Source organism: Camelina sativa, chromosome 3 (genome assembly GCF_030686135.1).
Source record: "Camelina sativa cultivar CO46 ecotype springtype chromosome 3, ASM3068613v1".
NCBI lineage: Eukaryota > Viridiplantae > Streptophyta > Magnoliopsida > Brassicales > Brassicaceae > Camelina > Camelina sativa.
The window spans coordinates 24,582,836-24,643,783 of NC_141882.1; the positions used below are offsets into that span (position 1 = coordinate 24,582,836).

At 36.1% G+C, this 60,948-nt stretch overlaps 3 protein-coding genes, 2 long non-coding RNA genes and 3 pseudogenes across 8 annotated transcripts; 2 read left to right on the plus strand and 6 right to left on the minus strand.

The window, feature by feature from the left end:
• Positions 1–4,288: 4,288 nt before the first annotated feature.
• LOC147947653 (uncharacterized) lies at positions 4,289–7,927 on the minus strand. 2 transcript variants are annotated; one of them, XM_087506749.1, is made up of 6 exons: positions 7,789–7,927; positions 5,973–6,510; positions 5,628–5,760; positions 5,251–5,538; positions 4,961–5,167; positions 4,289–4,873 (listed from the first exon to the last, which is right to left on the minus strand). In XM_087506749.1, exons 2-6 carry the CDS (start codon positions 6,206–6,208, stop codon positions 4,526–4,528), a joined length of 1,212 nt encoding a protein of 403 aa, XP_087362875.1. In that variant the 5' UTR covers positions 6,209–6,510; positions 7,789–7,927; the 3' UTR covers positions 4,289–4,525. The 2 variants fall into 2 exon arrangements, with proteins under 2 accessions (XP_087362875.1, XP_087362874.1); XM_087506748.1 differs by lacking the exon at positions 7,789–7,927 and having other exon boundaries at positions 5,973–6,559.
• Positions 7,063–7,860, minus strand: LOC147947654 (uncharacterized). The gene is made up of 2 exons (XM_087506750.1): positions 7,557–7,860; positions 7,063–7,464 (listed from the first exon to the last, which is right to left on the minus strand). Exons 1-2 carry the CDS (start codon positions 7,858–7,860, stop codon positions 7,139–7,141), a joined length of 630 nt encoding a protein of 209 aa, XP_087362876.1. The 3' UTR covers positions 7,063–7,138.
• A 6,690-nt stretch (positions 7,928–14,617) lies between the features above and the next one.
• LOC104777644 (ethylene-responsive transcription factor RAP2-1-like) lies at positions 14,618–15,509 on the minus strand. The gene has a single exon (XM_010501931.3). It carries the CDS (start codon positions 15,366–15,368, stop codon positions 14,895–14,897), a length of 474 nt encoding a protein of 157 aa, XP_010500233.1. The 5' UTR covers positions 15,369–15,509; the 3' UTR covers positions 14,618–14,894.
• Positions 15,510–35,264: 19,755 nt separating this feature from the next.
• On the minus strand, positions 35,265–37,160 carry LOC109130714 (putative F-box protein At1g46984 pseudogene; annotated as a pseudogene).
• A 362-nt stretch (positions 37,161–37,522) lies between these two features.
• On the minus strand, positions 37,523–40,269 carry LOC104779166 (histone-lysine N-methyltransferase, H3 lysine-9 specific SUVH7 pseudogene; annotated as a pseudogene).
• A 6,056-nt stretch (positions 40,270–46,325) lies between these two features.
• Positions 46,326–51,054, plus strand: LOC147947655 (histone-lysine N-methyltransferase, H3 lysine-9 specific SUVH7-like; annotated as a pseudogene).
• A 1,820-nt stretch (positions 51,055–52,874) lies between these two features.
• Positions 52,875–55,035, minus strand: LOC104777646 (uncharacterized). The gene is made up of 4 exons (XR_015594397.1): positions 54,703–55,035; positions 54,520–54,625; positions 54,191–54,404; positions 52,875–54,075 (listed from the first exon to the last, which is right to left on the minus strand). It is a non-coding gene; the product is annotated as an uncharacterized LOC104777646 (long non-coding RNA).
• Positions 55,036–57,174: 2,139 nt separating this feature from the next.
• LOC104777647 (uncharacterized) lies at positions 57,175–59,160 on the plus strand. Of its 3 annotated transcripts, none has more exons than XR_766320.3 (6): positions 57,175–57,422; positions 57,777–57,849; positions 58,119–58,157; positions 58,255–58,342; positions 58,436–58,541; positions 58,859–59,160. It is a non-coding gene; the product is annotated as an uncharacterized LOC104777647 (long non-coding RNA). The 3 variants fall into 3 exon arrangements; XR_015594394.1 differs by having other exon boundaries at positions 57,239–57,422; positions 58,249–58,342; XR_015594395.1 differs by lacking the exon at positions 58,859–59,160 and having other exon boundaries at positions 57,239–57,422; positions 58,249–58,342; positions 58,436–58,694.
• Positions 59,161–60,948: the final 1,788 nt, after the last annotated feature.

Consider the following 60,948-nt stretch of genomic DNA (forward strand, 5'->3'; position numbering starts at 1 on the left):
GGAAAAAAAAATTTAGGTTTATGAATCAGGGATAAAAATTAAAGAAATATAAAAAAAGGTCATAGAAACATTCGAACATGTTACCTCAATGTGCCCTTGTTGCATGTTATAGAAAAAACACTTAATTAGATAATTATATATATCCCTTTATTAAATTAACATCATGTTATTAAGCACCTTAACTAGAGCAGTTTTTTTTCTTTCTATATGATAGAGTTAGGTTTTTTTGGAGAGATTTACTCAGATGTCATATAAATTAAGTAATATTACGAGAACCATAAAGCGCGTCCTTGTTGCATGTTATAGAAAAAAACGTAATTACAAGAAATATCATTGCAACATCAAACAAAATGTGTTGCCGTGTAAGAAATCGATGATGTGTATTAGAGTTACGGCTGGTTGACTTACGATATGTTGCGGCTGATTTAAGGAAAATGGCTGATTGAGCATATAGCTGACTTACGAGCATAACCTAGCTTAGAGTTACGACTGACTTAATGAAATCTCTTTGAGTTATGAGTAGCCCTGGGCAAAATACCCGGACCCGAAACCCGAACCTGAACCTGATCCGAAAAACCCAAACTGAACCTGTATCCGAAATAAGAGAATACCCGAATGGGTTTAGGATTTCTGAATTTCAGATACCTGAACCCGATCGGGTATTATCCGAAATCCAACTTAAATCCGATCAAAACCCGATGATACAAAGAGCCCTCTCGTATAACCCTACTCCTATGATCATAGGCTATGATCTCTATCTCTAACCCTTTTGATTTGCTTTTGCCTCTCACCACCGGTTTGTTTTCCAGTTACGAGGTCTATAAACACTATTTATCTAGATTTAATCCTCATTTTTCAAGCTGGAAACCTAAACTTCTACTCATCTCTTCCGTCTGAGACTTCACAGAGACATTCACAGGTGATTATTTTTGTTGTATCTTGTATCACTTTTTGTCTACAAGTTCTACTACGTTTCAATTTCTGTTGTATCTTGTATCAATTTATGTTGGTTTTGGATTTGTTTGTTCATTTGATCGATTTGCAAATCTCCGAATTACGCATATCAAAATTTTCTCAATGTTGTTCCTTCTTCCCATTTGAATCCGAAATGTGTTCTGCACCCAGAATTTGTTTTGACTTTAATCATCATTTGTTCTGATCTATTTGTATTTCTGTTTTAATCATAGGTTCTTCACTTGTTTGCTTTGATTGGGTTCTGTTTTAGTTTACCTTCATGATTTATTTGAAGTTCTATGTGTTCTTCTATTGTATTGTTGAGTAAAGCATGATTGATATGCTAATAAGTTATGTTTTAGCTTCAATGGTGGTATTGTTTGTGTGATCGATGGTATGGTAATAGTTTATGTTTGAGCTTCAATGATTAGGTTCTGTTTTAAATTTGATGGTTGTGTTTCATTTTGCATGATCGATGCTGCTAATAGCCTAATATGATCATTTGATTGGGTTCTGTTTTAGTTTAGCTTCATGATTTATTTGAAGTTCTATGTGTTCTTCTCTTGTATTGTTGAGTAAAGCATGATTGATACGCTAAGAAGTTCAGTTTTAGCTTCAATGGTGGGTTTGTTTGTGTGATCGATGGTATGGTAATAGTTTATGCTTGAGCTTCAATGATTAGGTGCTGTTTTAAATTCGATGGGTGGGTTTTATTTTGCATGATCTCAGCTGCTAATAGTCTTTGATGTGTGAGCGTTTGTTTTTTGTTGATCATTTTACTAACTTATTTTTTTATTACAATTAGCAGATGGATTCATCATCTCCACATCAACATGATCGAGATAATGATGCAGATGGATTTGAGTTTGACGATCAAGGAGAAGGGTTTCAGATTCCAGAAGCAAATCAATGGGGGAAAAGAAAACAAAATCATAAAGATGGAGATGAACAACCAAAAACTCAGAGGCTAATCGCTCCAAGGTATGGTTCATTTCACATGGCTACCAAATAATTGCAATATATGTACCTACCAATATTGCAAGAGAGAATTCAAGTGTCCAACAAAGTCAGAGACTAAAAAATTTTGGAATCATCTTGAAATCTGTAATGAGCACAAGACATGGCTAGAAGGAAAAGATCCAAAGTTGAGTCAACAGGTCATTGATAAGGATGGAAATCTGAAAAATGCTAAAGTTCCTGAGAGTGTTTTCAGAGAAGCATCCAATGAGTTCCTTGTGATAGGGGAGGTGCCATTAGCTTTCATTGAAAGTATGGTTTGGAGACACTTCTGTAGCAAGGTATAATGTTGTTTTTTCTTTTCTGTTTTCTTTTCTGGAATGTTATTTGAGAATGTACTTGCAATCATGAATGCTATCTCTTATTTTAGATCTAGCACAAATAGGCAAAACTCATTTGACCATAAGTTAGATTCTGTTAGGATGACAAGGGGTAGTTTGCCTTTGGATGTTAGGACTAGGTGGAATTCGACTTATTTGATGTTGTAGACAGCAATTAAGTACAAGGTAGCATTTGATAAGATGGAGGCAGAAGACAAGCTATACAATGATCATTTCTTGGAGATTGATAATGGAAGAAAGAGAGTTGGACCTCCTAGCTTGAATGATTGGCGTTTGGTTGAAAGGCTAAACAAGTTTCAGGAGATTTTTTACAACTCAATATTGATTGTCTCGACTTCTACTAGATTGAATTCTCATAATTTTATGGGGAGATAGTCACTATATCAACCATTCTTAACATGATATGTTCTAGTTATGATTCTGATTTGAAGAAAAAGGCTGAGGAAATGTATACGAAGTTTGATAAGTATTGGGATAGAATTAGTAATATCAATCTGATGTTGATAATAGCGACAATATTTGATCCTAGTAAGAAGCTGCATTTTTCGAAGATTTCTTTTGCGGAATTGTGTGGTGAAGAGACTCCAACATATAAAGAGATGTATGACAAGGTTTATAATCTTCTGGTTGATATGTTCACGGAGTATAGTGAAAGATATGCTAAATCTCAGCCTTCTCAGTCATCTCAGTCTCGACCTTTTCAGTCATCTCAGCCAGATGTGAGTGAAGCAGATAGTGTCCCTCGTATTTTCACAATTGATAAAAGGTACAAAGAATTGTTAAATGAGATTGGAGTTAAAGAAACAAAAGATGAGTTGACTACATACCTGAAAGAGGTTGTTGAGAATCCGGATGTGGTGATAGTGACTGATTATGATATACTATCTTGGTGGAAAGTCCATTGTGGTACATACCCTATTTTATCACAAATGGCTCGTGATGTCTTTGCTATGCAAGTGTCCTCTGTAGCATCTGAAAGTTCTTTTAGAACAAGTGGTAGAATAATAGAACCATGTAGAAGTTGCCTAACTAAACCTATATGGTTGAGGTTTTGATGTGTACTGAGAAGTGGATGAAACAAGACATTGCAATTGAATCAAGAGTTCTTACCAATGCTCAAATTCTGGCAGAAGTAGAATATGAAGATCGACTTGAAAAAGGTTTGTAGATCACTGGATCTTGTTGTTTCTTGTTATTGTCTCTCTTATTGTTTATGTTAACTCATCCAATTCTTTTGTTTTCAGAGTTCTACATTGAAGAGTAAGGTCTCAGCTACTTAAAGCTACAAGGTGTTTTGTTGTTTTTGTTTTACAATTGGTGCAAGTTCTACAAGAACTATCGGCTAGTACTTGGTTGGAAACTTTTGGTTTACTTTGTTGTCTCGTTTAGTACTTGGGTTATTAAGACATAGATTTGTTTGTTTAACAATCTTGTTATGTGGTTTCACTACAAGAAAACAGGCCATTTACGACTGCATTTGTAGTCGTTTCGTAGTCGCTATTTCATAAATTACGACTATTTTACGACTAATCACTGTTGTCGTAAAACGTTAGTCGGTAGGAAATTCAGTCGTAATTTAGTCGGTAAATAGCGACTACGTTACGACTAATCCACGTAGTCGTAAAAGTAGTCGTAAGATAGTCGTAAACGTTTACGACTGTTTTGTGACTAAGTTACGATTAATTAAAATGTGAACAGTCGTTGTGTACAGATAGTCGTAAAGTAGTCAGTAAACATTTACGACTATTTGCTGACAGTTTAACGATTAATGCGATGTGAAGGAGATTAGTTTGAGAATAGTTGTGATATAGTCGTCAAATGTAGCGACTACTTGGCTACTACGAGACGACTATTTGACGACTGTGTTGCGACTATGTTAATCTAGATTTAATGACTATTTGAAGACTATAGGGATTAAAAACCAGAATCTTTTTTTTTTTTGTTTTGCTTATAACTCAAATTTATAATCAAAGAAAGCCTTAAAATTTGCATTTTTAATTACCAAAAGTTAACCATAATTGTAATTAGTACACCACATAAGCCATTACAAAAAGAGAGAACCATATTTTTGTCACAACCAAAAGAGAGAACCTAACACTATGATTCTCTTAAGTGATAAGGAAGAACACATCATCCCAAATTGTCAAGTTCATTAGAGTAAGAAATAGAGAGAGATAAGTAGCCTAAGAATTAACCTAAGGAGGAGATGCACTTTATGTAGGAGGGTCGATGGGTGCATCACTTGATTCAGACTCATGGAACTCGAGAAAGGCCGGATCAAGTTTCTGCATGAACTTTTCCAAGCGATCTATCTTCTTCTGTTGCTCAGCCACAACTTTGGAATGTTCTGCTTCACGAGCAGCAAACTCAGCATCACGTTTTGTCGCATAAGCAACTTGTTCTTCAATGATCCTTTGAGCTTCCTTCATTTGCTCTTGCAATGCTACAAACGATGATGACTGTCCTTGTTGATGATAGCTGCTGCCATTGAGAAGACCCTGAAGATGATCCTTGAGGCTACCGAGCCCAAAAATATTACCTCGTGAATCCTTCTCGGTGGACTGAGAAAAAAAAAAGGTGAAACTGTAAATAGAGAATATGAAAGTTAAAGATTCTTTAAATATAGATTGTGAGAAATGTAACTTTACCTGAAGAAAGATGGCAGTATAATCTTCTGCTGTGAGCTCATGAACTTGTGAAGGATCTGACTCAATCTCAGATAGCTTAGCTTGTAAGTTTTTCTCATAAGTTGTAAAGATCTTCTCAGCCTTGCGATCCACATATGTACCATCTGGCTTTGTATGAGTTTCTTTGAAAACCTCACCGAGACTCACTGGTCTCCCAAGTTTTTCTTCCTGGAATGTTACAAAAACAAAGAAAAGGGTTAAGATATAAGTTTAAGTTGCAAAGGTGTAAGAAAAAAAACAAAGTTACTCACCAAGCCTTGTTTGACTTGTTGATAAGATGTTGGCCCAGATAAGTGCATGTGAGGACCGAGACCATTACGGTCTGACATGCGAGCTTTGGAATAGATTCGACTCCTTTCTTGTGCTTCTTCAGTCTCCCACTGAGCAACCATTACTTTCCACAGGTCACCCTCGATCCATTTAGGTTGCACTCGACTAGTCCTAACGTCGCTAACCATGTTTTTCATCCGTCGTTGGCATATGTCATAGAAATACTGTTGCACTGTTCCTGTTATTAAAGGATCCCAAGTGTGTGTTTTCTATGAAAAAAGGAAAATAAAATTACATTAGTGAACAACAACTTAATCAAAACCTATCTATGAATGAAACTCAGAACATAAAACTATACCGCAAACTCAAGGAAGTATCTTTCTCGTCTATCCGGAGGCACACATGACCAATTGTAGAATGGACCATCAAATTTGTTTGTAAAAACTCTAGTAATCTTCCGAACCAGTGCTGATTTTGCATCACGAGTAAACCTCAAATAACAAAAGAATCAAGTCAGTTCTTTGACAGACATAACAAAAGAATCAAGTCACATAACAGTTAGTTAAAATCGTTTACTACACACTGAAACAGACATTAAACACATTCACTCGTTTACTACAATCTGAAGCCAACCAATAACAGACAACAAAAATCAACCAACTAACTAGAACACGGTTGTAAAATTATGAAAACGTAGACATACCAAGTCGTGTTAGGCTTCGGTTCCGGAGAGAGGACGGTGGTGAACGTATGACGGTCCGGCACCATAAGTATCGCGTTTAGAGCCCTCAACGTGTCCTCCTGGAGTTCCGGCAAGACTGGATCTGACTCTGCGAAGTTGTGACCTTGAGAAGAAGGATGACTTTGAGCGTGAGAGGCTGCATTTGGAGATCTCGCAGAATCTTCCAACGGATTCGATTGAACCGGTGGATTGTTCATCACTTCGGTTGATGACCGAGATGGATGCTCTACACCAACTCGATTCACGGAGCTTTGAAAAAGGATTTGCGGTGGTGGATAGTTTCTGACTTGCGGTGCCGCGGATGTCGATATCTGGGGAGAAACGCGGACTTGTTCTTGAGGCGTCGGAGGCGTCGGAGGCGTAGGATTTTCAGCCGCCGGAGTGAAGTTGTATTGACTCGGTAGAGGATTGAGTCTTCTCACCTTAGATGATGGATTAGAGCCACCGGGTCTGAGAGAAGCGTTGGGGGCAACATTTCTCTTGCGTCCAGGCTTCTTGACTAGAGGCATCTTCGTCGTTAGAGAGAAAACGGCGATTTACGGGGAAGAACGGGAATGATTAGGGTTTCGATGTAGAGAGAAAACGGCGACGAACACAAAGAAGAAGAAATGTTAGAATGAATAGAGATTAGGTTAACGATTAGGGTTAGGTCGTGTGTGATGGGCCGTTAATGGACTTCGTGTTTAATTAACCCAATAAGCTTCAAATTAGTCGCCTATCAGTCTCTAAGTAGTTGGTATTTGTAAAGACTAATTTTTTTATAAGGCTGGGCTTGTTTAAGAAGTCTATAATCAGGTCCATTAACGGATTGAGGTAATTAAACCCAAGTATTTTGAACTTAGTCACTTAATAGTCGCTAATCAGTGGCTTAACTTAATCCTTTTAAATTCATATAATTTAATTTATATATTTTTAAACATAACATTTAATATATTTGGCTTAATTTATATATTTGGCTTAATTTATATATTTTTAAACATAACATTAAATATATTTGGCTTAATTTATATATTTGGCTTAGCTTATATATTTTTAAACATAACATTTAATATATATTACGTATTATTTAGAACACAATTCAAGATATATTACATATTATTTATTCCACAAATTTGACATAGACATAATTAGGAGGATTCTTCATCATCTGGTTCTTCATCATCCGAAGATGATAAATTACACAAGAATTCATCTTCAGGTTCCACATCCTCAACGCCGTAATCTAGATTTATTGGGTTAACTTCCTCTTCCAAATTGTCAAGTACAATATCTTCAATTGTAGTCATCAATACAGCATCATCATTTTCGGTTTGCAAAAGAGTTGTCTCTGAACTGTTGACATATTCTCCAGAAATGTTTCCCCTCGGATTCACCTTTAGAACATTGAACCATATTTGCTTCGGTTTTTTAACGTATGGATACGGAATATAACACACTTGTTCTGCTTGAGAGGCTGCATTTGCAAATTATGAAAGTTACATTAGCATATCAACATAATGTTTTATTTATAGATAAATAAATACACATATATATATATATACTTACCTAGAATAAATGGTTCGTATTTATTGTACTTTCTTGTTGAAAGTACGTCTACGACACCACCATTGCTGATCCGAGTGCCTCTACCGATAACAGGGTCATACCACTTGCACTTAAAAAGAGTGATTCTCAAATTAACCATCCCCTCATATTGAAGCTCTATGATATCAGTTATGGTTCCGTAGAAATCCGCTGCATCAGATTCATCCGTGTAATTTTCACCCTTAGCACATACCCCATAGTTACATGTGTTACGTCCAGCGCCGTGATTCTCTGTATGAAACAAATAGCCTCTTGTAAAATACATTGGCCATGTTTTGACCTTGTTCAAAGGTCCATGCACTATCTCTTGAACCCAAGTAGGAAATGGATTTGTGGCGTTCCAGTAAGTAACCTGCATATATATGTATAAGTTACTTTCAATAATTTTAATAAGTATTTATATATGGAATATTAATGTCACACACATATTCTTTAACCCATAAATGATATTCGTCTGCTCTTTTGGCGGAGAGTTCCTTCTCGGGAAGTCCTATATCATACAATTGTTAATACAAACATCAATTGTTAATACAAACATCAATTGTATGATATGGGAGGCCTAAATTGCGCATCAATTTTTCGGTCTCATAATGTGAACCAGTAGCTTGGTTTCCTTCTGGTAAATAATCAGTCAATATTTCACAAACCGAATCCACTAACTTTTCACTCATATTATAATCTGCCTTATTTTGCATGACTCTAGCAGCTAGGGATAATTGTGAGTGACCTTCATGGCAACCATCATATAATGGATTTTTTGCACCTTCTAACAAGTCGTAGAATTTCTTGGAATGGTTAAGTACCGGTTCCTCGACATTCTGATAACTACCATCTTGATGATAATTATCTTGATGATAATTATCTTGATGATAATTATCATCTAAACTTATGTTATAACGAAATGCATCATTCACCATATCCACATATCTATCTCCTACCACATTACCCACTTCTTCATTCCCACTTACAAACGTCGGATCTACATAACTCTTTCCTATGCCCATATTAATTTCTTCCCCATGTTTATACCAAACATAATAATCTGGCATAAACCCATAGCAAAAAATATGATTCCAAATTGTACCCCCTGGAAGACGCCTACCGTTTTTGCACTTATCACAAGGGCAGTGAAACTTACCACCATTATTTTGTGCTAAACGCTGACTATTTGCAAAAGCCATGAACTCCTCTACCCCGGTGCTGAACTCTTCCGTGAAATTTCCCGTCACTTCATCAAGCCTCTTATACATCCACTCCCGAAAATGACTATAATTAGAACTTCCCGCCATTATTAAAGATCTCTCACTCTTGTTTTTTTTTTCTCTTTTGATTTTTTTTCTCACTCTTGTTTTTTTTTTCTCACTCTATTTTTTTTCTCACTCTCAAAATTTTTTTTGTTACTCTCGATTTCTTTCTTGCTAATGCTCTTGCTTGTGGTGTGAATGAAATAAGAAAGGAAGGTGTGGTATATATAGAGAAATTTGGCGACTGAAAAACGACTGTAAAACGACTCTGATGTGACTCAAACTAACAGTCGCAACAAAACAAAGCTTACCAACCCCACAAACGAAAAAAACGTGTTTCTTTTTGGCCGACATGTTTGCGACTCACCTCAATAGTCGCTTAGTAGTCGCCAAATATCCGACTAACTAATTTAGTCGTATTTTAGTAGCCAAATTAACGACTCGCCGCAGTAGTCACCATGTAGTCGCCAATTTAGCTACTGTTTGCTGACAAAATTACTTTCTTGTCTTTCAGTCGTAAAATAGTCGCTAATTAACGACTACTGAACCAACTATTCATTTCAGTCGGTAAAAAACGACTAATTTACGACTAAGTTTTAGCAGTTGTAAAGTAGTAGTTAAACAGTCGGTATATAGTCACTAAATTTGGCGACTACGAGTTTAGTCGCCAATCGTAGTCGTAAATTGCCTGTTTTCTTGTAGTGTTTGAACGAGATTGTGGTTTAATTTTGAACATTGGTCTCTTTTTGTTCATGGTTATTGATCGGTTTATTGAATGAAATTGATTTTGGTTTACTTAATTTTGGATTGAATGCGGATACACGATTCGATCCGAGCCCGATGGATGTTTATCCGAAATCCGAGCCGAATATTAGAAATACGCAAATGGGTCTAAGACCTCTTTATCGAAATACCCAAAAAATCCGAAATACCCAACCCAAACCCGATTGGGTACCCGAATGCCTAGGGCTAGTTATGAGAAAATTGCTGAGTTTCGAGCATAATCCTGACGTAGTTACGGCTAATTTTTTACCTGTTGGCTGATTTGTCAAAAACTAGGCTGAGTTAATACTTCACACGGCTGAATTAACTTTCTCCGGCTGGCTAAGTATAAATCAGCCAATTTTAGTTGAATTATCGGAAAATTCCGTCATTTGACGGCTGAATTAGTAGCGAAAGATTAATTACTAGAATAGCATGCAATTACGGCCAAATTATGAAACGATACGGCTGAGTTTATGATTTTTCAGTTGGGTTACGACATTAAACGGCTGAATTTGACAGCCGTTTTTTCGGTTTTTTAATTACTGTAATAGTATTCATTTTGCGACTGACTTATAGTTTTGTTTGATGTCTTGTTTAATTAGACTGATTTACATGTTAGTTTGGTGGCTTACTTGCCACTTCATCAATTGAAAAAATGATGTCGGATGAAACGTCTTTTTTTTTCTACTCGTCTTCTTCTTCACTTTGTTCAAAAAAGATTTACGTGTTCTTCATCTTATTCTTCACCTTGTTCTTCACATCAACAAAGATATCCAGAACTTAATTTTTGAACATCCAATTGGTCATCGTCTTCCTCATTATTATTTCTTTTCGTTCATCATGCTCTGATATGTGATGGATCCAGTTCCGATAATTTTTTTTTTCTGATAATTGGGTAATAACACACAAATATATTTAACACGACGATAGAGGATACAGAGTGGTGCAGATAGATGCGGAAAACTTGTCCGATGTAGTATTGTTGTAATAAATATGTATACTTATAGTATATTTCTTGTAATAACTAAGCCGAGAGGCAATAAAAATCATTTGTTTACATTCAGTTTCTTTCTGGTAATAAGTCAGGCACAAGCGTTATAAATCAGTCGTTATATGAATTTACGCAAACTTTCCTCTTTTGTGAAATATCATAATTCAGCCGCAAAGCAATATAATTTAGCCGTCATATGAATCTACGCAAATTTTCGTCATCCATAAAGTATTATGTCTCAGCCACAAAGCAATATAAATCAGTCGTCATATGAATCTATGCAACCTTTCGTCTTCCGTGAAGTATCATAACTCAACCGCAAAGCAATATAAATTAAGCCTCATATGAATTTACGCAAACTTTCCTCTTTTGTGAAATATCATAATTCAGCCGCAAAGCAATATAATTTAGCCGTCATATGAATCTATGCAACCTTTCCTCTTCCGTAAAGTATTATAACTCAGCCTCGAAACAATATAAAACAGTCGTCATATGAATCTACGCAACCTTTCGTCTTCCGTGAAGTATTATAACTCAGCCATCGAATCAAATAGATCTAACAAATCAGTCACCTTATGTAAATCAACAACGACGACAATCAGTCGAAAAGAATTGATAAAAACCCTCAATCACCCGTAAAACATTTAAATCACAGGTTATTGTTGAAAAACTCAACCATAAAGCTTCGACATATACCCGAACACGAAACGACGAATATGAACAGTAATCAAACAATTTATTTTCTCATTCTTTTGAAAACTGGAGATGTTTGGCAACAAAAAACAAAACCGTCAATAATGACGTAAAATAGTTTGTTAATGTAAATTTTTTTAATATTTTTAAAATTAAAAAAAAAATAATCTAGAGTGTGATTGTAATTACAAACAGGACAATAAATATGTGAATATTTTTTTAAAAATATATAATATACCAACAATATTTTTTTCTATAACATGTGAGCAATTATTAATGTATAGTTTTTTACTTTTAATTATAAAAAAGTTGGAATTAATCTTCTTTTAAAATCATAATCAGTAAACATAAATAGATATTCTAATAAAAGTTAGTTTGACTTTATAATATATGATTATTATTATTTTGATCAAACAAAAGAAATGATGTGCCACCTTATCGAAATCTAAGGATATGTTTTCTGCTAACTTGACTTTCTCCAAAAAAAAAAAAAAAGGTAAAAAAACCACAAACAAATGTTTTATTGCACTTTCGAAGGTGTTGTGCCAACGGCTTAAGCAGGTATTACATGGACTAATCTCAGAGACCCAATCTGCATTCGTTCCGGGACGATTGATCTCGGACAATATTACGATTGCTCAGGAGATGTTTCATGGACTGCGTACTAATAACTCGTGTGAAGGTAAGTTTATGGCCATTAAGACGGATATGAGCAAGGCGTATGATAGAGTTGAGTAGATTTTTGTTGAAGCTCTAGTACGGAAAATGGGGTTTGCGGAACAATGGATTTCGTGGCTAATGTTTTGTGTCTCTTCGGTTGAGTACAATGTTCTTCTTAATGGTCAACCTAATGGATTGATAGTTCCGAAGAGGGGGTTAAGACAGGGGGATCCGCTCTCTCCTTATATTTTATCTTATGTATGGAGGTCTTGATTTTAAATATTCGGAAGGCGGAGGAAGAAAAGCGGATTACGGGTATAAAGGTGGCTAATAAATGCCCACCAATTACACATCTGCTGTTTGCAGATGATAGTCTTTTTTCTGTAAGGTTGATAAGGACCAATGTGGGGTCGTGTTGAATATTTTAAAGCAGTATGAGGCGGCCTCGGGACAGCAAATAAATTTTGACAAATCTTCAATTCAGTTTGGGCATAAGCTGGACGAATCATCTAAGGTGGAGATGCAGGGGGTCCTCGGGATAACCAATTTGGGTGGCATGGGGTCGTATCTAGGTCTCCCCGAGAGTTTGGGGGGGTCCAAAACAAAGGTTTTTTCCTTTGTTAGAGACCGGTTGCAGAATCAAACCACTAGACGGTCCGCGAAACTGTTATCAAAGGGGGGGGAGGAGGTAATGATTAAATCGGTTGCAATTGCTGTACCGACTTTTGTGATGTCTTTTTTTCGGTTACCGAAAACAATAACATTCAAACTTACGAGTGCTGTGGCGAATTTTTGGTGGAGTTCAAATGGCCAGTCTGGAGGTATGCACTGGATCGCTTGGGAGAAACTTTGCTGCAGTAAGCAGTTGGGTGGTTTGGGCTTTAAGAGTGTTGATGATTTTAACACGGCTTTATTGGCTAAACAATTATGGCGTTTGCTGGCGTTTCCGGACTCACAGTTTGCTAGGGTTTTTAAGAGTAGGTATTACCGAAATTTGGATCCCATGGAACCAATACGGTCATACTCTCCCTCTTATGGATGGAGAAGCATAGTTTCAGCTCGCTCTCTGGTTACCAAAGGGCTTATTAAAAGGGGTGGCTCTGGGGAAACCATTTCTATATGGGATGATCCCTGGATTCCAGCTCAATTCCCGAGACCAGCTTTAAGTAAAGGTCCTTTTAAGGACCCCAATCTTCGATTGACTCAGTTGATTGATCGTCAAACGAATACTTGGCGTAGGGACTTGCTTTTCGAGCATTTTGATCCCATGGACGCCGCTCTGATAGAAGCTTTGCCGTTAAGTAATTGTTCGAGGGACGATTACTAGGGTTGGCATTTAACTAAACATGGAACATATACGGTTAAATCAGGGTACGCGGTGGAACGGGTAGCCATCCCGCACATATTTCAGGCTTTTGGAGCTGGTCCAGAGATTACTTCTCTTCTTGCTAAGGTTTGGAAGGTCCCATGCCCACCAACATTACACAATTTTAAGTGGCAAGCTTTGACGGGCTGCATTTCGGTATCGGCTAATTTGCGACGACACGGTGTCGATTGTGATGAAATGTGTACACGATGTGGGGCCGAGGTGGAGACTACAAATCATGCCATTTTCCTGTGTCCACCGGCTCGTCAGGTTTGTGCTTTGGCACATGTCCCGGTGGGGCCAAATCTGTTTCCTACGGAATCAGTTTATGCTAATATGGATCATTTCTTGGGTTCTACAAACCCGGGTTCACAAGTTAAAGCTTTCCCTTGGCTAATGTGGTATATCTGGAAAGCACGGAATGCTCGAGTTTTCGAAAATCGGAAGGAACGACCAGATGAAGTTGTCCGGGTGGCGGTAGGAGAGGCGCAGACATTGCAACAGGCACAGGTGGAGACGGAGTTGGATGTGGTTCCCTCCTCACCTAACCTATTGCCTTCTCGGCCTTGGGGATGTCATGTTCCCCTCCCGTCGGTGTTTTCAGGTCACCGGTGTTTTGTGGATGGTTCCTGGAATTAAACAGATGCTTTTGCAGGTGTATGATGGGTGTGTACTTCTTCAGGATCTCCTCCAATACACGGCGCAACCAATTTCCGGCGTAGTCTGTCTCTGTTACATGCTGAAATTGAAGCTTTCATTTGGGCGATGGGCTGCATGATTGGTCATGATTTCCGGGAGGTGGTGTTTTTCACGGACTGTTCTGATTTGGTGAAGATGGTGTCTTCGCCTCAGGAATGGCCAGCTTTTGCAAATTACCTAGACGATATCCAGATGGACAAGGACGAGTTTTCTTCCTTTTCTTTGGTTCAGGTTTATAGAAATGTTAATGTACGTGCGGATTTTTTGGCACGCCGTGCGCATTCTTCTCCGCATCCTATTTTGCTTGTAAACAATTTTCCTATAAATTAGCTCAAATGAACTGATTTCTTTTGTTGACAAAAAAAAAAATGTTTCCTTGCACGCCTTATATAATAAGGCTAGTACAGTCACCGGAATATTGGCCAATCATACAATAAATTAATTAATTCATTGATGAGCGAACGTTGAAAGCACATAAAGATAATTAAAGATAAAATTATCTTTGCTGTAAAGTACAAGTTTCGGTTTAAATTCTCTACCGAAATAAGCATTATTGGGATTACGGATCGAAAGATTACATCAAGCTTATAGTGTAATATCAAAATTTGGAGTTCAAATATTAATTAACAAAATTACCTAAAAATTAATGTACATTAGTATTACAACTTGAACTAAAACTCGCTTCTCAAGGATTGCTCTTAGCCGGGTTTGTCTCCGGGAAGAGTCTATAACAATTTGTTGATTCATATATAATACTTATGCACGTATACATACTCTATATATCTTCATGTATTTTTGTATATATCGTATATGTAAATGTAAATCTTCTAAACAAACCAAAACAAAACTACATATATTGTGTGTATTTCTGAGTCTCTTGACTATATATCTCCGGATTCGGGTATTTGATTCAAATCGGGTTTTATTACCGACAGAGAGGAGTTAGCCGTCGAAGGAGGCGGTGACTTAGAAGCAGAAGTGAGGAGAGCGTCGACTCTAGCGCCAACCTCCGCCGCTTTTTCCCTTATAAGAGAGGCGGGCATGTCGGCGGTAGTAGCGGCTGATCGGTGGTCCTCATCTTGTAAGAGAAGATCAGGGAAGTTGAGGCGTGCGGAGGGACCACGGAGGTAAAAGACTGCGACGTCGTAAGCTCTAGCCGCGGCTACATCGGTTGTGTAAGAACCGAGCCAAAGACGTGACCGTTTGTTAGGCTCACGAATCTCAGCCACCCACTTACCCCACTTCCTCCTCCGTATCCCTCTGTATGGCTTCCTTGTAGCCACGTTGGTAGCCACTTCTTCTTGAGATGGATGTCTTCTCTTTCGCATCGTAGACTCTGCTTGTTCTCCTTCCATTGATAACGAGACAAAACTTTTTGGGGGCAGTGGAAGTTTATAAAGTACGGTGGCTTATGTTGAATACTAAAAATATACGGTCGCTTATAAGTATTGTTTTGTAGAAATTGCCAAGTAACCTCGTACTTCTCACTTTTTATCTCTTTACTAAATTTATCACTAAATTTGTCATTGATTGTTATGAGACCGACTACTTTTCTTGTGTTCGCCCAAAAAGAGAAATCAGAATTATAATGATGGAAGAATCAAAGAATATTTTGTAAGAAATGTTGTCAATATTTCGTAGATATCTTAATTTAAAAGTTAGGTTTATGTCGAGATGTATCATTTACAAAAAAATTTTGTTATTTTACTTTAGAAAACGTATGTTTAGTTTATTATTATTATCTTTTTTGTTAAAGTAGTTTATTTTATGTAAGTGATTCCTTGTAATATTATTATTCACATGAAAACTTAATAAAATGTTTTAAAACATTATGTGTTCCTCGTTCCGTCAATTCATTATGAAAATACTGAATTCTTCTAGTCATATTCTGTTGAATTGAAATCTAATCATATTAGGATTTTATTAAAAAGACATTACAGTCATATATATTATATTTTTAAAATTGTGAAAATGGATATTAATCTTTATTGCGAGAGTTTAGTTACCAAAAAAAAGACAATATATTAAATTATATATTATTTTTTTACTTCGTGCAGTGCAATTAATTCAAAGGTAAACTTAATGATAAAATTAATGATAAAAGGTAAACCAGTATAAAATAGCGATTTTTGAAGGCATTTTTTTTGCAGAAAAACCTTAATTCAATCATTCAAACTGTTAATATAGATATTTTATTTCCATAGATGATGATTGTTTGATATAGTATTCCAAAGTTGCTTATTAAGACAAATACCCGTGTTTATGACAGAGACTTGAATGTTTGTATATATTACAGGACCACACAAACTTAAGTATTATTTTTAACCTAACATGCTTTGTTCATTAAATCAAATGTTTTGGTTGTGGTCCAGTTCTCCATTTAGTTTGATTCAATCAAAACACTGGTGCAACCGTGCTAGCTAGAATATGAACAGATCGGGACTTATTAGTTTAACCATTGCTCATTTTCGCAGTTGCGTGCATCATCAAACTCAAAAGAGAAGGAAAAAAAATGAAAAGTTGGTTGATTCGTATCAAAAACAAAGTCTATTGTTTGATTAAAATTGCGAAAGAATCAAAACGTAATATAGTGTTAATGTAAGTTATAACGAGAACACGTCACTTCAGATAAAAACAAAAGATGGGACACGTAGAGAAATGGGTTAAAGATAAACCCAAATATTGGCCGACAGAAAACCACCATCAGCTTCCATCTTCCATTTTCTTATCTCTTTTCTTACGTCAATCGTTCTTAGTCACCACTTGAATCTTAACATTATCAATATATATGTAAAAAGTATTTTTGGTTTAATTCTGCCACTGACATATCATATATGTGCTCGCTATTCGTGTATGCAATAGTTTGATTCGATTTTAGTGATACGAAATGATTAGAACAAAATTTAGCGGTTAAAAATAGCAATACGTTGTGAAACTAGAGAGTTTAGGGAACGAAATCTCTTGTCTTATTAATATAATCGGATGGAGGTTACGTATATATAGAGTATAAAGGCCAAAGCCCAAATCGACATAGACTAAGTCTCATGGACCGATGGACCGAGATACATAATATGGGCCGTAAGGCCATGTCCTAATGGACTGTGAACGGGCCGGTCTATGGAGTCCACTAAGTGTTTTACAACACTCCCCCTTGGACGAGATGACCGTGCCTATGTTGGATGGGATCGATGCAATGTGCTTAGGGGATGCTGCCTCATTAAAACCTTACCAGGAAAATCCAGTGGGACAAAATCTTGGTGAAGGAAAAAGAGTACAGTCCTACTGGTTTAATTTGCTGTGTTATCCTTAAGGTCGGACCAAACACACTTCTCTTCTTTAAAGAGGTTAACTCCACGTCAATGGCTTCTTTCCACTTTAGCCAATCTTTACTTTGAGTGCACTCTATTATAGACGTGAGTTTCTGATCCTCATTTACTTCAAGTGCTACCTTGCATGCAATTATTTCATTAATGTTGACATCTTTGCAGTTCCATTTTATTCTAGACATGATATAGTTTATCGAGCTCTTATTATTTATTAATACCTTAAGGACCTTGAGGTTCAACGTCCCAAATCTCATTTTGGTACCTTAGGATTTGTCGCGGTCATGTCTATCATTTTCTGTATTTTCCCTAACCTCGGTTTAATTTGCACCTTTCTTAGATTTCCGAGGGTTCTTATCTTTGGAACTTAATGGTCTACCTCGTTTCTAACGGGCCTTAGACTCTGTAGCAACTTGATTATTGTGTTCCTTCTGAACATCAATACGTACTGGTGCATCACAAGCTGGTATGTAAGATTTCATAATTCTCATTGGGTCATTAAAGGAATCTTGGCAATTGAATAGCTAGGTTTTGCAAATGTATAATCTCGAGGATCTTGCCAATTTAAGGATGTTTGATTCTATAATATTTCTTTGACCAGCTTGTCTTTCTCTCCACCTAATATAGGGAATTCGGATTCAGCAAACTGACAATCCGTGTATCTGGCCACATATAAATCACCCATAGTTGGCTCAAGATACTTAACAATGGTGGGAGAATCATATCAACATATATTCCCATCCTCCTTACACCCGTATATTATTTTAGATGGGATATGTCTGGCTTATGACCCATTATGCATTTGGGAATATTTATACTCACTAGATGGCCTGATGCGTATAAGTTCTGTTGCATGTAACACTGTGTGTCCCCAAGCCGACACAAGAAGCTTCGACCTCATGAGTAATGGTCGAGCAATTGTACCAATAAGTGCGTTTAATGAAGGATTCATCTAATTCATTCTCTGTATGTACATGTGCCATAGGATGGTCCACACTTCCTCCCATGGACATACCGTAATTATTAAACGCTTGGGATATAAATTCACCAGCACTATCTAGACTTATAGTCTTAAGTGGAAAATTTCTTTAGTTACATTTTCTGGTGATGGCCTTATAATGAGTTTGCCTTGTGTACATGCTACACACGTGAGATTAGGGATAACTCTTCTCTCTCTTAGAGTGTGCCCATTTGAATTTAATATCAGCTTACGCATCATGTTAGAACACGGATCGCCAATCCGGTCATGCCATAGAGTGAATTATTGAACATTTCGTTCATTGCCATATTAGCCTCTATTATATTAATCTTAGCATGGTAAAACCAGTGGCTAGTGCAGGTATAGGCTCTAGGACTTTCTTATGTCCATGGGTGATTATAATGCAACACTTAGTTTAAAATGTGTGCCATAAAATATATTTCTGGCCGTAGCCTTCACTTAGGCTTGCTATACCCGCTTATCTTTGCTAATATTGGCTTTTTCAAAAATTTGTGTGGCTTAATCCACTATCCACCACACTTATTTTCTTGTCCAAGAATTTATGTTTTAATATATATTAAAGGAAATAAAATAATTGGATTTAAACCAAAATAATAATTCAATCAAATTCAAAACATAGAAATTAAATTAATACACTACATGAGTTTAAATATTTTTCTTTAGGCAATCAAAAAATCTCATAATCCAATTTAGTCATCATTCTCATGGTTTAAGTTTCTTTCACCATCGAAATGAACCAGGTTAGCTTCTGGATTTATTTTCTTTATTTTCAAACTCTCTTAATAGAGATCAACAAGGTGCTTAGGAGTTCTGCATGTCGTTATCTTATGGTTTTCTATACCATAATTATTATTACAAGTGGACTTGGTCTTATGTTGCGGGTTTAGATAACCCGCGGCCTTTACCCCGACCACGGCCGAAGCCTAATCGGTTTCTATAGCCTTGACCATCATAATTATGTCTTTGGTAAGTCCCACGACCAGGACCACCGTGTCCACTTCTTCCTTGGCCACGGCCATACTTGTCTCTATGGACATAGATAGACTCATTAGTCTCTTTGGCTCTTTAGGCTCTTTAGGATTTTTCTTTGTCATGTCAACCTTGTGAGCTTCATTGCACTTCTCATTTATAATTGCTCATTGTTTTGGTGATACCACATCAGTGACAAACCGATTTAGCCTTGATTTGCGGTTTAAAGGACCCACGGCCCCTACCACCGCGGCCACGACCACCACGGCCATAACCATCAAAACGGATTGCTTGGCCCCAACGACCACCACGTCCTCTGCCACCACGGCCACGGCCATAGTGTCTTTTTCTGTGAACGTAGTTGGTCTCCTTGGGCTCTTTAGGCTGTTTAGGCTCATTCTGTTTTGCCACATCAACCTTCTGTGTTTCCGGTAATGGGATTGTACCGGGAGGTCTCATAGCACTATTCATTAACAGCTCATTTTCACGGTACTGTTGCTGAAGTACTATATTGTGAATACTAAAAGTAGACAAAGTCTTCTCTAGTAACTCTCTCTCCGTGACTTCAGTACCACACAACTTAAGGAGTGAGACAATCCTAAAAAGCTCAGAGTTATACTCATCCACGGATTTGAAGTCCTGGATCCTTAGGTTTTTCGAATTGAGCCTTTGGTAGGAGCACCATCTGTTGGTGTCCATATTTGTTTTTCAACTCTGTCCAAAGGTCAATAAGATTCTCAATGGTATGGTACTTTGTCCTTGAGACTCTCAGCAAGGTGATGGTGTGTATGCAAAATTGCCTTATATTTATTCTTTTAGTGCAACCATTATCATCCTTAATATACTCAGATAGGTCCTTTGATTTTACAAAACATGCACCCGATTATATCATGCGGTTTTTAAGACCGAACCATGTAATTCATTTGGATCATGCCATGCGGTGTTTAAGACCGAACCATGGAATCATTTTAGTCTTAGGTCATGCGGTATTTGAGACCGAAACATGCCTTGCCTTTACTCATAATTTTGTGGTTATAAATTCATGCATGCAAAGACAACAAAAGCAAATAGATAATGCATGCAACAATTTCCTTATTTCTAGATAGGATTTCCTTTTTTTAAGTTTTCCTTTTTAGTCTAGGATTTAGCAAATATTCTTTTAAAGGGATTTAGATAATTGCTATAATTGAATTAGGAACTTATCCTAATCCATGATTTAATTTCTGATTTCAATCCTAAAACACAAGATAAATTTTCGAATTTAAGAAATCCTAATTAAGAATTCATGCAGCCGATTCTAATCATCCTATACAATGATCCGATTTTAATTATGATGCATGAATGATCCAAGTTTTAAATCCTAGAACAATACTCGATTTTAACAGTTTTAATTTCTAGGTTCGAATGCAACAAATAATCAAGCAAGCATAGACAATTAATCAATCAATCGGATTTTAAGCTTGATATATCTTGGTGCAATTCACAAACAATCTAACAGTCCTATGCAACCGATTTTAAGATTTACATGGATAGAACTTTTAAGGTTTGTTTGTTTATGTACTTGGATGTATTAGGGTTTAATAGCTTGTTCAAGGTTCAGATTCGGTAATAGGGTTCTAAGAGGGTTCGGCCATATTTTTACCTTTCACCGATTTGGATCTGACTGGATATGAACCGGGAGCTAACAGACCTCGGTTGTACCTTTGATCACGAACCACGAACAGCTACCACGAACCACGAACAGCTTCCCACGAACTGCTCCTTGTACTTCTCTCGTCCGGAATCACGTACCGCTTGCACATGAACTCACCCCCGAACACGGACCACGAACCTCGATCAAGTTATCGATAGAAACTTGATCACGAGCTTAAGGTATGCTCATGAACAAGGAGATCTTCGAACATAAAGATGTTTAGTCTCGGATGGAAGTAAGAACAGAAAGCGGTTTAGGGTTTTGGAAGAGAGAAGAGAATCGGCGGCTGCCTTAGGGTTTTAGGGTTTGAGAAGCGGCGGCTGCTTTTAGGGTTTTAGGGTAAGAGGCTATCGTGCTGATAACGTGTTGTGAAACTAGAGAGTTTAGGGAACGAAATCTCTTGTCTTATTAATATAATCGGATGGAGGTTACATATATATAGAGAGTACAAAGGCCAAAGCCCAAACCGACATAAACTAAGTCTCATGGACCGATGGGCCGAGATACATAATATGGACCGTAAGGCCATGTCCTAATGGACTGTAAACGGGCCGTGTAAACGGGCCGGTCTATGGAGTCCACTAAGTGTTTTACAACACAATAATGTTTCTCGAGAAAAAGTAAAAGAACTAAGAATGACAATAGTGGTGATTCAACAAAAATTTTGCTTTTATTTGTACCGGCTTTTCCCATTATATTGATTGGTCTAATTGAGAAGCTTATATTCCAATAAAATGTCTCATAATTCGATTTTTATCTGTTTATGTATTAAACGAATTATAGATTAATAATATTCTTTGACCTCAATTTAATAAAATAAATAACAGTATAATATGATAATAAATATAAATAGAAACAATAAAATCAATGTGATGGTTTTCTAGTTTTTAATAGATAGTTATATTGTATTTATTTTTAGTAGATACATATATAATAACTACAATTAAAAAAATATCAAAATATTTAATCTTTTCAAAAAGTGAATGAAGATGAAACTATTTATTAGTAATCTTTAATATTCAAATTTTTTCATATTTATTTTTTTTTTAATCTCATCTAGGATTCAATTTTTAAAGAAGCTTATAGCAAAAACCAAAATATCCTTACGATAAACTCATATTTCTGTTTATGAATGCTCGGGGAAAAATAATATTAAAATAGGAAACTAAAGATTTTGAAAAGATATGCCAAAAAAATATAGATTTTGAGAAGATTATAGTAATTCTCAGTATTTTGTATTCCTAAGTGGAAAGAACGGTATACCTAGGCTAGTAGAGGCTGGAATAGAGCATTTTACCACAAATATGGATCGCTGCAAAATCGTCCGACGTAACACACAATCATCAGCCTCAATGTACACAAGAGAAAGTGAAAACACAATTACGCTTCCCCTCGATCTCATCATCGAGATACTCTTAAGATTACCTGCGAAATCTATAGCGATCTGTCGTTGTGTGGCGAAGCAATGGTCGTCACTTAGGAATAAAAAATGTAACAATGCAGTTAAATTTATTTTAATATTAAAAATAAATTTCTTTAATTTTAAAGTTCAAACTTTAAATTAGTTTTATCCCATTTGTTTCTGTTACAGTTAGTTGTACCATGGAAATTAATTTGCCAGATTATGTAAATAAAACGTAGTTGTACCACAGTTGTTCCTGTTAGAATCAGTTGTACCTCGAAAATTAATTTGCTAGGTATGTAAATATAATGTGGTTGTACCACATGTGTTCTTGTTACAGTTAGTTGTATCAAAACTGAACAAACGAGTTTCACAACCAAAAACTGTCATACAAACATAAAAGAACAACACCTACATAGAAATTAATCATGGAAAACGTCATACAAGCTTCCAATAGTAGTTTTCTTCTTCTTTCTTCCATGTTCTCCTAGGAAAGAAAACCTTGTCGTCTCTGGTCTTCCTCTTTTCTTTTTATTTTCATTAATCGAAGGAGGAAAGACAAACTTCTCTCGTACGTGATCAGGTACAAACCCACTGAGACATATGGGATAATGGATATATCGTTCGGCAATACGCCAATGACCACTGCTCCATCCAATAATATTTGGAGCATAAATCTTGTAGTTGAATCTCGTTTTCTATATTATTAGTTGCTTCCATTGCAGCAGCTATTGCATGCTCACATAGATATTGATCAATATCAAATTGCTTGCAAGAGCAAGTTTTGTTTTTCAGGTCTACCAAATAGCCAACGCTATCAACTCCGATCACATTGTACACCAAAAAGAAGCTATTTAGTTCATTCATCGGTAACAACTTCGCATTTGCACATCTCGAGTGCAACACTTTCTCAACAAAAGGCACCATCATTTGCGTAATTGGTGCATCTTCAGCTTCATTTCTATGTTTGTTATACCACTCTGCGAATTTATCAACAATAGCATCAATCATTGGTAAGAGTGATAACTGTCTTGCTTCTTTGAAAACACCATTAATGGATTCAACATAATTGCTGGTGTCTATGTTGTATCTTTCTGCTGGAAAATAACATCTTGCCCAATTTTTTGCTTCAACATATTTATCTAGATAATTTGCTTTAGCATGATACCTTTCCCTGAAATCACCATAAAGTTTCTTGAACTTAGCCTCTGTATAAGACCTAGCGCATGTGATGAATTTTTTTCCAACAGTTTTTTTGCTGACCTTACTACATGCTCCTTTCACATTTTGAGCCAAATGGTATATTCAATAACCATGTTTTGACAAAACGGTACACTTCACGTACTGACTTGATAAGGCTTGGACATCTATCAGAAACGAACACAAGCTCAGGACCATCTGGAATTATTGATTTTAGCTTATAGAAAAACCAACTCCAACTCGCTTCTTTCTCACCATCAACTACACCAAAAGCAATATGATAATGGTGATGATCTGGGTCTTGAGCTGAAGCAATAATGAGCACTCCACCTTGTGAAGTCTTAAGGTGAGTTCCATCCACAATAATCACTTTTCTCATAGCAGCAAACCCTTCAATGCAAGCTCCTAATGCAAAGAATAAGTACTGAAATCTCTTCTTCTCATCCAATTCCACAAATGAAATAGTTCGTGGATTCACAATTTCTAACATGTGCAAATAAGAATGCAATATTTTGTAATTTTCCTCATCACTACCGCGAACATCATTCTCATCCTCCTTTTTCCCTCTCCATGCGGTGGAATACGACACTTTAACACCAACTCTTGATTGAACCAATGGTATGACTTCTTTGGGAACAGGAGTCTTAAGCTTACATGGATAATCATCACGCAAAACAGATACTATTAACCTTGGTGTGCCTTTTCTTTTAATTCTGTTTGTACTTGTAGTTGAACGAAAACACAAATGCAACTTGTTGTAAGTTCTAACCGAGAAACACTCTGAATTCTTAAGCTTCGCAACTCTTAATGACCACTTGCAGCCTTTTTTTGTTTCACTGCATTTTACCACATACAGCTTTGGTTCTGACTTCATTATTACAAACTTATAACAGCTCTTATGTGCTTGTTTTTCAAGAAGATCTTGTACTGCTTTCTTACTTCCAAATTCTTGACCTACAGTCAAATTCAAACCATCTTCCCATTCAACATTTACCTTAGTACCTTGAAGCCTATCACCATTACACATTTGCAGCATGTCTTCTCGTTCATCACTTGCAACATTTTCATCATTTCGGGTCAGCTCATTTTTTTCACACGTTTAACCTGCATAAAGAGTCATGACACCATCACCAAGACAAATTCCTGCACTTGAAATCAACTCCTCTGCAACTTTACAAATTTTTGTAACTTGACCAGTTTCTGCAACTTTACCAACTTCACCAACTTTACCAGCTTCACAAGCTTCACCAACTCCTTTTTGTACACACCCTTGATCTTGTTCGTCATCTTTATCCAGCTCCACATGCATTACATTAAATTCAGTTTGATTCCATTCTAGATAACACAAAAGATCCTCATCATCAAAGATATATATTGGTTTTTTAGGATTCACTGAAACTGTAATGTAGCTAAACTTCATCTTCGTCCCTGCAGCTAGCATCATCTTTTTACATATTTTATCAACCAATGCCGAATAAGTAACTTGCTCAATAGGTGCTTTCATCAAAAAAGCATGCCTAACATCTTCTCTTGAAATCCATTGTTTAAATAATTTCTCCCATAATCAAAATGAATGAATGTGCAAAGATTATTATTCATTACTCCCTGCAAATAGCATTCAAACTAACATTAGAATAGTTTTTGCTTTCCTTTAGATGTACCAATTGTATCAGTTAATATCAGTTATAAACGTAATCCAATTTATATCTAGCTCGATTCAACCACTTGGTCCATAAATTATAAACGTACTCTGCCTCTTATAGACTTGAACAAATGAGAATTAACAGGATTAAAATACAAAAAATGAATTCATATAACAAATCTAAGAATCTCCCCAAATTAGAACACATTACAAATCTAACACATCAACACTATCTACACCATAAAAAAGTTTCAAATACCTCGAAATTGACCAAAAACAGTTGAATAGACCAAAAAATTACCTAAACCGAGCTTCAATGGTTGTTCAATGGTGGAAGGTTTGTGTTTTGTGGGTCGTACGGATGGTTTTGAGTTGGGAAAGAGAAGAAATGTGATTGGCTTGTTTTTTCTGTTTTTTTAAAAAATATATTCAATATATTGATTTTATTTAAATAATGCAAAACTAAACAAAGGGCAAAACTAAGATTAAGAATTATTGGAATAGTAGATAGGTATGTAGAATTAAGGTGGATAATGTAGAAAGGAATTTTTGGGATAGGGGCACAAGAGAATTAAATCCTTTAATTTTAGACCAAAAATAATTTAAAAATATTCTCAATGATTATTTCTTTAAGTTTACAAAATATGAACTTTAATTAATTCAAAATTGTAGAAAATCAAACTTTTTGGAACATGGAAATCTTTTGCAAGGAAGAGAGGGAGTAGCTGAAAATTTGTACACAAATATCTAAATGGGATAATTACGAGAAACCTCTCTACAAGTCTTTGAAACCGGGGTATCAGAGTCGAACCCATACTAGTGTGGCGTCAAGTGGACTCACACCAAAAGGGGTGACGCTTTTGGTTTAAAAGAATTGTGACACCCCAGTTTTAGAAACTTGCGGAGAGGTTTAAAAGAATTGATTTGAGCACCTATGTCACCAAAGTACACTTATCTTTTCGGTCAAGAGGCCTGAGAGATCCCCACAGTTAAGCGTGTTTGAGCTTGAGTAGTCTCAGGATGAGTGACCTTTTGGGAAGTGACTGTCAGAACAGTGCGAGTGAGGACAAAACAAAGAGAAATATCATGTGGTGACTTGTAGGAACGGTAAAAAGTCTTTAAAGCCTCTCGGACGTAGCAAATCGACCGTCGTATATAGATGGGCTCATGGGTCTTGTGAGAGGACGTGAGGCCCATTAAAAAAGGTGGACACATGGACTGGGATTTGACATGCGGCCCACTAAAAGGTGGCGGTTGGGACGTTATAATGATTAACTTTCTCTAAGGTCCACATATATATTAAATGCATGTTTTGGGGTATGTACGTCCCTTAAACTAGATAAAAGGTGTCCAATCTTTTGTTGTGTCCCTTGGCCTAAGTTTCTCCCATGTTTTGGATGCAGAGTAGCCCTTGTAAGATTTTCCATCAATAACCCACTGAAAAGAGTCCACATCTGCTGAATTTGTGGGAATTTGAATTTGGAGGGTCAGAGCTTGATCTGATCTAGGGGAGGCATTGATCCAGTCAGTTGCCTTGCATGCATCTGAAACTCTTGTAGAGATAGGGATTTTTAGGCTCATCGAACCTTTATCCCCTTGGAAGTATTCGAGAGACCCTAAGGGTGTTCATTTTTTATGGCAAAAGCAGGCTTTTAATTTGCAACATTCCTTACTTTACATATGATGAGTTGACTTGCATAATGTCTCAGCGTCAGCAAACACTTTGAAAGTCAAGAGTCACAATTTTTTCCTTTCATCTCCCAGAAACGTGTTTTTAGGAGTATGATACAAAAAAACTCTTCCTAAAAGTTATGATACATATGTTTATGTAGATTGCTCTCACAATATTCGTATTGTTTCAAAGATACATAAATGAGATAATCTATAAAAAATATGCAAATGTATAGACACCTCTCATAAATTGAAGTATATTTGGAGCCATAGCATGTTATTATAATTAAATAGATTCATTATTATGTTGATGTAAGCTTGAAGATAACCTAGGTTGGAGGTTAGCCTAATCCTAACCGAGTTATGGTTTAAAGGATAAGGATCTAATATGTTTAGGAGTTATCTAAGCATAGATGTTTTCTATTAGGATTAGGATTGGTGTTATTATAAATAAAGATGTCAAGTCATGGCATAAGATTGTAAGGTTTTGAGAACTTGAGAGCTTAAGCTAATAAAGGGAGTCATACTTTGTTCTTCTTAAGTTTCTTAAAGACCTATATCAATAATTGGTATTAGAGCCAAAATACAAACAACCTCGTAAAGAAGATTTTCTTTTGAAGACATGAAGTATGAGTGAAATTGTTCTGATCAAACCAAAGGAGAGTAGTTCCTCTAGCATCCAATGTCCAATGTTGAATGTTACGAACTATACGGTTTGGGCAATGCTCATGAAGGTACTACTCAGTAAACAAAGTGTGGGAATATATCAACCCAGGATCAACCTATGAAGATCAGAACGAATTGGCCAGAGCCTTCTTATTCCAGTCAATACCGGAGGCTTTGATTCTTCAAGTTGGAGATTTGGACACCTGAGGGAAGCAAGGCTACAAACATTGATGGCAATATTTGATCGCATGAAGATGAAGGACAGCGACACCATTGATGAATTTGTTGGCAGACTCTCGGAACTCAGCTCCAAATCCGCAAGTCTTGGAGAAAACATTTTGAGGAGTCGAAGCTTGTCAAGAAATTCCTTAAAAGTCTACCACAAAGGAGATATATTCATATTATTGCGTCTCTTGAACATGTCCTTGATCTCAACACGACGAGCTTTGAAGACATTTTTGGAAGATTGAAAACCTACGAAGAACGAATTGGTGAAGAAGAAGAAGATCAGACCCACGATCAAGGAAAGCTCATGTATGCAAATTTGTATTCACAATCCTATCAAGGGAACTATGGTTCAGGTCGTGGTAGAGGTCAAGGAGGACAGTTATATACAAGAGGATGAGGCCGTAGACGCTTTGGGAAACCACAATTCGGACGTTTCAGAAACGAACGTGATAGATCAAAGATTGTGTGTTACCGATGAGACAAGGCGGGACACTATGCATCGAACTGTCCTGACATGTTGCTTAAGCTCTAAGAAACACTAGAGAATGAGGGAGATGAAACGCAAACGACTGAAGCATTGATGATGCATGAGATGGTGTATCTCAATGAAAGGAACGTGAAGTCGAGCTTGTTTGGGATTCAGTCAGACAATGTTTGGTACTTAGACAATGGGGCTAGTAACCATATGTCGGGAAACCATAAATTATTCTCAAAAATTGATGACACGGTCTCCGGAAAGGTCAGTTTTGGTGCTAATTCAAGGATCGTTATCAAAGGAAAGGGTTCTATATTGTTCGTACCAAAGACGGAGAAAGAAAGGTATTGGCAAATGTAACATCATTAGCCTTGGACATACAACTGAGTCTGGATGTGATGTGCGTATGAGGGAAGACTACCTAACACTACATCATCGGGATGGAATGCTTCTAGTAAAGGCGAGTAGGTCTAAGAACCGTCTTTACAAGATTGTTATGGATGTCAAACCTCCTAGGTGCTTACAGCTAGAAGCGGTGAGTGATTCGACGATATGGCATGCAAGATTGGGGCATATTGGCATAAAAACCATGAGATTGATAGTCAAGAAAAACTTGGTGATAGGAATTCCGAGTATGGCAGTTTATAAAGAGATCTGTTCTTCATGTTTTCTTGGAAAGCAAGTCAGAAAGGTGTTTCCTCAATCAATTGATTTTCGCGCCAAACAAACACTTGAGCTTATACATGGAGACCTTTGTGGACCTATAACACCGTCCACAATGGCAAGAAACAAGTATATCTTCGTGTTAATCGATGACCATTCCTGGTACATGTGGACGATACTCCTAAAAGAGAACAGCGAGACATTTGAGAAGTTCACGAAATTTAAAGCTCACATAGAGAAAGAAACTGGAACTGTGATCAAGACGTTTCAAAGTGACAGAGGAGGTGAATATACTTCACAAGAGTTCAAATCGTTTTGTGAAAGTACCGGCATCGAGAGCACCTAACTGCACCCTACTCACCCCAATAAAATGGGGTAGTTGAGAGAAGGAACATGAAATTGATGGATATGACTAGGAGCATGTTAAAGCATAGGAGTTTGTCAAACTACTTATGGGGGGAAGCGCTAAGAGATGCTACTTATCTTATAAACAGGGTTGAAATAAGAGTGCTATTTGGAAAAATACCATATGAGGTGTTTAAGGGAAAGAAACCAAACCTAGAACACTTGTTTGTGTTTGGATGTCTTGGCTATGCGAAGCTTGAAGCACAACACCTTAAGAAGCTGGATGACACTTTCCATAGACACCAAGCACGTCAAAATGTGAGTTCTGGAAGGTCTTCAAAAGTTGCCCGTACTGTAAAGCTTTGAATCTGTCCTGAAACGTATTTTCCTTGTCTTTTGGTCGTTTTTACTATAAAACCTGTAAAACCTTTTTGAAACCTGAAATACTTGATAATAGACCTTTTATACCTGAAATCTCATCAAACTAGTCTTAAATGCATATGAAAAGTATAGCTAAAATGGGTAAAATAATGATGTTATCACTCCTCCACCAGCAGCAGCATGTCCACGCCATCTCAGAGGAAGACCAGTTTCAACAACAAGATGGGTAGAGTGCTTAGTTAGAGGATGTGAATTACATCAACAAGCAAGGAGGTAACATCACAAGGCCGAAACCTACATCCCCAATCACCAGACTATCAGCCCAATAACTTCACACACTTCTTCATCCCTTAATTTGCTCTCAATGATGCACCAAGTCCTGTTAACTCAGAAGTCCAATGTCGTACATATTAATACACGATTCGATAATCTCGCCAGCCGCTTATCGGCCAATTATCAGAAACTACACAACAAGTTTGATGCTTTGAGCTATCGAATTCAGATGCTTATAGATAAATCAGCTTCAACCTCAAAAAGTCAGGAGTCTGCGCTTGCAATAGCCATACGGAGTGGACGCCACTTACCACCTCGGGTGGCACCACAAAACATTCCTGCGGCCAGCAATGACTTAGATAGGGAGGATCACCGTGAGCCGCCCACTCCTACTCATCCACCAGACCATTCCACAGAACAACCCGACCCTTTACCCGATCACACCACCCGGATAGATGATCGGGTGGACATTCCAGTAAGTCCACTACCTACAGACAAACCAGGAGGAGAGAAACAGAAAGAGAGACGATTCATCCCTCCATCTTACAAGCCACCCTTTCCATTTCTTGGACGATTTCGCAAGAAAATTCTTGAGAAGTACAAGGCATTGTTCGAAAAACAGATGCAGGAACTCGAGCTTCGCATGCCTCTAATGGACGTTTTTACCCTAGTATCCCCTTACCAGAAATTCCTGAAGAATGCGGTGATGGAACAGATCAAACAAGTTCAAGGAATGGTCATACTCAATCACGATTGCAGTGCTATAATCTAGAGGATTACTGCACCTAAGAAACTGAGCAACCCGGGGTTGTTCACATTACCTAGCTTTATTGGACCTTTGACGTTTGGAAGATGTCTCTGCGACTTAGGGGCATCAGTCAGCTTAATGCCTTTAATTGTAGCCAAACGTCTTGGATTTGAGAAATTCAAACCCACCGACATCCAGCCAGTTCTAGCAGATCGAACTACAAGGTTACCAAGTGGAGTATTGGAAGACTTGCCGGTCAAGGTAGGATCCGTAGACGTACCAACCGACTTCGTGGTTTTGGAAATGGATGTAGAACCAAGGGATCCGCTTATCTTAGGACAACCATTCTTAGCCACCGCATGAGCAATGATAGATGTGAGGAACGGGAAGATCAATCTGAAGCTTGGGGAAGACCTTACTATGCAGTTTGATATTTGGAACTATGAAAAAGCCCATAATCGTAGGGCAAACCTTCTGGATAGAGAAATTAGAAAAACTGCGTGAGGAGGCGTTTGAGGAAATAACAATTGGGGATTGCTTACAAACAGCGCTAACTAAAGATAGTGAGGAGAGATTCATACACAAAGAAACAGAGCTCTATATGGAATTGCTCGATAATTATCGAGAAGTCATCGAACCGGAGATGAGTAAAAACATGGGGGAAGCTGAAAAAGAGAGGATGATGCTTGACAACCAAAGCTTGAACAAGTCAGTTGTCACCTCCTGCATCATTTCGTGCAGCTGCATAACACCAGACCACCCGATCACCAGCCCGATCACTAACACGACCAATCCACCGAGCAGGGTAATCAAACACCATTCCGAGTCGCAACTACAAGCCACTGATGATTGGTCCAAGTCAAAGGCGCCTAAAGTAGAACTCAAACCTCTTCCGTCTGGGCTAAGGTACACTTTCTTAGGTCCTAATTCAACTTATCTAGTTATCGTCAATTCTAGCCTGCCCGAAAAAGAGCTGAATTTGCTTTGCACTTTGTTTAAAAATTATCGAGGAGCAAATTGGCTACACTCTAGATGACATCAAGGGTATATCCCCTGATCTCTGCACCCACCGGATAAACCTAGAGGATGAATCGTTTTCTGTTGTGGAACCTCAGCTTCGGCTAAACCTGAACCTGAAAAAAGTGGTGAAAAACGAAATTCTGAAGATACTCGATGCTGGAGTTATCTACCCCATCTCTGATAGTACTTGGATATCTCCAGTGCACTGCGTTCCAAAGAAAGGAGGAATCACCATTGTCAAAAACGAGAAAGATGAGCTAATTCCCACTAGGACAATAACGGGTCATCGAATGTGTATTGACTATAAGAAGCTTAATGCGGTTTCTAGGAAAGATCACTTTCCCCTGCCTTTCATTGACCAGATGCTGGAACGGCTCGCTAACCACCCGTACTACTGTTTCCTTGACGGGTATAGTGGATTTTACCAAATCCCTTTACACCCGGCCGACCAGGAGAAATGACATTCACCTGTCCTTATGGTACCTTTACCTATAAGAGGATGTCCTTCGGTTTGTGCAACGCTCCCGCAACTTTCCAAAGATGCATGACGTCCATCTTCTCGGATTTAATAGAAGAGATGGTGGAGGTTTTCATGGATGACTTTTCAGTATATGGAGCCTCTTTCTCATCCTGTCTTTCAAACCTTTGAAAGGTGCTCAAAAGGTGTGAAGAGACCAACCTAGTGTTAAACTGGGAAAAGTGCCACTTTATGGTTCAGGAGGGGATAGTCCTAGGCCACAAGATCTCAGAAAAGGGGATAGAGGTTGACAAGGCTAAGATAGAACTGATGGTTCAATTGCAACATCCTAAATTGGTGAAAGACATCACAAGCTTCGTAGGTCACACAGGGTTCTACATGCGATTTATTAAAGACTTCTCTAAGATCGCCCGACCGTTAACGCGACTCCTTTGCAAAGAAGCAGAATTTATTGTCGACAAGGATTGTTTAGATGCTTTCAACAAGATAAAGGAAGCTTTGGTGAGTGCACCAATAGTTCAAGCACCTAATTAGGATCATCCTTAGATTATGTGTGACGCATCAGATTACGTTGTGGGGGCAGTACTAGGACAAAGGATAGATAAAAAGCTCCATGTGATCTACTACACCAGCAGAACCATGGACGATGCCCAAACAAGGTATCCGACAACTGAAAAAGAGCTCCTTGTTGTGGTTTTCGCTTTTGAGAAGTTCTGAAGTTACTTGGTCGGATCGAAAGTGGTTGTTTTCACGGATCATGCTGCCCTACGGTACATTTGCTCAAAAAAGGACACCAAACCTAGGCTCCTCAGATGGATCCTTCTTCTGCAAGAATTCGAGATAGAGATTCTGGATAAAAAAGGAATTGAAAACGGGGTGGTAGACCATTTGTCTAGAATGCGAATTGAGGATCCACTTCCAATAGACAACTCAATGCCCGAAGAGAGACTGATGCACATCAACTTCTTGGAAGAAATGAGCCACACAATCGGACACACAATAGCTCACTCGATTCCCGAGTCAATCGGGTTGATCAAGTTCATGGCAGTCGAGTCGGCTAAGCTACCCTGGGACTCAGATTTCGTGAACTACATGGTGTGCAGGAAAATTCATAAGGACTATGATGCTCACAAAAAGAAAAAGTTCTTCAGGGACGTTAATAGCTATTACGGGGATGAACCTTATTTATACAAAAAGGGACAAATGGCATGTTCAGACGATGTGTAGCCGAGGGGTACTAGAGCATTGTCATGGGTCTGCCTATGGAGGTCATTTTGCTACCTTCAAAACCGTCCAAAAGATACTTCAAGATGGTCTTTGGTAGCCAACCATGTTCAAAGACGCACATCTCTTCATAACAAAGTGTGACCCATGCCAGAAAATGGGTAACATCGGTAGGAGGAATGAAATGCCTCAACAGCCAATCTTAGAAGTTGAAGTTTTCGATGTTTGGGAAATAGATTTCATGGGACCTTTCATCCCACCCTCGAATGGAAACATGTACATCCTGGTGGCCATCGACTATGTCTCAAAATGGGTCGAAGCAATCACCAGCCCGACAAATGATCACAAGGTCATAATGAAGATGTTCAAAAACATCATTCTCCTGAGATTTGGAATCCCAAGAGTAGTGATCATTGATGGAGGAACCCACTTCATTAACAGAGTTTTCGATGGCTTGTTAAGGAAGCACGAAGTCAAGCATAAAGTCGCAACAGCTTAACACCCACAAACCAGTGGACAAGTGGAGGTAAGTAATAAACAGATAAAGGCGATATTGGCCAGGATCGTGGGAATCACAAAAAAGGATTGGGCATTCAAGCTAGATGATGCGTTATGGGCCTACAGGACAGCTTACAAAACACTGATTGGGCGAACAACTTTCCAGCTTTTTTATGGGAAAAACTGTCACCTACCAGTTGAGGTACAATATAAAGCGATCTGGGCGACAAAACTCCTGAACTTGGACATAAAACTGCTCAAGAAAGAAGATCAATGGATTTCCACGAACTTGATGAAATACGGTTAGAGGCTTATGATAATTCGAAGATCTACAATGAAAGAACCAAAGCCTTTCACGACAAAAAGATCCAACACACACACAAGGATCTAAGAGCTGGAGACAAAGTCCTTCTATTCAACTCGAAGCTTTGACTATTCCCCGTGAAGCTCAAGTCGAGATGGTCAGAAACCTTTGCAATTAAAGAAGTTATGCCCTATGGAGCAGTGACTTTACTTGGGAAGGATGGGACTGAGTTTACCGTAAATGGGCAGAGAGTGAAGAAATACATGTCAAATGAGAGCACAGAGGCGGGGTCATCTCTGTATCTCACTGATCCCGCACCAGTCGAATAAGAGTAAAAAATCAAGCTTAGTGACTATAAACAAGCTCTCTTGGGAGGAAATCCCAACGGCAGAGTTGTATGTCCTAATTATTCTCAATCTTAGATAGTTTTCGCAACTGTCTAGCATTCCTTCTTTTGAGAGTGAGCCACCCAAAGTCATTATTTGAAACCATCCCACATTCTTTTGAGAGTAAGTATGTTGATTGATCTTAGCACCGTTAAGCGATGACTAGGATGACACATCAACGGTTTAAACGATGGCTGGGATGACTGGGATGGCACTATCCACTTGTAGTGCAGTAGATTGTTTGTTTTATATTATCTGATCTATTACTTGCTCAGTTCCATATTACCATCTTTATTGATCTATCAAGTCGCCAACACATTATCACATTAAAGATATGGTTACCGGAAATGACGACCCAAGACTATATCGTTAAAAACTCACACGGGTCACAAGAATTAAGGTGATGTGGCTATTACTTTTCTATGTAAAACTTTTCTCAAGTCTAGGTAATCTTTAAGTGATACATATTTACACTAAAAAAAGCAGTAGCAGTAGTATGATCAACAATAAGCAACCCAATATGAGAAAAGAAAAACAAAATCGATGTCATTGAAAGAGTTTAGACAATAATAAAGTGAAGTGGAAATATAGTAAAAGTTCTGAAAACTGTTAATTAGAATCAAACCCCCATGATCAGCCCCCTCTATGTTATTTGAGAAACATCACATTCTCAATATAGTTTGGAAAGATGAAGAATTCAAAAGGTCACCCATATCAGTTACCCTTATAGCCTCAAAGGTGGTATCGGAAAAACAGAGTTTTGCTTCGACCATACCACTTTTTTGGTGTCATCTAGAACCCATAGCTGAGAAAAACTAGTGTGAGGAAAAAGCACTAGGACACCTAATTTTCCCTTATAGTTTATTAGACTGATAACTCTCTAATTTACAAGTTTTAGCCTTCCTTTTTTGTCCATATTTTGCATTATTTATATTCTAACTTTAGCAATTTTAGGTCATTAACTGTATGAATCAGCATTTAGGCCATTTAGGGTGTTGCATTCCTGCATTTGTGCATTTTGGATGGAAACAAGTGCTTTATTCTATATAAATTTCCTTCTAGGTTGGTGTTTTTAATGCTATTTTCAGACCGAGAGGTTGAGAGTAGATATAGGGTGTTTTTCCATCGAGAGATGTTGTTGAAATGCTTGAATCAATCAATGCTAGAGATTTACTCACTTAGCCTAAGAGATTAGATGTTTAAGGGGTTTATTGACATTAATGAATCAGTTTGTAATGTCTGTTTGGTCATGTTTCTCCAACGAGAGTTGGGTAGGGGAGTGAGCAAGGTTGATTGTTTCTATCATGAGAGTGTTTTAGCAAGATTTAGGAGATTCGTTGTCTAGGAAATATTTGCTTGAGGTATGTAGGACATCCCACATTGGTGAGAAACACTTAGGAGTTGATTACCCCATCATTAGGAGCTTTCGCATCTTGATTGTTTACGTTTTAATTCTTAACTCGAACCCATACCCAAACTGATACTCGATCACCAGCTTCGTGTACACCTTCGAGCTGTTCATCCTTGATTTCTTAACCTGATCACTCCACCCGATCCTGTACTCGAATGCTTAGGTCATGTGGTTCTTGCCTTTTTATTTCCTTTTGATTATCTTAGGATTGTTAAATTAAACCCCAATTATTGCTTGGCTTGACTTGCTAGCTTCTGATCATATCTTGTCTGCTAGCATAACAACCATTTGGATTGATAACCCTTTGTACTACAACTGCATAGGGAATTGATACCCTGTGTGAAAATCCTGTTATCATAGACACAAAAGGTCGACCTATATTTTTATTTCTACAAAACTAAATTTCTCAGACCAAACATCAAAACATACTATCAAGGAATTAGAATGTTTGTAATATAAAATGCCATTGGTGCATATCGCGTTGCTCATTTTCCGAGGATAATACAGAAACGAACATTCAATCTTTCTCCAGGAGAGTTCTCCTCCGTTCCCTAGTGTCAGAACTTGATGCTCTTTGGACGATGTTATGCACAAAACCTTGAATTCTTTCGCGATAGGATCATAACCGAGAAACCTTTTTGAATGACTATCCAACACTCCCAACTTAGGTAAAGGTCTCTGCTGACCCGTGCACATAAACCCTATCTATTTTTCCATTTAACCTCCCCTTCCTATGTTTCAGATAGATAAGTCCATGAACACATTGAAAATTTTGCGTGCACCAATTTCCAGAAAAACCGATATGATAGTCAGTTGCTACAACAGTAATTACGTTCTCATCAAAATTTTGAGGCTGATGGAATAGCAAGAGGTGACACTTGCTGACACATCTGAAGGTGAACAAAAGACGCGGTCGAGCCAAGGAGCTGGTGAGGAAAGATTCCGCGAAATCCGGACTTCGAAGTATCGACGACCATTGCTTTGACACTAAGCGACATATTGCAATGGAATTTGTAAGTAATTTTGAGAGTATCTCGATGATGATATCGGTGGGAAGCGTCTCTATTACATAAGTTGAGTACGATGATTTTGTGTAGCGTTGGATGCATTTATGGTGAAGCGCCAAATCGTTCATCTGCCTGTTCATGGCGTCTTTTACTCGACAAATTTTGCGCTGCTCGATGAATACTGTTTTACTTGGGGATAAAGTCAATCGCGTGATACGACTTTACGGGAGGAAACTAGGTTAAGTGGTTATAGAAGAAATATTACTATATATACCTTTTTAGAATGTTTCCAATTTAAATCATTTTTTATATTCGCATTTCACCAAATTAATTATTAGGGCTTTTACGGTAATTTTTTTAAACATCAAATGAATTTAATGAATGAGAAATTAGACAAATTTAAATGGAAAAAACAAAGAAATTAAATTGAAAAAATAATATTTTTTAGTAGATAAAATTAAATGGAAAAAAAAAACTAAGAAATTAAAGAACAGAAAAAAAATCAACGAAAACCAAGAACATTTTTTAGTAGTCAAAATTAATTAAATTGAAAAAACAAATAAATTAAATGGCAAAAAATGGAAATTAGAGAAACAAATTACAAAAGAACCAAATAAGGATATATAGAGTACAAATCAGTCAAAAGAGCCACGACAGTTGACTGAACCACAAAGACAAATCTTGTTACCTTTGTAAAGTCTCTCATCTTCTCCAATACGCTCTACAGAAAAAACTCCATAGTCATATGTTAATTCTGTCATCGGAGGAATATGCTTCATCGCAAAAAGCCCAATGCGAACATATGTATCAGATTCAATAGGCTGCCAGAAAACATTAGTCTTCCAACTGTGATTCATGAATCGAGCAACATTCCCTTTTTCTTTGGCGCTTATCAAGACTTGCGTCGTCAAATTAAAAACTTCAGGGACACTTTCCCATACATCCTCACACAAGCTTAGGTTTGTAGTTCCACTTAAATCTCATATAAAACCGAGATGAGTCAAACAAGAAGTTATCGTTTTCTTGTACTTCTTCTTTTGTTTTCCTAACACCAGCAAACTCACAGATCAAGGTCCCCGCTCGGATTGGATCCCAAGAACGTACACCCCAACCACACTTTCTTGTCTTGAACACTTCCATGTGAAGCTTCAAACCGTTTTGAGCTAATCGGTTTTTACAGTCGTTGGGGCATGAACAAGATTCACCGCATTTGTAAATCAATGGTTTACAACAAACCAAAATTGAGTTATGGTACAGTAACTCGCCACCGTTTCTGTCCATGCACATGCAGCTTTGATGAAAGGACGGTTGACCTTGAAAATTCTTGAATCCAAGTGCTTGGAGATCGATGTTTAAATCAAGCGTCATTCTTGAGTAATGCTGAGATGTGATGTATTCAAAATCTCCAGGAATAGTTTTGTCATTTTCATCTACTTCGTTAACCAGCGGGACTCATAAAACCTCTTTTCCAAAAGAAAGATCTGGAAGTATAAAACCTTGCCTTGAACCAATCAGGTCTTGCATCCTCAAATCATCAGCTAATTTCCATTTTGCATAACCAGAATTAGGTTGGCATGGTTTCCTCACCATTTTAAACTTAAACTCTTAACAACGGCTTTTTCCTATCACAAAATACGTCTCAGAAACAAGATAAAGCCCATCGTAGACGTATCCCTTTCTAGTATCATCGTTGGGGTCGCCTCTGCCTCAGATGACTCTACCTTCATTTCCTATTCTTCTACTTGTATCTAGTGCAAGGTTCCCTCTTTCCATAGTCTGATCTTGAGGTAAACCGTTCTTATTCCTTCCCCCATATCCAGAATAGATCAGCCATTCAAGGTTCTCGGTTTCATCATTGTACTGTCTTGATGTAACCACACTCACTGCAAGGGGTTCTACTTCACCATCACTAGTCGTCATATAATCAATGCCGCTGACAGTTTGTTTGTGTAGCCTAACTAAGCACATTTCACCTCAGTAATAGAATATATAAACTACTTCTACTCCAGGAAAAGGACCCGTCCGCCTTCTCCTATTATTTTGCACCCCCATAGTCCTGCGATTAGCGTCCGCGGTTGTAAGGATGCGTTTCTGGAGGTTTAGTTGGCAAACTCTCCGCCTAACCACATCAAAACAACCTTAACTATCGTGTGGTTTCTGGTTTCTCTCTCTGTTTTGGTTATCCCTGAATCAAAGTTTCTGGGAAAGAGAACCTTTTTGCTGTTGGGATCTTCTGTGTTTGGCTTCTTCGTCGGGGTCTTCACGTTTTTGGAGCCCTTTGGTCGACCACGTCCTTGTTATTCTGGAGCAGTACTTGAACCAACACCATAGAAGTAGTTGTTGACGTCATAAGATGGTCTAATGGTTTGTAGTAGTGTGACATCTAGAGGAGGAGGAAGGCCAGCTGTTGAAGCAATACTTAGACCATCCCACGCAGCATATGAGTAGTTGTTCAAATCATTAGAGTGTCAAATGGTTTGCACTGGTGCTACCATCAGAGGAAGATAGCCGGCTGTTATGATGTGGGTTTCATCGTTACTTGGACCAGTACCAGGACCAACATCTGCCTCGGAAGAACGCTTGTTCGAATCATCAAATGAATTAATGTTTGGAAGCCGTGACACCACTAGAGGAGGGGATGTTGATGAGGTTATCCATTGCAAATCCTATCAATATACAAAAATAAGAAGTCATAGATTAGTCAAAATTAAACAAGTAGATAGAATATAGTGAGAGGTTTACAAAATATGGTTGTGGATAACATTATACAAAGGTTTTGAGCATTCGAAAAGTTAAATAAGAAACAAAAAAAAAAAACCGTCGTTGCATTTTTTATAATGATAAAAGAATAAAGAAACAGTTCTTTTTATGCAACACTAATAAATAAAGGAGTCCATTCATTTACTACAGCTCTATAAACGCAAAGCTGAGAATTATGGGAACCCTAAAATAATAATCAAGTATATATGTAGACACTCGATGATAGTGTAAACAAGGACTCAACAATAAACATTTCGCAAATCATTTTTAATCTCTCAAAGGCAACAAAGGTAAAATGCATTTGAGACTCGATTCAGAAAGTTGAAATTATTCTTAGGAAGCGACAAAAAAATGACTTGAAATGATGTATATATTAAATTAGGTTTTTGAAAGGAGTTTTTAAAACTATTGTTTGACAATATTCAAACCACAGATTAGTATTCAGTTGCATAACAATGTGTTCAGATCTGAATTATGTACTGATGACATCCCCTGGATTAAGAAGAACTCTTAATCAAATTGGAGTCTCACAAACAACGAGACTGAGAACATATCTTGTGTAGAATTATCATACATATATAATTTCAATTTTGACATCAACAAGAACAAAAACAAAAACACAAAAAAAATATCTATTATATATGACCTTTCATAATGACACATTAATCAAACAAATAATACAAAAAAATCATAGCTTGAACATAAATTAAAGTGCGTATATATATAATCCTCAACAACAATTATAGATAAAACAGTTAAATAGGGACACAGCAAAGGTACCTTAACAACCTAAGAATGAGATAGAGGGTTTACAAAAACGAGTAGCAGAATAGAAGTAAGAAGAAGGAGAAACACAGAAAAGAAGAAAATTACGGATGAAAAATGGTTGAAGTAGCGTGCAATGAAAATGGTTTTTGGATATGCGAGTTTGTAGTAGATAGAAAAATAATCTTTTATTTATAATCATTATATGCAACGGATAAATTAATAGCCAAATCTCCATAGTAGACATAAAGATTTAGTCATTAAAAATCATATTTTTTTTCTATTATTCAGTGTATAAAATTGTAATAGAAAAAATCTAGGATTTTTAATGACTGAAACTTATTTATATTATGGAGATTTGGCTATTAATAATCTATTGCATATAATGATTATAAATAGAGGATTATTTTTCTATCTACCACACATTCACATATCCAAAACCATTTTCATGCACGTTTCTTCAACCATTTTTCATTCGTAATTATCCTATTTTTTGTGTCACTCCTGCTTCTTACTTCTATACCGCTACTTGTTTTTGTAAACCCTCAATCTCATTTCTCAGGTTGTTAAGGTACCTTTGTTGTGTCCCTATTTAACTGTTTTATAGATAATTTTTTTTGAGGATTATATATATACGCACTTACAACTGCTCAAATGCTGCGGGGGATGGTCTAAGTACTGCTTCAACAGCTGGCCTTCCTCCTCCTGTAGATGTCACACCACTACGAACCGTTAGACCATCTGATGACGTCAACAACTACTTATATGGTGTTGGTTCAAGTACTGCTCCAGAAAAACAAGGATGTGGTCGACCAAAGGGTTACAAAAACTTGAAGACCCCGGCGAAGAAGTCAAACACAGAAAATCTGAAACTTGGCATTTTGTGGTGGGTGATGATGAATGAGATGATATGATGTGATGATGAACAGGTGGAATGCAAGGAGTTTCAATTTCCCTTATGTTGTTGTAGTATAAGAGATGTCAATCCTAAATGAGTGTTATGCAAGCAATCAGGTTATGAATATTTGTCTAAGTCAAGCCAAATATGTAGGATGTTTGTCACTAACAACCTAATGATGAATGTAAAATGCATAATGTAAAAGCTTATAAAACTATATGCTAAAAGTAAAGAGAACAGGATGATCTAAACAACAATGCAATAAAACAGAAATAGAAACTATAGTAATGCAAGTAATAAACTAATGCAAGGCAAGTAATGAACAGGAAACTAAATGAATGTAACAGAAAAGCAACTAAAATGAAATAGGAATTGAAACAGGACAAACACAAAGCATAAACAAGAATTCTGGGGATGAGCTCGAGCAAGCACTCGATCGAGTGTGCGATCGAGTACAGGGTCGAGTCAGACATATGCGAGAAACAGAGCAATGCAAACAAAACAGAGCAAGACCAAAGTAAATCAAACAACGACCAAACAACAGGATTTAGACTAAGAAATCAATAGACAAGGAAGGTTTTGAGGAGGGATTCATGGGCTGGACTAATGATTAAGGTCATCTAACTTGGTCAACAAATCTCAATCAACTTGAGCTAATCTCTAGACAATGATCTCCTAGAACATGTTAATCCACTCTCATGGAAAAAACAATCAAGCTCATATATTTCTAGACTTGTTCTCACAAAGCAAAGAACTTATACAAGCAAGCATTAAGCAACAAATCATTTATGTCAAAAATCAAACAAGACATCTAATCTCTTAGCATGCCTAATGATAATCTCTAGATCTAGCCTTATCTTGCAACCTAAACATTGGTGTGATGCTAAGAAGTTTAAAATCAAATCCTACCCTCTCAGTTATAGGATCAGCATAGAGTACATCTAGCCTAGAAGAGATCTATAACAATCAAGCTTGACCTAGCTAAACAAACCTTAACCACAATCCAGGCTAACCCATCCTCAAGATCCTAAGCAACTACTCACAAATGCTAAACATGATGAACAAAGTCATAAACCCAGAAAATAACGAAACTTGCATCATTAGAAAGATAAATCAGAGATCTACAATATTGAAGAAGGAATCAAACTAGAATTTTTTATACTTTGAGAGTTATTGAACAAACAAGTATGAAGAAATCTCTTGTTTTCTCCTTTAAAAGTAGAACAAAATCTAAGAAATGTAAAAAACAAAAAGCATAAATTCCCAAAAGGATAAAAACTAAGTTTTTAGATTTTCTCCAAGGTGGCTCTCCTGTGGCTGAAGGGTACAAGGTCTTTTTATAGAAAAAATAGTGGAAGCCCTAAAAATACTAAAAGACAAAATAGCTAGGCGGCTCGGTCAACTCGACCAGGTGCTCGGTCGAGTGACCGGTCGAGTTGGCTCTTCTTGTGCTCCTTCCACTCGGTTGTCCTTCTCCGCACACGGTCGAGTGTCTGGTCGAGTGTGCGGTCGAGTGGAACTCCGGACCCTTGATTCTTCACCTCTCACTCCCTTGCTTTCTTCTCTTGATAGCTTCACTCCTCTTCAGCATTGCTTCCATGCTCCTTAGGCTCCAAAATCACCTGTTTATGCAAGAAAATATGCAAATGCAATGCAACTATACTCTAATGCATGAACAGTCCTAAAAGCTATGCAAATATGGTGAAAAAGGATAGCAAAAGATACAAAAGATGTGAATATATTAAAGGAAAACAGAGTAAAATATATGAACATCAAAATCCCAACAGCAAAAAGGTTATCTCTCCCAAAAACTTTGATTCAGGGATAACCAAAACAGAGAGAAAAACTGGAAATCACGCGATAGTTGAGATTGTTTTGATGCGGTTTGATGCGGTTAGGCGGAGATTTTGCCAACTAAACCTCCAGAAAGGCATCCTTATAACTGCGAACGCTAATTGCAGGATTATGGGGGTCCAAACTAATAGGAGAAGAAGGACGGGTCTTGTTCCTCGAGTAAAAGTAGGTGATATATTCTATTAGTGGAGAAGAAGAGGTTTACAAAATATGGTTGTGGATAACATTATACAAATGTTTTGAGCATTCCAAAATTTAACTAAGAAAAATAAACCGTCGTTGCATTTTTTTTATAATGAATTAATGATAAAAGAATAAAGAAACAGTTCTTTTTATGCAACACTAATAAATGAAGGAGTCCATTCATTCACTACAGCTCTATAAACACAAAGCTGAGAATTATGGGAACCCTAAAATTATAATCAAATATATATGTAGACACTCGATGATGGTATTGAAACAAGGACTCAACAATCAACACTTCGCAAATCATTTTTAATTTCTCAAAGGCAACAAAGGTAAAATGCATTTGAGACTCGATTCAGAAAGTTAAAATTATTCTTAGCAAGCCACAAAAAAAAATGACTTGAAAAGATATATAAAATTAGGTGTTTGAAAGGAGTTTTTAAAACCATTGTTTGACAATATTCAAACCACATATTAGTATTCGGTTGCATAACAATGTGTTCAGATCTGAATTTTGTAGTGATGACATCCCCTGGATTAAGAAGAACTCTTAATCAGATTGGAGTGTCACAAACAACGAGACTGAGAACATATCTTGTGTAGAATTATCATACATATATAATTTCAATTTTGATATTAACAAGAACAAAAACAAAAAAAAAATTATCTATTATATATGACAAATCATCACGACACATTAATCAAACAAATAATACAAAAAAATCATAGCATGAGCCATAAATTAAAGTACGTATATATATAATCCTCAACAACAATTATATATAAAACAGTTAAATGGGGACACAGCAAAGGTACCTTAACAACCTGAGAAATGAGATTCAGGGTTTACAAAAACGAGTAGCAGAATAGAAGTAAAGAGCAGGAGAGACACAAAAAAGAGGAAAATTACGAATGAAAAATGGTTGAAGTAGCCTGCATGAATTGATTTTTAGATATGTGAGTGTGTGGGAGATAGAAAAATAATCCTCTATTTATAATTATTATATGCAATGTATTAATTAATAGCCAAATCTCCATAGTATAAATAAAGTTTTAGTCATTAAAAATCCTAGATTTGTTTCTATTATTCAGTGTATCTAAGAATACCCATTAATATTTTAACATTTTTTTGACAAAAAAAAATAACATAAATGTGAAATATCTTTATTTCCTATTTGAAATATATTTTTCTACATATGTGTAGGTTATCCAACTATTTTAAGAAAAAAAAAGTTAAATAGTTTGAATACATGCACTCAAAAATATTGAACCATATATATTGATTGTTTGGTCATTTAAAATATGACTTTAGAAGATAATGTCATTTAAAAATATACTATATGAGAATTTATTATTATCTTTGAATAATAAAAAAGAGTAGTGTACATGGGGCCTCATAGATAACAACGTAATTATGATTACAAAATATAGTGTATTTAACAATGCAGTTAAATTTTAAACACAAAATTAAAACGTAAACTAGAAGCAGGCGAGAAAAGTCAGTAGGGCATATACTCAAGTCATGTAGGTAGAAAAATCTCCTAATCTCAACCAGGATATGTGTTTTTTATATCTGTGTTTTTATATCCAATTGTCTTCAAAATATTGTGACTCGCGAACAGTGATTCAGTTGATGATAAAGAAAAAGAATTCTTGGTTCAGCTCTTAGATCAAACTTTCTACCTAAATGTCTTCACTTTTGTTGCAGAAAAAAATCAAAATATATCCATCCATTCGACAACTTCATCAGATATGTTCTTAAGCCTAATTGATGTGTATGTGTGATGATAAACACATGGTATATATACAGGGAAGAATTGCAACAATCGCTTCATATTCATACATGACTGGACATGGACATCGAACCATGGGCTTTGTTAATTGATAATGCAAGTTTTAATTTTCTGCATACATGACTTGAGTATTTGGCCTACTGACTTTTCTCGCCTGCTTTTAGTTTACGTTTTAATTTTGTGTTTAAAATTTAACAACATTGCTAAATCTCTACTATATTATTTAAGCAATGTTCTAAACAAATAACTCTACTCCCTTATAATATATTACACAAAATGCCACTATATTTAATTACAAAATATAATAACATAATCTTAATATTAATTTCTTGTAACCTGAAAATGGTTACCCAAAAAAATAGACATTAAAAAGTACCTACTAAAAAAGAAATCGTGTGTTGTAACCATTTAGATATTCAAAATGCAAGATGGTAAATTGTTACCCACAAAAATAGCAATTGAAACAAAACCTATTATAATAAAACGTTTGCAACAAATTTAATATAAAATGAGCCCATAGAAAGCCCAATGAAAATGCTACTTCTAATCCAATTTAAAATACAAACGACATACAACTATGAAGTCTTCATCTGTTCGCAAAATTCCACCAAAATCGAATTCTTCAACCATATATAACACATACCTGATCAGAAGAATCACAATACAATCATCCCAAAATAAGTTTGAATATTTTCAGCTGAGATTCTCCTCTCAACAGTATGATAATGATAATGGCGAGTATACAATCCCGCAAATACAAAATTAACATATCTCACATAAGGTATATAACAGTTTAAGAACCTACTATCAAACAAGGGTTCATACATTGATCATATTAGTCCGAGAATATATCAGGTAAGATCTTGATGATAAGATCATATAAGTCCGAGAGTATATCAGGTAAGATCTTCTAATTCGAATGATCCTTTCTTGATGATTTTCTGGTTATGACTAACCTCAGCTGATGTCAAACCTTACAAATGCACATGGCGTGTTCAGGTTAAGGTCCTCACACCTCGAAGCAATACACTGCCCAATCTGGAAAAAAAATGGAGATGGTGTTGGCTGATCAGAGGGTAAGTTTTTATAAACACACATTTTAAAATAGTTAATATTCTATTACTTAATCACCATCAAATAAGCAATTTTTAACGACTATGTTTGTTTTTGTTTTACTATCACTACCAGGGTGGCAAGAATCATGCTTCCATTAAGAAAGGATTGTGAGCAAGTTCGAGGGTCTTAATCCGTTTTACTTGCTTGTTAATTTTCTGATTTCTATCATTTCATATATAAGCTTTTCAGCATTTCGTTAGGAGAACAACTATAATGATTATTGTTAACATGTTTTTCTTAGATGTACTTTGTCAAGTTGTGAATGTGTTATCCAATGGATACAATTGATGTCAACAATAAGCCAACAAAGAAGCTAAGATAATCGTCTTTTGGTAAAGTTTTATAGGGTAGCCATGCTGTGATAATACATGTTGTGATAACACTTCATCAATTGTTTCTAGAATACATGTTGATCCAGGTTGAAGATTTCAAGATGAGGTTATACGAATCACTATATTTCACAATAATTAGATAAAAGACATAAAACTTTTACTAACACTAGGTAAATGTTATTTCCAGCCTTGCTTACAACCAGGCTTCTGATGATGATGGAACTGACTATATCAAGGTTCTTTAATGTACGTAACCAAACACTATGTTTCCAGGATTGTATCTTCAGGAATTAGTGGTTTTTTATTTTCTTCTCTTCAACTGTTGTTTGTAAACTCTTATTCAATAAGTTGTCTTTCATTTTATATTATATTGACTCATTTGCATCTTTTAACTGATAGTTAAATACAAACCAATTTGTAATGCTAATGAACACCACACAAGTGATATATAGCATAGGAATTCAAATAAGAACTAACCAGACCTACCTATTAGTAGTTTAATATGACTTCAAACTCACCATATAGTACTATATTATATAACATGTGAATAAATGATACAACATAATTATAATCTTAAAAAATCAAAATAAATAATGAAATAAAAAAATTTCCCTGTCATTATCTAGTATACTATATTTTGTAATCATAATGACATTGTAATCTATGAGGCCCATGTACACTACTCTTTTTTATTATTCAAAGATAATAATAAATTTCTCATATAGTATATTTTTAAATGACATTATCTTTTAAAGCGTAACGCCCCGACCGCCACCTCTCTGTAGGCCCTATGTCCAATCCCAATCCATGAACCCATTTTACTTAAAAAGCGTCATATCCTCTCACTAGGCCCGTCAGTCCATCTCTATCTGACGGTCGGTTTGCTATGTCCGAGAGATTTTAAAAACTTATTACCGTTCCTACAAATCACCACGTAAACTTTCCTATGTTTTGTCCTCACTCGCACAATTCCGACAATCACTTTCCGGCAGGTCACCCATCATAAGACTACTCCAGCTCCGCACCCTTAACTCTAGAGTTCTCTTAGGACCCTTGATCGGAAAGATAAGTGCACTTTGGTGACATAGGTAGTCAAATCAATTCTTTTAAACCTCTCCGCAAGTCTCTGAAACCGGGGTGTCACATAAATTCATATTCAAATTGAAATGACCAAACATTCAATAGATATGGTTCAATATTTTTGAGTGCATGTTTTCAAACTATTTAACTTTTTTTCTTAAAATAGTTTAATAAACTACACATATGTAGAAAAACATATTTCAACTAGGAAATAAAGATATTTCACATTTATGTTAATCTTTTTTTTCAAAAAAGTGTCAAAAGATGAATGGGTAGTCATAGATACACTGAATAATAGTAAAAATCTAAGATTTTTAATGACCAAAACTTTATTTCTACTATGAAGATTTGGCTATTAATCCATTGCATATAATGATTATAAATAGAGGATTATTTTTATATCTACCACACAGTCATATTTCCAAAAACCATTTTCATGCATGCTACTTTAACCATTTTTTCATTCGTAATTTTCCTATTTTTTGTGTCACTCCTGCTTCATACTTCTATTCCGCTACTCGTTTTTGTAAACCCTCAATCTCATTTCTCAGGTTGTTAAGGTACCTTTGCTGTGTCCCTATTTAACTGTTTTATATATAATTGTTGTTGAGGATTATATATATTCGCACTTTAATTTATGTTCAAGCTATGATTTCTTTGTATAATTTGTTTGATTAATGTGTCGTGATGAAAGGTCATCTATAATAGATAATTGTTTTGTTTTTTTTTGTTTTTGTTCTTGTTGATGTAAAAATTAAAATTATATACGTATGATAATTCTACACAAGATATGTTCTTTGTCTCGTTGTTTGTGAAGAATCCAATTTGATTAAGCGTTCTGCTTAATCTAGGGGATGTCATCACTACAGAATTCAGATCTGAACACATTGTTCTGCAACTGAATACTAATATGTGGTTTGAATATTGTCAAACAATAGTTTTAAAAACTCCTTTCAAACAACTAATTTTATATATCATTTCCAGATGTTTTTTTGTGGCTTGATAAGAATAATTTCAACTCTCTAAATCGAGTCTCAAATGCATTTTACCTTTGTTTCCTTTGAGAGATTAAACATTATTTGCGAAATGTTGATCGTTGTTTCCTTGTTTCAATATCATCATCGAGTGTCTACATATATACTTGATTATTATTTTAGGGTTCCCATAATTCTCAGCTTTGCGTTTATAGAGCTGTAGTAAATGAATGGACTCCTTCATTTATTAGTGTTGCATAAAAAGAACTGTTTCTTTATTCTTTTATCATTATAAAAAATGCAACGACGGTTTTTTTTTTGTTTCTTATTTAACTTTTCGAATGCTCAAAACCTTTGTATAATGTTATCCACAACCATATTTTGTAAACCTCTCACTATATTCTGTCTACTTGTTTAATTTTGACTAATCTATGACTTCTTATTTTTGTATATTGATAGGATTTGCAATGGATAACCTCATCAACATCCCCTCCTCTAGTGGTCTCACGGCTTCCAAACATTAATTCATTTGATGATTCGAACAAGCGTTCTTCCGAGGCAGATGTTGGTCCTGGTACTGGTCCAAGTAACGATGAAACCCACATCATAACAGCCGGCTATCTTCCTCTGATGGTAGCACCAGTGCAAACCATTCGACACTCTAATGATTTGAAAAACTACTCATATGATGTGGGGGATGGTCTACGTACTGCCTCAACTGCTGGCCTTCCTCCTCATCTAGATGTCACACCACTACAAACCGTTAGACCATCTGATGATGTCAACAACTACTTATATGGTGTTGTTTCAAGTACTGCTCCAGAAAAACAAGGACGTGGTCGACCAAAGGGTTCCAAAAACGTGAAGACCTCGGCAAAGAAGCCAAACATAGAAAATCCCAACAGCAAAAAGGTTCTCTCTCCCAAAAACTTTGATTAAGAAATAACCGAAACAGAGAGAGAAACCGGAAATCAAGCGAAAGTTGAGATTGTTTTGATGCGATTTGATGCGGTTAGGCGGACATTTGCCAACTAAACCTCCAGAAAGGCATCCTTACAACTGCGGACGCAGGACTATGGGGGTCCAAACTAATAGGAGAAGAAGGACGGGTCATATTCGTGGAGTAGAAGTAGGTGATATATTCTATTACTGAAGTATTTGCTTAGTCGGGCTACACAAACAAACTGTCAGCGGCATTGATTATATGATGAATAATGATGAAATAAAACCTCTTGCAGTGAGTGTGGTTACATCAGGACAGTACAATGATGAAACCAAGGAACATGACTGGTTGATCTATACTGGATATTGGCGGAACGGATAAGGACGGTCTACCCCATCATCATACTATGGAAAGAGGGAACCTTGCACTAGATACAAGTAGAAGAATAGGAAACAAAGTTAGAGTCTTCCGAGGTAGAGGCGACCCCAACAATGATACTAGAAAGGTATACATCTACGATGGGCTTTACCTTGTTTCTGAGACGTATTATCTGATAGGAAAAAGCGGTTGTAAAGAGTTTAAGTTTAAAATGGTGAGGAAACCAGGCCAAACTAATTCTTGTTATGCAAACTGGAAATTAGCTGATGATTTGAGGATGCACGACCCGAATGATTCAAGGCAGGGTTTTATACTTCCAGATCTTTCTTTTGGAGAAGAGGTTTTACGAGTCCCGCTGGTTAACCATCCTTTCATCAAAGCTGCATGTGCATGGAATGAAACGCTGGCGAGTTACCGTACCATAACTCCATTTTGGTTTGTCGTAAACCATTGATTTATGAATGCGGCTAATCTTGTTCATGCCCCAACGAATGTAAAAACCGATTAGTTCAAAACGGTTGGAAGCTTCACATGTAAGTGTTCAAGACAAGAAAGTGTGGTGGGGTGTACGTTCTTGGGATCCATTGCTGGTGTGAGGAAGACAAAAGAAGAAGTACAAGAAAAAGATAAATTCTTGTTCGACTCATCTCGGTTTTATATGAGGTTTAAGTGGAACTATGTCCCTGAAGTTTTCAATTTGACGACGCAAGTCTTGATAAGCGCAAAAGAAAAACGGAACATTACTCGATTCATGAATCACAGTTGTAAGCCTATTTAATCTGATACATATGTTCGCATTGAGCTTTTTGCGATGAAGCATATTCGTCCGATGACAGAGTTAACATATGACTATGGAGTTTCTTCTATAGAGCCTATTGGTGAAGATGAGAGACTTTACAAAGGCAACGAGATTTGTCTTTGTGGTTCAGTCAACTGTCGTGGCTCTTTCGGCTGATTTGTACTCTATATATCCTTATTTGGTTATTGTGTAATTTGTTTCTCTAATTTCCGTTTTTTCCATTTAATTTCTTTGTTTTTTCCATTTAATTAATTTTGTCTAATGAAAAATGTTCTTGGTTTTCTTTGATTTTTTTGTTCTCTTCTTTAATTTCTTTGTTTTTTTCATTTAATTTTATCTAATAAAAATGTTATTTTTCCATTCAATTTTTTTGGTTTTTACATTTAATTTTGTCTAATTTCTCATTCATTAAATTCAGTCGATATCTAAAATAAATTAAGGCAAAAGCCCTAAAAATTCATTTGTGAAATGCGAAAATAAAAATGATTCAATAGGAAGCATTCTAAAAAGGTATATATATATATATATATATATATATATATATATATCATAATAATTTTTCTATAACCACTAAACCTAGTTTCCTCCCATAAAGTCGTATCACGCGATCCCCAAGCTAATTTGTATTCATCGAGTACCACAAAATTTGTCGAGTAAAAACGCCAAAAACGCATCCGACGCTACACAAAATCATCGGACTCAACTTATGTAATAGAGACGCTTCCCACCGATGTCATCATCGAGATACTCTCAAGAATACCTACAAATTCCATCACAATATGTTGTTTAGGGTCATCCATACTTTGAAGTCCGGATTTTGCGGAATTGTTCCTTACCAGGTCATTACCTCGGCCGCGTCTTTTGTTCACCTTCAGATATTCCCTCATCCTCGAAATTTTGATTAGAATGTAATTAGTGTTGTAGCAAGTGACTATCATATCGAGTTTTTTGGAAATTGGTGGATGCGAAATTTTCAATCTGTTCAAGGATTTTACATAGAAAAGTATTAGCCACATCACCTTTATCCTTGTGACTCGTGTGAGTTTTTGATGATATAGTCTTGGTTTGTCATTTCCGGTAACCATATCTTGAATGTGATGATGTTTTGGCGACTTGATAGATCAGTAGAGATGGAAATATGGAACTGAGCAAGTAATAGATCAGATAATTTAAAACAAAAAATCTACTGCCATATATATATACAATACAAATTCATTTGGCTGAGCGAAGCCATTTATTCTTACTAGGGATGAGACCCCGTGCGATGCGCGGGATTGTATGCGAATCAATTATAATTTAAATTTTCTATAGACTCAGAAGTATATCATTAATAAAAAACCTACATATATACTATTTTATGAAATTATTTTAATTAACATGATTTTTTTTGGACCTAATGTTTTTGCACCATTAGCACATGTGTTTAGTTGGCACTGATGCTAATGTATTTTTTTCTGTAGTTTTTTTGTTTTGGTTTTCCTTTCATGTTTTTGATTATATATATTTGTATATGATAAATTGGGGGTTAAAAATATATTTGAAATTATATGGTCCCATGAATGTGGTATTTATGTAATTTTGTATTGTTTTTTTTTGTTGTGCAATTATATATGATAGTATTTTGTCTGATTTACCACTTGGTTAAAATGGGTCATGTCTTAGGCAATTATCGAAAGCTTTTTTTTTCCACTTGATAGGCCTATTTGTTTTTTAGTATTGGGTTTTTTTGCTTATTATGTTTTTTATTTTTTTGGTTTTGTTCTGTAATTTTTTTCTTCTTCATCCATTCATCCTCCGTTTCCAGCTTTCATGATATAGTTGGATTGTAATTTATGATATAGTTGTTTATGGCTTTGATTGTCGAGGATTCCTTATTAGTCTTGAGGAGATAGTTGATGAAGTCTAATTCGGTTCGTCGTGTGGATGTAGACTAAGTGAGTTTCCTATTTCTTTGTGTTGACGTTGGCGTTGCTCTGTTTTTTTTTTTTTTTGATTAAGCTTGTTTTTAAAAAATTTTAATGTTTTATTGTTTGGCGGTATTAGTTTCCCCAAATTTGATTTATAGGTTGAAGAAGGGAAGTAAAGATTTGGGTTGTTTGTCAAATATTTTTGTTTTTAATGTCAAGACATACATACACTTTACGTTATACGTGTGGATGGTTACAAATCTTACTATACAATTACAATTTTTTTTTTTTCCTCCATGGCTCCATATATTCTAAACAGAGACAATTTAATCCTAACAATGACGATTAAAGAAGATTATTTAAAGTTAGTGAAATTGACTAAAAAGTCAATAACGTGAGAGAGAACTAAACTTTACCTCCTAACCATCTTCACTCGGAAGCAACACCATCATCTTCTCGCCCGATCCTCGTCGGCTCCGATTTGCTCCTTGTAAAACACCGGCCGCCGTATAAACGTTATCTCTAATTTATCTCTAACAATATTCTCCGACTCGTTAACACCATTGATCTTCTCGGTAGGAACGCCCCGAATATATATTGGATATTTTTAAATTGATTATTTTGCGAAATTTGCTATTAATTCTATTTTTAGTTTCTTAATTATAGATGCAAGAATTTGTGGACTATGAATGGTTAAGATGTTTTGGTAATAGTTAGTAATCATATTTTTTATGAGATGTTTCCTTTTCAAAATTTCATGTAGAAGATATTTTCGTTTCGTCATTAATGATACAAATATTATTATGAATGATAAAAAGAAAGGTAAGGATAAATGTATATATGATTTTGGGAAGACCTCCAAGCTCCAATGTTGTATTTTTGCTTGAGTCACTATTTGAATCAAAAAGGGATTTAAAGAACTGAGTCACAAAACTTTCATTGAGATTCGTATTACTACTAAATGTGTATGATATTTAGTAAAACTGTGCATAGTCTTCAGAGACATCTTGTTTGTTCGATATTGGATACTTACTTGCACCACCGTAGCTCAGCATCAGTCGTTTATCTCTAGCGAAACATATGTGCCTTGGAGCTTGACCAATTTTCGTCCTCATCGTCCTGACATATGTTGCGGCTGTCGGATGATCGATAACAATACCTTGTGTTGTTGCAAGTACGGAAGTACCGGTACCGGAACGTTGTTCTTCTCTTCTTCCAATTTTGGAGTAAAAGCGACGGTTCCCTCAGGTACCAGCTGTTGATTGTTTCTCTGTTGTAATGTAAATGGATCAAATAGATTAACATTACATGGTTTGTTTGTTTTCAGTTTCCAACCCGGTAGAAAGAGAATGAGGTATGGTTGGAAAATGTGAGATTGTATTTACCCAATTCAATAGCTTTGCAGGTTCGTGGTTCCATCCTTGGTAAGAGGTTTCATACTTGTCTGCTTTCTCCGGTAAGAATTGAATATACTCGATAACCTATACAAAGTTTTAAAAGAATATTGTGTAGAGATTAGGAAATGATGAGACTGTCTTCTGTTAAGAAAGGTCCCGCTTTTGGTCACTGTTAGGTATTAGTTGTCTTAACATTTGAAATCTGCAATAGGAATCCATTAACAATGTTTGATTAGTCTCGTCTCTATGCTAAACTCTATAACCAACTCCGCTTTTGCTACATATCATATACCTATGAGTACGTATTCAAGACTTACCCTATCATTGATCTTGCTCCTTCTTCGTAGCAGAATGTTTAGACCTAGGTGTGCTCAGCTTTTGATCGTTACCAGAGCCTCTCACATCTGCTTTTACACTCATCCACTGTAAAGAACGAATCAATCAGATCTTGAGCTGTTAGGTTTAGAAAACATAAAGCTGACATTTAAAAAAATACAAACCTCTATGTTTCTCTAAGTCAGTAAATCAAAACTTGAGATAGTAATATAATGATATCAAATTTCGTAACATCTTCACAACATGTCTTCCGCTAGTTCTCTCGCTGGACAATCGTATTGTGCAAAAAAAAACACCCACTCGAATGATTCGATTCCCTGTATACTTCTCCCTGGAATTCAAACTCAGCCGGATTTGAGAGAGATGCGTGATTGGGTAAGGTTAGTAGATGTCAATCTGGGCGGAGACTATAACAGAGAAAAGAAGGTGAGGAGAGAACTTTTAAAGATGACATGTGAAGAGGTTAGAGAAGAAGAGATGCGTTACGAAGCAATTATGGGGGAAGAGCGACCGATTAAAGATGGCTTTATGGTTAACTTATGCAACGTGGCCGAATTTAATTTCATCATACTCAATCTGTCAAATGGGCTTATTTCAATTGGACAAAACAAATATCCATGAAGCCTTTTTGTTAATTTCTCCAACCCAACAAATTTGTTAATTTATGCTTCTGATGTGACACTCTCGAATGAGAGAAAACTCTGCTATTATATATAAGATTTTCTTAGTTTCATCAAATAAAATGTTCTAATTTTTGGATCAATTACAGAATTGAACCTTATTTCCTAGATTTTTATTAGTTTAGGACCTTTTGTCCAGACTTACAGAAGTTCATCAGAGGCAAAGTCGATTTTATCCTTCGTTTTTCTATTCTCTAACTCAAACATTAAACGACTGAACTCCTCCGGCTTTGCAATTTCTCTTCACAACAAAGAGACATCAGAAATGAAGCTCATGTGTTGTCTTCATATCCGGTTTCAAAGACCTTCTCGTTTTATAGGTTTCATTCTTTCTTGTTTTCAACTCAAAACCCAACCAAAAAGCTTTTGAGATTTGCGTTTCAAAAAGTGAAACTGATTTGAGCAAACCAACCTATGCTTCTTACAACCGTAAATTTGAGCTCAATTGCCAAAAAAAAGTAATTGTCAAAATTATTTCAGATTCAAAGATGAACTGGACAATTTGATTCAGTTATGTTTATAACTAGATACCTTGAGTTCACCAGGCACTATCCCCTTAGGGTTTAGTTTCCTTCATTCAAAGAAAAAAATTAATTGAATCCATTAAATTTTTGAATCTCTTAAATGATGTATGTGGTGGAGATGTGTTGTATTACCCAATTGAGTTGATGAAGTTGAAGGTGAAATCGTTGATGGATCACGCTGGTTATAAAAGAAATTGGGGTTGGAGGAAGCGATGGTTGTGGGGGAGAGAAAAAGCAATGAAGCGAAGAAGAAGATATGGGTAAAATAGTATTTTTCCTAATCTGAAAAGGTCTACTTCTGTAAGTCCGGACAAAATGTCATAAATTCAAAGAATTAGCCCACTAAAGGCCCAAATCAATAAATATCCCTCTAATTTTGCAATGTTGGTAAAAGTATCATCAAACTCAAATCACTTTGAAATCTCTCACATATATAATTCATGTCATTGCCATTTTTCTAAGCAAATTTTCTAAATGGCAAAATTAGTTTGACCTTTCTAATATAAAAATTTCTTGTTTCTTATTAGTTTAACATTATTTTTTTTTTGCAATTGAGCTTTCAACAAGCTTCCTAATGGATTTTCGAAAGCCCTATGAAAGCGAGATTCCGATCCGGACTCCAAAAACAGAGAACAAAATTTGCGTGCAGTTTCCTTATTTCATAGGTTAATTTATACTTTTTTTATGTAACAATGGAAAAACTATTAAACAGATAATTCATTAGATTAAATAGTCTTACAATAAGATTACGGTAAAAGGCACGATACAAACATGAAAACCCTAAAATTCTGTTAATGAAGTGCGTTAGAAAGAAAAGGATTCAATAGGAAGGAAACATCGCATTATGGTAAGTAATAATTTTCTATTAACCACTGGACACAACACACAATCATCAGCCTCAACGGATGTAAGAGAGACGTTTCCTATCGATCTGTAAATTCCATTGCAATATGCCGTTTTGTGTCGAAGGAATGGGCTTCCTTACTTCAACCTCCAAATTTCACCGAATTATTCCTTAGGTCACTGCCTCGTCAACGTCTTTTGTTCACCTTCAGATTTGGCAGTGAGTGGCACTACTTCTCATCCCCTCTGCCTCAAGATTTTGGTGACAACGTAAGTGTTGTGGCAAAAATAGTATCATATGGGTTATTCTGGAAGTTGGTGCAAGGAAATTTGTCAATCTGTAAATTGATTTACCTATTTGAACAATAAAACGTTGACATATGGTGTTATTATCCGTTTTGAATCTTTGTTTACTCACTTATTTTATATTTTTTATTGAGTCAAAGAATGTTTTTAGAGTCTTAGGTTATTCCCAATGTGAGGTTTTAAGCTGAGGTTTTAAAGAAAAAGGAAAAAAAAAAAAATCAGAAAATGTGTAATTAATAAGAGCTGCCTCTTATTTAGTAACCTGGATTTTGCATAAGAGACTGTGACGTGTCACTTACTGGTTGGATGAACCGTTTAATATAGAATTTTTTTGTTTTTACCCGATCATGGTTCTTTTTCTTCCTCTCTCTCGCTGTCTCGCGAATCTCTCGGATTGCAAGAGTTGTTTCACAATCAGTTGGAATCGGAGGAAATTGAATTGATTGGAATCGGAGGAGACTGAATTGATTGGTCATGGGAATTTCACTGTTTGACATTGATGGAGAGACTCGTGTGCTTCCTCCCTTTGAGGTGACTTTAAATGATTAACTCTGATTTGTAATCATGTGGAGATTAAATTCATAAGCCCTTCTTGTTGATATGAAAGTTCAGGAAAGAAATGAAATAGGATTTATGGTGGTAGGTTTGTATTTTTGGGGTTCTTACCTTTAAGGGTGTGGAACACTGATTTGGGATTTATATATGATGTGGATCTGAGTTGCTCTGTTTACAACTATGTTTTAATTCATGTTTGCGGTTGCTATCAGTGTTAACGGGACTCCTCTACTTGTTTGTATATCTTTTGCTTGGCCACTTCTCTAATCAGTCCGTTATTCGGCTCATGCAATTTTTCGTTGATTTCTAACATTATGTTTTGGTGCGCAGACATAGCCTGGGTGAGGTTATCCATGCTCCCAACGTGATGAATATGATCAAAGATACAAAAGCAGCAAAAGAGGTGAATTCAAATGTTACTTTAGCTAATACATTACCATCGTTAATTGCTCATTGAAAACTAGGTTAGCTTCAGAGGTGAGTCATAATAGATTAGATATTGATGGATAAAGTTCTTGTAAACTTAATGGTGGATGGAACTGGATGTAAAAAGCTTCTTTTATATCATATTTTGTGTTCACTGTTTCATGACTCGGTTCTCTGTTTTCTGCATTGTGCTCTTGAAATGTACCTTTGTCGTCCACCTGCCTGATATGAATTTGCCTATTGCAGGTCAAAGCTCTCAACGATTTCCACACCATGCTTTCAAATGTCAGTTTCTTTTTTTGCGATGAACAGAAATTTTCATTTAATATTAAGAATCTCAATGTGTCTTAACATTGTTTTGCTTTAAAAATCCAAGATGCAGATCGTGCATGCTATGGAACAAAACACGTGGAAGTTGCTCATGAACGAATGGCAATCCAAACACTTCTCATTACGGACGAGCTTTTCAGGTTTAGTAATGGAATGAAATACGTTTATTTTTGGGTAGATTTTATAGGTAAATATGAGCTAATAATTATGTGTGTCGTGTGATATTGGTCCAGGAATTCTGACGTGAAAACAAGGAAGCAGTATGTGAATTTGGTGGAGTCGGTGAAAGGTTCGGGAGGAGAGCTTTTATATTTTCTGTGATGCATGTGTCAGGGGAACGTTAGTGTTTTCTTCTTTTATCCCTTCTATCTGATATTATAAGCATATTTGTTCATCACTTTACACTTGTTTCTTTACAAATGGATGGCATTGTAAATAAACGCAAAAACATGTATTTACAATGAAGTTGACCCAACTATGACCTTGGCAATATCAGTTGGTTCTGTCACGTTTACTTTGGTCTTCATGCTTCCTACTCTTATTCACTCTCATGTAATATGAGTGACACATAAGCCATAGTTAACTTCGATTAACCAACAATAGTTAACTCTTATTCACTTTGGTAACTCTTTTTTGTTTGTTTGTTTGTTTTGTAGGTAGCATTGATCCTTTTCAGCTCTTTGACAGAAACGATTGGGAACACATTTAGGCCATACTTTGCCGACTTGCAGGCTCTTCTTCTCAAGTGTATGCAGGATGAAAGCAGTAGTCGAGTCAAATGTACATTTAGGCCATATTCTTCTACTTTAATTTCTTTAATTTTTTTTTTAAATTTTAAATTAAGAGACTCAAAATAAGAACCAATCATTGGAGGGAAAAATTGTAATTATGTTTCCCAAAGTTCTTATTCAACTAAAGTACATCTTATATTAATTCAAAATTATAAGAGCTCCAAAAATATAACTCCCATTAAAGTTGCCCTTAGTTTTTTTATGGAGTCTTTACAGGGTTTTGGACACTTTGGAAGAAAATGAGTCATTTTGGATACAAAGAAGCATATGAGAAGGATGTTGGTTCACGTGGAAACCCGTCTGGCTAAAAGATCCGCCTGGCTAAGCAACAAAGTCTAAACCGGCAAGTTTCACGTTAAACCCGCCTGGCTAAGCAACAAAATCTACACCGGAAAATTTCACGTTAAAACCGGCCTGGCTGACAAAATGTCATAACTAGGCTGTTACCTTTTTATTTTATTTTGAGAATTCTATGATTAAAATATATTTGATTTGTTGGGAGAAAAAATGCTAAGTTTTATTTTACGTTTTCTTTTTGCAACTTGAGACTTTTTTTGTAAGCCACTCTTTTGGGATTCTAGAGATTCATCCTCTTTGACAATTTAGAGAAGATTTCTAAACCCTTCCTTATTATTTATGCAATTTCATCATGTTTTCTTCATCTATGATTTCTGATAATTTTGCTAGGTGTGAGTAGTTTTCCAATTGGGTTTTAGAGTTCTAAGTAGGAGATTCATTGATTTAGTGGTTCAGTTGGTTGATATAGAAATTTAATTCTTTATGGTTCTTTCATTCATATGTTCTTAATGGTAGAATATGATTGATCACCTTGTTCTAGATTCTATGCCTCATGAGTGTTCTATAGAATGCTTGAACTAATATGAATTGAGCAATATTTCTCTAACCTGCAAAAGTTGATGTTAGGGGATATTTTGAATTTAGTGGACTTGTTTAAAAATGAAAAATTGATTAGAAGATTCCAAATGAAAGTTCAGTAATTGAGTTGTTTCTTATATTTTCGTTTTTATTCAGATATCTATTGGATATGGGTTTGGATCAGATATTATCCGATATCCAAAAATAATAAAACAAAAAACCGATCGATTATTTCCTCAATATCAGTTTGCTTATAATCTGATTTTTTCGGACTTTTAATCAGTTTTTTATTAGAAAAATTATTTTTTTTATTAAATAAATAATTTCTCATTTAATCAGTTAAAAAGGTTATTTATAATTTATAATATTAAACTCCACATTTTTGTAAGAGAATTTGTTAGAAATACCCCTTTTGGGATACTTCTTTTCAAAAATACTATTTTTTTTTGAGCATTTTCATTTTTATCATTTTTACACAATTACAATATGTTAAATTAATTTTGAGAATTTTTTTTGAGGTTTTGGTTTTCTATCTTACATTTATAATATAGTTTTGAGGGGTTAGGGTTTAGTATTTGGAATTTAGGACTTACAATTTAGTTGTTTTATATATAGAAAAGAGGTTTTTTTTCTAAAATAGACAACATGAAAAAATATTTTAAAATCCCCATTTTTTGAAGTGAAATATTAAACTCGACTTCTTATTTAATAATGATTAATATTAACATCGCAAATCTATTGGAAAAATGTTATTAGTTTTCTTACGACAACACAGGTTTCGTTTTAATAGGTTTCTTTACTAGAGATTATTTTTTAACTCTTACTATGTTTGCATTTCAGTTAATCGTTGTTAGTTTATAATTGAGTTTGGTCTTATTATGTTATATAATTAGAAAAATTAAGCTGTCTGTAATTAGTATGTGTGCAATTAGATGTGTTGTTTCTAAGTTGTCAATTGTGACAAGTAGCAAAGGTTACGATCGTACGACTTATATATAACTGTGATGCACAAAAGATGTTGGAGATTTAAGTGTTATTAAACGGTTATATTATTAACCATTGTAATGCTTGAGTGAATG

Coding starts and splice junctions, on each gene's coding strand:
- LOC147947653 (XM_087506748.1), bottom strand. CDS start 6,520: ATGCCTCTAGTCAAGAAGCCTGGACGCAAGAGAAATGTTGCCCCCAAC. Junction 5,539..5,627: donor GATACTTCCTTGAGTTTGCG/GTATAGTTTTAT, acceptor CTTTTTTCATAG/AAAACACACACTTGGGATCC. Junction 4,874..4,960: donor ATACTGCCATCTTTCTTCAG/GTAAAGTTACAT, acceptor TTTTTTTCTCAG/TCCACCGAGAAGGATTCACG.
- LOC147947654 (XM_087506750.1), bottom strand. CDS start 7,860: ATGTATTTTACAAGAGGCTATTTGTTTCATACAGAGAATCACGGCGCT. Junction 7,465..7,556: donor ATACGAACCATTTATTCTAG/GTAAGTATATAT, acceptor TTGCAAATGCAG/CCTCTCAAGCAGAACAAGTG.
- LOC104777644 (XM_010501931.3), bottom strand. CDS start 15,368: ATGGAAGGAGAACAAGCAGAGTCTACGATGCGAAAGAGAAGACATCCA.